General features: G+C 36.1%; 1 long non-coding RNA gene across 1 annotated transcript; it reads right to left on the bottom strand.

Annotated features, from left to right (window-relative positions):
• Positions 1-28,211: 28,211 nt before the first annotated feature.
• Positions 28,212-60,609, bottom strand: LOC105473005 (uncharacterized). Its single transcript, XR_011624317.1, has 7 exons — positions 60,437-60,609; positions 57,142-57,179; positions 56,144-56,247; positions 39,436-39,507; positions 38,035-38,086; positions 30,857-30,988; positions 28,212-28,631 (listed from the first exon to the last, which is right to left on the bottom strand). It is a non-coding gene; the product is annotated as an uncharacterized lncRNA (long non-coding RNA).
• Positions 60,610-72,089: the final 11,480 nt, after the last annotated feature.

Genomic DNA, 72,089 nt, shown 5'->3' with positions numbered 1-72,089 from the left:
AAATAAACATTTCATTCCTTCTTCTTGTATTAATACTTTTTGTGTGCCTATCAAAGGAAATGGGGACATAAGGTGCAGTGACTTTAAATTTTTTATTTTAAATATAAAACCAGAGATAAGAAAAAATTTTCGTCTGCCAAACCACTTGACTAAGTTTACTATAAAACATTGGTAGCAGTGCACATGGCTCTGATTGAGTAATAATAGACCATTCATCAAGAATGAACATTTTCTCTAAACTAGTATTTCAACATACAACTTGATCTTCCCTGTTTGCTTAGGCTATCATCTTCTTCAAGTAATTCTTCAAATGTTTCCTATTTAAATTATGTCTTTTGTCCTATTTTATTTTATAGCACTTATCACCAATTGACATACTACAAAGTTTATCTATTATTGTTATTTCAATTCACTAATGTATAAGATCTATCAGGGCAGAAATTATTTTCTGTTGTGTTTACTACTATCTTCTCAATTCCTAGAACAGTACAACTGAAATATAGTAGGCACCTATGCATATTTGATAAATGAATGCATTCTGATTTAGGGAAGATTCTTATTTCCTTATTTAGATATTTTAAGTAATGTCTTATATATACAACATCCAAAAATTACAAAGGGATTTTATCCATATTAATATATTTATCCCTAATAAGAATCTTATCAAGTAGGAAAAGCAGCTTTTTTTGTGCCCTTTTTATAGATAAAGAATCTACAACTTTTAGAGGTCATGCATCTTCTCCAAGTTCGTCATCTTAGATATGAGAATAACCATCACCTTTCTTGCTTTTTTTGAAACGTAAGGCTGATATTATTATGCTTTTAAGACTAAATCATGTCTGATTATAATATCATAGTAGCCAGTCCATTTTATCATGACTATGTACCTGACATATGTTGAGACCACAGTTATTGAAACTATGCAAATTGATAAATTTCCTCTGACACTAAAACAGCTTGGTACATATGTAATCTCATATCCAACTGTTTATCTACCTTCTCTACAGGCTGAAAGTTAAGGAACAAATGAAGTGGGATCAGGGTTGAGTGCATTCGTTAATATAACACACACATGAGAGCATATATATGCACAGACGCTATGCCATTAGGTAGTATTTTAAAGGAAGCAGATCACTAAATAATTTGCTCCTATGATTCTCCAGTTGATTCACATGAAAGTCTGCTGATAAGCCTAGCATTTCATCATCCTAAATCTAACTTTCCTTTTTGCCTCAACTTATCACCTCGGTATTACACTGAAAAAAACTTTTCAATTTTGTGTGATTCAAGAAGCAATCTCCTGACCCACTACTCTTGCCAATCAAGTTAGTTAGAACTAACTAGCATGAAAACAACTGTGATCATCTAAGGAGATTTTTATCTCTTGCCTTTATTGGAAAACAAAGACTACGGTATGAACTACTTAGATTATGTATGGATTGCTTTAGTCAGTAGCAAAATAGGTAATTCCTCTCCTTTATAAAGCTATTTAAAAGCCAACAGTGATTTCCAATTATTCACCAAATACGTATATCTCATGTGTTAATCAGTGACAATACAAAATGACAAAATAATAATGGAATTTCTCATTCAACTCAACTGTATTATATGCAATGCAAAGATGTGCTACTCACACTGAAACAGACAATGAACACACATTGTGTGACACACAAGGCTTAAAAATAGAGATGTGTGGGTAGCAAAGTATCTGCTGTGACAAAGTTCTGATTTACTAATTATCTGCAACACATTTTGGATCCCAAAACTGCTACCCCAATCTTTTTACAATTCACCAGAGGGTGATTTTGGCAGGTTGTCAGCAGGCAAACAGGGAAATGAGTTGGGAAACATTAATAAAGGTTGAAAACAACAGCTTTTCATGCTTTGGGCTCATCATTCAAATATAACAAAAAAAATCATGAGATGAGGAACAGGAACAATAGGCTGAGAAGGAGAGAAAGAAAGAAGCAAATGTTTAATGACAGTAAAGTTACATTTGTGAAGTGCTAGTCAAATATGTATCTTGTAGTGTTTTCCTTGAAGTTGTCTTTTTTCTCTTTTTTAGAAAATCAATAACATTTTACTTCACAATAGTAAAACAATTTCTTCCTAAATATAGCAAAATCTTCATCCATTTTAACATCAAAAGCAACAATTTATTATGAAGGTTCCAAAAAGAGGAACAAAATTGTAACAGCTATAAAGATATTTTAAAAAATAAAACCAGAGCATCGATATACAGAATAGGCTTTCTATGATTAAAACTAGATGGAAATCCTAATAGTACATATTTCCTTTCACTTCCTAATGTACATTTCCAGAATTTTTACTGCACTTACATGCAAAATAAGTGTATGTTAGGTTCAGTACATTAGACTACATATTGACTGAACGAAACCCCGACTTTATAAGGAAATGTGAATTATTAGGAATAAGTGGAGCTTATACTGTGTGTTTAGCTTAGAAGTGTATGTCAGTCAAATGTGAGGGAAATAACAAAACCTGGAGTAAAACAACTGAGTTTCAACTTTTATCTCTTCTATTTACCAGTTCCGTACCCTTGGGCAAGCTTTTAACTTCTAGGAACCTCAGATTTGCTGTTTGTGAAATAGGCACCTCCTTTAGAAAGTTGTTAACCTGAAATAAATGTGGATGTGACAGCTCCCAGCACAACTGAAGAGCACACATCATAGTTTGTTAAGTAAAATTTAAAAATGAAAACATAATGTTATGAAATATAAAATGATATTTCTGTTTTAAGAAATCAATGATAGTGCATTAAAATATTCCATATATTGAAATAAAACTTTTTATCCTCCATAACAAAAAATGAAAATAATGGGTTTTTTGTGTTTTTTGTTTTGTCTTGTTTTTATATGGAGTCTCACTCTGTCATCCAGGCTGTAGGGCAGTGGCGTGATCTTGGCTCACTGTAACCTCTACCTCCCAGGTTCAAGTGATTCTCCTACCTTAGCCTCCTGAGTAGCTGGGATTACAGGTGCGTGCCACCACATCCAGCTAATTTTTTGTACTTTTAGTAGAGATGGGGTTTCACCATGTTGGTCGGACCAGTCTTGAACTCCTGACCTCAAGTGATCTATCCACCTCGGCCTCCCAAAGTGCTGGGATTACCAGCCTGAAAATAATGGTTTAACTGACCTCTAGTCATAAAATTTATGTAATTAAAAATACAGAAAGAATAATACAATAAATTCCTGTTTAATTCTATTGTTATACACAGTTTAAATATAATTTTATATGAAATATTATGAGCTTGAAGCTTTGTTTCTGGCCCATCTTTAGTCTTATTTATTTCCTCCATTCCAATAATTAACTAGAATTTCATCCTTCTTATTTTTAGCATTTTTACATACATGTACATCTGTTGAAGGCAAATTATTTCAATTATTATTCTAACAGTTTTGGCATTCAACATTCTGCATTTGTGATCTTTCTATATACACATAGATCTAGTTTATTATTTTAAACAGCTAAATAACATTTTGCCACATAAACATAGAATGTTTTTTTTTCTACTGATGGGCACTGAAGTTCCTTTAAATTTTGCTTTAAACAATATTTTATTGAGGATCTTTATGCATACCTTCTTATGCACATGTACAATAATATTATTAGATTGTTTACTCAGGAGTTCAATTGCTCCTGGGGAGTTATCAGGTTTTAAAACTAATAGATATCTTAGAGATCATATGATATTATACACTCATTTCATTGAGACCCACTTAAACCAATTACAGCAGTGGCAAAGCTAAAAGTAGACTCCAAGCCGCCTTAATCTTATTTCTGTGCATTTGTGTCAATACTCTATCCATCTATGCTTTTTTTGCTATACAGATGATTGTATATTTATTCCCAATACAACCCAAGAAAGTGCTCCCTTACCCCTTAATCAAAGGATCCTATAAAGTTGTTGACTAGGCATTTACATGAGGTTGCAAGAACACTGGGCTGGGAATCAGGAAGCCTTCAGCTTTACTCTATACTGTGCTATGAACTCCCTGTGTTCATTGCAGAACACATGTAACTTCTATGTCTCAGTCTCAGTCCTTAGACCTTTCTTTGGAGCAAGCAAGAAAGAAATCACTCCCTTGGTATTTCTGCTTGACTCTCTCCTGCGCATCTCAATTTTAACATACACAGAGCTGAACTCATTCTATGACTCCTCCTCCATTCTATCTTTTCCCTACTCTGTTCCTCCTCTAGCTTCTCAATAAATATTTTTTAAAAAAACCCTAATAGCTCAAAACAAAAACCTGAGAGAAATTCTTTACTACACATGCTCTCTGTCTCCCAGTATTACATATTTGCTCATTATCAGTAATCTACTAACACCCACCTAATCCAAGCCTGATTCCCTGCTGCATTGCTGTCACTGTTTCCCTCCATATCTCCATATCATGACTTACATAGGAGTTAGAATTTATTTAAAAGGTACATTGGATAAAGTCACCACTTGCTTAAAACCCATTCATGTCTCCGAACTAATGGAATTGCTCTTAGAATAAAAGTCAAATTCCTTACCAGCCAAATCCGTTAGGATAAAAATCAAAGTCCAATTTACTTACCAGGAATTTATCAGCCTCATCTTGTACCACTCTCACCTTTATTAGCTGTGCAACAGCCACACCAGCCTTTTTTCAACTCCTGACTTGTGGCAAGTTCTTTCCTATACCAGGACCTTTGCACATGTTCTTTCTTCTGCCCAGATCACTCTGTCTCATACCTCACATGGCTGGCTCGTTTTTCAGGTGTCAGATCAATTATAAATTCCTCAAAGAGGTCTCCTTTGCCCATCAGATCTAAAGTAAGCCCTATCACCTTATTCACTCCTAGTATTACCAATGATTTTCTTTTTGTATTTGTCACTGTCTTAGTTTTCTAGGAATGCCATAACAAAGTACCACAAACTGGGTGGTAGAAACAACAGAATTTATTTTCTCACAGTTTCAAGGACTCGAAGTCTTAGATGGAGATGTTAGCAGGGTCAATTCCTTCTGGGGACTGCGAGGAAGAATCTGTTCCATACCTCTCCCTTAGTTCCTGGTGGTTTGCTGGGAATCTTTGGCATTTCTTGGCTTGCAGAAGCAGCACTTTGACCTCTGCCTCCATCTTCACATGGAGCTCTCTGTGTGTTTATGTCAGTGTCAAAATTTCCCCTTCTTATAAGAACTCTGGTCATATTAGATTAGGGGCCAACCCTACACCAGTTTGAACTCATCTTAAATAATTATACCCCTAATTACACTATTTTCAAATAAAGTTACATTTTGAGATATTGGGAGTCAGGACTTGAACATATGAATTTTTAGAGGACATAATTCAACAAATAACATGGATTTATTCAAATGTATAATTCTATATGTGTTTAATGACCATTTCCTCTAATAGACTCTACATTTATTCACAAAGATAGTTTTTTTTCTTTTTCTTTTATTTTTTTAAACATGTATAGCCAATGCCCCCTACAGGCTTGGCATCTGACAAACAATAAATATTTATTATTTTTCTACCAATATAATTACATGATTTATAAAGTCTATTACTGTTCTGAGTTTTGTGATTTCGCTTTGGTTGTGCCCAAATTTATCATAAAAATTTTATCCAATGCCATCCTAGGGCAAAGTTTTCCAAATGTAAACTATATGTCAAAATAAGGCAGACATAAATCCTGTTTTGTTTCATAACTTCCTAAATAATTTAAACCAAAATATGTATGCTTTTAGAAAGGAGATGAAAATATTGCCATAGTTCACTTAGTAATATTTCAAACAGCATTCAATTTACTTTAGCTCTGAGGAATGAGATCTAAGACTAATAATATAAAATATAATCCCACTATATTTTTTGCTGGACAACAGAAATTCAGGAGAATTCATCTCTACAGTTCAAAATATCACTGTCTATGCTGTCAGCAAAAGAGTTGTCTTTCTTTCTTTTTATATCTATCCAACTCCACCGCCAGAGCCCTGAATCCAAACATAATCCTGCATTTATTCTATTTTTTCCCAGGCTTCTCTTACTCGTCCTTTTTACCAGTTCCACTTCCTATGCTGTCAAAAAAGCATGAGTCTTTCATTTTAAGAAGTCTTGTTTAAATCTTCCAAATCTATTATTGGATCTGGTCTCTCAACTCAACCTCCTTGATATTTTTCTTTAGCATCTTTAAATCAATCCTGTCACCTCTGCTAGATGAATCTTCCAAAAATGGCATTTTCATTATGCCACTTCCCTGATTTAAAACTGCGTTGGTACCATATCACCTATTGAATCTACTTTTAAGATTCTAACTCTCCATTAACTAGACTTAAATTGTTCATCCTTTGTGCATTTCCACTGTGTCTCAGTATTAAGCCATTTGCTTATTCTTCCAACAAATCTTGCCAGTTTCTACCTCTCACTTTATGTTGCTTTTCCAAATAAGAAAGACCTACCTATTCCTTCCAGAAAAATCCAGCTCTATCCAGTCATTAAATTCCAGGTTAGGAATTTTCTCTTATGGACTTGACTCTTGTGATCCACGCAATCTTCTCTGTCTGAAATTCTACAGCAATTTTTGTTTAAGAAGCAACATGGAAAAGATATATTTTTAGTCAGATGAGTGAACATTAAACTTTTGGTTCATCTGTGCTTTTTGGCATTCTTCAAATCTCAATAAATATATAACCATCTTCGGTACCATCCACGATTAAGCTGGGTTACATGAAATCAATAAAGGCATATCTTTCAACAAGACTGAGTCTATTTCATACATAAACTATTCTTTTTATGTTTTTAATTGTTTTATTATTATCTTAGCTATTATCTAAACAGCTAAGTACTCTCTTGACACCAGCCTGTATATATAAATTAGGTATAATTGTAAGATTTCATAAGAAATAAACTACTTTTGTAATAACCTAGAAAAGGTCTATAGTTCATAGTAACAAGCCTTTGCAAACACATGCCAGGAAAAATCTTAGAAATTATAAAGCTAGGGGAAATGCATGGAAAAATATTGAATTTTCTCTTATCCTAAATGAAGTTTTCTTTGAAAACTTTTTTTTTATTTTACAACAAACTACTTTAATTTTTTAAATAATATATAATTGTATTAAAGGATTATTATGCTCTGGCTTATACCTCTCTAACTTCAAACTTACAATGTAATCCTGATATGGGAAAAGTAGAAAGCACAAAAATAAAAGAATGCTAATAGACTACAAAAGTATATTAATTTAGAATGCATTCCCTAAAAAATGCCAAGAGTGATCTCACTCACATAGAAAAACACATTATCTGTAGCATATGTGAAGTGGAAATTCATTAAATGTAAGGCATGTACTCAGCAATATTAATTTTATTTACAGTCATGCCACGCTTAACGATAGGGAGACATTCTGTGAAATGCATCATTAGGCAATTTCCTCATTGTGCAAACATCATAGAGTGTACTTACACCACCCTAGATGGTATAGCCTGCTGCAAACCTATGCTACATGTATAGCCTTTTGCTTCTAGACTACACACCTGTACAGCATGTTACTGTACAGAATACTGTAGGCAACTGGAACATAAGGATAAGCATTTGTTTATCTAAACATATCTACACATAGAAAAGGTACAGTAAAATACTATATTATAATCTTACAGGACCACCATTGTACATGAAGTCTGTCATTGACCCAAACATTTTTATGCCACACATGACTGCAATGCTTTTTAACACATATTGCTAAATATCACACTTGTAATTTATTGTTCAGAATCTGTTTTCCATACTAGACTATAAACCGTAAGATAGTAGACATGTCTTTGTTGCTTAATAGTGTATTTTCACCATCTAAACCCACACTACCAATAGTCACTTGCCACATGTGGCTATCATATGCTTGAAATCTGAATTGAATTGTACTGTAAATAAAATACACACTAAATGTTGAAGGCTTGATTTTAAAAATTGCAGTATTTAAATAATGTTTACTTTTAAAGTGAAAATATTTTACATAGTGTGCTAAATAAAATCTATAAAATCCTAATTTACCTCTATCTTTTCTACTATTCTTCATATAGAAACTATAAAATTAAAAAATGCATATATGTGATTTGCATTATATTTCAATTGGAAAATATTAATTTAAATTGTGCATAACCTGTTGTAGACTTTGCACAAACTCCCTCATAGAATAAATGAACATATTTCTGCCAGGCGTGGTGGCTTATGTCTGTAATCCCAGCACTTTGGGAGGCCGAGGCGGGAGGATCACCTGAGGTCAGAAGTTTGAGACCAACCTGGTTAATATGGGAAAACCTTTTCTCTACTAAAAATACAAAAATTAGCTGGGTATGGTGGCATGCACCTGTAGTCCCAGCTACTGGAGAGGCTGAGGCAAGAGAATTGGTTAAACCCAGGAGGTGGAGGTTGCAGTGAGCCGAGATCGCCCCACTGCACTCCTGCCTGGGCAACAGAGGGAGACTCCGTCAAAACAACAACAACAAAAAGAATAAATGAACATATTTCATAATACGTTAAAGTAGCTGTTTCATGCCACAATTAATTATTGTCAGTTTATAACACTAATTAAGACCATATTCTTTTAAAATTCTAGGAAATTTTCTGGAGAAATAATTTTTCTCTTTTATGTTCAATATAGCTGATTTTATTTTTCAACATACTACTACTGTTCACATTATCTATACCATGTAGTACAGGTAAATTTTAGTTTCTTGATAGGATATGACATGGTAAAACATGGCTGTTTAAAAGAAAATCAAAATTTGCAATTTTTCTCATAAAACAAATGACATATTTCCTACTTTACTTAAAATTGAATTACTATTTTCTCTGAATTGACAGGATGTTTTGATCTTGTTAAACCTTTTGGTGATACATACCATCATATTTAAAACAAATATTTTACCAATGTTCTTTGAAATAGAGGCATGCTGCTATTATACCCCCCAGCAAAGGCCATCTGCCTCCTCTCTGTTTTGCAGATGCTTGCTCACTGTGGCACAAGTTCTTTACAAGAACCAGCCTATTTATCTAAGTTAGTACTTATGGGCAAGACCAAAGCTCTACTGAGTTGAATATTAAAGTTTAATAGAGCTTGGGAACATCCAGTTTGAATATAATTAAATTAAGAGTTACAGTTAAAGCACATTTTTGAGAGCATCGTATTATCATCTGGCTGTCCTCTACCTGAAGCATTTGTGGTCTATAAAATTGAGATATCGATCTTGATGACAAGGAATGATGGTGGATTCTGACAGAATACAAACACAAGATGAGTTTTTCAGCAGCACAAGAAAGTATGTTTTAAATAGCACTTTTTTTTCCCCCAGAGAATTCTGTACCTGGCCCATGAAATCTCGCCCAACCCTCTTATGTCACAAATGAATCAACTGAATGACTTTGAGCGGTAAAGTGAGGGGCTCAAGGTCTCAGAGTAAAATCAACCAATTCTCTTCCCAGTAGTGCGCATGATCCTCCCCTTATTCTGAAATTATGTTGTAAGATACGTCCATACTGACTGACTGAACCAGGGTTTACAAACAAGCTATCAAAATACCTCAAATCTGCCATATAAGGGAAAAATCAGGAGGGTGGGCCACAATTGCCTAAAATTAATAAGAACAGTGAACTAACTGATGGCATCCAGAAATATTAACGAATCACTTTTCAGTGTGGTCACTACCAGAAGTATCACTTTACCTTTTTACACTTGTGGGTACATATGCATTTTTTCTTCTGTATTTGTGTGTTTGTTCTAATTACAAACTAAAATCATATTAAAACTGACCATCCCAGGATCCTCTATCCTGAGCCACACCCTCCTCTCCTCTGAACCCTTTGGAATAATCCTATCAGTGGTTTGGCATCTAGGGCTGTCTTATATGATTTTAAATGATTCAGACACTTCTCCTTTCCAGCTACATCATGATTGCAAGGGTCTTGAGTATAGTAACTATGTTTTATAAATTATTATAGTTCTAATAGACTCTCATCCGAGGTCTAATGCTCAACAGAATACATTGTGCCTATTAGACAATTAATAGATGCCTATTGATTGACTGTTAGGGTTGTCTCTCTTCACTGGGTTTGTGAGGATGAGGTTAATATGTCCCAGATGCGGAAGGAAAGATTAGAATAGAAGGAATTAGCAACTGGTAATACCTATCGTTGATCATGTGTCATAGGGACCTCTGACTGAACACAGGCATGAAGGGGTCAAGCCATTTCCAAGCTAGGACTCTATAATGTCTGTACAGTCTCTCTGGCCTCACATGTCTGCACTGTTTTTCTGGATTAGAGGTCAGAGCACTTTACAGACAATGTCATATTTACCTTTATGGTATTCTCTGACAGTTGAGAAGGGGCTAATGCTTAGCCTATTTCCCTCTATTGCCACAGGGAAAAATACAAGCAAAGAGCGTCTGAATCATTTATACAGCACCGCACCATAAGGCAATGAAAGAGGCAGGTGCAGGTCTCAGATGGTTGTCTAAGTCCAAATTCCACGCTCTATCTGCTAGATAATCCTGCCTTCCCTCTCAATAGAATATTTCCCTAGATAGTTCCTGAAACATTTATAGCAGAAGGCTGCAGAGTGACTGTTATAGAAGTTTGTGGAAAACTTCCAGGCATCTAAAAATGTAAGAAACAGCCACATTTCACTTTGGGTATTCACATTTGAGAAATGATGTGGATTTTTATTTCCCCTTCCCTCAAATATTCAAAAGTTTGATCTAAGGCAAAAGTTTTACTATTCTGCCCTAAACTGGAGGAATGAAAACATCCATGAATTTTCATCAGTTTGCTGTAGGCAGAAATTTGCTAGTTTGCAGGAAAATGGCTTAAAAATCGAAGCTGAGATGAAATACTTGAACTTCTTATGTGAACCTATGAAAGTAATATTTTTCTTTATCAGCTGATATGAAGCTTTGCACAACCCTACATTACTTCAGTATAAAAATGGCTTTTCCTGTCTAAAATGTCACAAAACTATTTGGATTTTTAGAACACATTCATAAAAGGATTCTCATCCCCTTAATTTTGGCATATGCCATCATTTTCCTTTTATTCTTTATCTATTCCCATATTTAACAGAAAATTCCTGTAACTAACTTCCTTTAACCTTCACTGTAAGGTACACATGTGTGATGAGTGGAAAATGGGATAAAATTGGAGAACTTTTTCTTTCTCAGAGTGTGAAAAGCATGCAAAGACAGAAATTTGCCTTCTACCTAGCAGGAAACTGTGATCATATTGAACGTAGTAGATGTTACTATGTTCTACTAGGCTCTAGTAAGTACAGCCGTCTGACTCAGTTGCCACGGGAAACATACCCACTGAGTCTGTGTTTTCCTGAATATCAGCTGCACTGTGATGATAACATGGCACTCACATAGGCCATTTGGTTGTCAGTTATAATCACCAGGGGCAAAGCCACTTATGCAGTGATATGCTACTGCCACCAATGGCACCAGAAAAATCCATTTGATGACACTTTGGTCTGACTATTTCTTTATCACGCCCAGCTGGTGAGTCAGTTTTACCTCTATGGCATGCATCTAATCACAGCCACTTCTCGAAGATATTTTTATTTCAGATCAATAAATATTTTTGGAGGCATCAATTACCTGAAAGCTGCTATAATATATGCTATAAAATATTTATGCTAATAATACCATTAGTAATGTAAACATGAATTTATAGATCCATCCAATCACAGGCATCTATTTGTTTAAAAAATTAGTTTGCATTATAAGATGTGTGTTTCCTGTTCAAAGGACTTATGAAGTACTTCATAATCCTTTCACTAATATTCTTCTGCAAACCATTTTGTAAGCTTTCTTAATTGTTAGAATTTAAAGCCAACTAAAACACTAAACAAAGTGAACATATCAGAATGTTGAAGCGAGTGGAGGCCTTGACTTTCACTGCTTTCTGCTTATACATATCCCTACATCACTTTCTAATATAGATCGTGCCTCAGAAAATTCTTTTGTCAGAAGGGCTTATGTTTTGAGAGGTTTTTCAATAGTAATTCTGTACATCTTCACATTTTATTGTTAGCTAATCTTTCCTGTCTTATTTTAAGTAAGAAAGAATTGAAAGGTTGTTGAGCGGATTATGAGCACAGGTTATCATTAGTGAATGAAGGAAAGCCAATTGGTATATATAAGCAGCAAGAAATACTTATGGCTTCATTAGTATGATGATTCCGTGTACACTTTACTTAAACTCCATGAATTGACTCGCGCCATCACGCATGTGCTACTGCAGTTTCTCAGAAAAGCAGATGCCAAGACAGGATTAGATGGGCAAAAGATTTATTAGGGAAAATGTCTATGAGGGAACATTGGGAGAGAACCAGGAGAGCTCTCAAAGATGCTCATCTGACCCTTGTGGAGGACAGAGGAAGAGAGGATTGAGTGGAATAAGGCAGTTCTAAGAAAGTCTCTCAAGGTCAATGGCCAGTGGGAAGGATTTGAGCCAAATGACCCATCAGAGGATTCCCCCATCTTCCAGGAATGACCTACCCTGCGGCTGCTGCACTCAGTAAGCAAATGCTGAGGAAAGCAATGAGAGAAGCCTTGGTACAATAGTGGTGATGAATTTCAGAGCTCAGCAGTTACAGTCCTTGCTTAATTATACTCCATCAGTTGGAACTCTGAAAGGCACAATTTGATGGTTGCTATAGTCTACCTCTTGTATCACTTAAATTTACTTCACCACACAGGGTGTGGGAGTGGCTCCCCCATGGGCCTCTCTCCTTGACAAGAAACTCAGACGGAAGAGGTAATTTTGATGCAATTGATCTCAGGACCACAACTGATATTCAAATTCTCCCTTCTCTAACATGCATCCAAAATTCCCTTCACACTCTGTGATCGCCAGTGCAGGTTGTTAGTGCTATACCCTGTAGTGTGATCCAAACCTTCATTTCTGGAGGTCTGTATTCTTGGTAATCATACTCTTCTCAGGCAGGGTTGCTGCGTATGATCATTGACATTTAGAACGGGGCAAGTGGGAACTAGGAAGTGCTCACATGAGTCACTCGAATTCCATACACTGTCCTTATCACTTCTATTATATCAAAAATAGCCGATGTCCCCATGCTGATAAAGGTCAATTGCCTCTGCCCAGAATGATGATTTCTTTTCTATCTTGGTGGTTTCTGGACCCCAGGGGTCCATAGTGTCTAGGCAGTAACTGTAACATGTATTTCAAAGGGACCTCTCTGTGTACCATTGCAAGAGAATGTCCACTTTTCTTACAAGGACCTCCAACTCTGCAAAACCCAAAGTGGCAGAGTACAGTGGAACAAAATTCCAGAGCGGGTAATTGCTAGTGGTGGTAAGTGAAGGATGTGCCTGCTTCCACTCTGTGGCTCCTGGATCCACATATTCTTCCCATGGGGGACACAGCATCACGTAAATGTCTCTGAGTTAATGCATACACTATATTCTAAGGATTGCTCCCCATAATTTCAAAGTGTTGCTTTAAGGCTGACATTTGAGCTGGGGTTTTAAAAGCTGTTCCAGAGTTCTGGCCAGTCCTAGATGGTGCAGAAGGTGACATAGCCATTGGATGCCATGGTTGTCTGACCTTTACCTCACCTCTTTCATTGTAAAGGATGCCCACTTCTTGGATGTTATGTTGTGTGGGATTCCTTGCCTGTGGATCAGGCATTCTGTGAAGCCCCACATGGTAGGGTTAGCTGAGACTGACGATACAAAAGTCAAGCTTATGTATAGAATAGGCATCTATTCTTGAGAACAAACTACCGGCCTTTCCATGATAGAAGGGGCCCAATGTAGTCAGCTTGGTGGCAAGTGGCTGTTTGGTCCCCTCAAAAAATAATGCCACACTGGAGTCTCAGTAGTCAGTCATGTCTCATTGACAGGCCAGGCATTCAGAGACAACAGTAGCTTGATTAGCTTCAGTAGGTAGGTAAGCTTGGTGTGCTGTTGAGCCCCTATGTAGACTCTGCCTTTGCCAACATGGCCACTCTACATGTACCGAACATGCCAAATCTGGAATGGCTGATAATGAAGTCCAGTTAGTGTCAACCAGCTGAGTTATATTTGTTACTTTGTTGTTCAGTGTCTATCGTAGACATAGCTATTGTGCATTAATGTGTAAAACAAAAAATGTTTACAATGTGCGCTGAGTTTCATTATGTTCAACACCATGCTACTACTCTAAACCTCCCAGTCTCTGATATTCAGTCCTTTTCCTTCCAGACCCCTGGCAAAATGTCCACACCATTGACCACTGTCCAGGAATATCAAGGTTATTCTACATTCCACACAAAGTCAATGACCAGGTACACTGTTCATGATTTTATCCATTGAGAAGGTTTCCTTTCTATGCGATTTTTCAATGGCTGGAATGAAGGAGTATCCATTCTTGGATTGCATTCCGAGACAGGAAATACAAATACAAAGCAAGTTGGCCTCCCCGCACTCCATCCCCTGTATCATCTGGTAATACAGGATACACCATAGGACAATAAGAGTGAGCCAGAGGAAGGGCACTTGTACAACTCTGGAGAGTGACATGGAGGTCTGGGCTACCTGGTCAGTGGATTGCTAATGCTCTCTGGCCCTCCACCAGTTTAATCACAAACATAACAATTTTATTTTAGTATGAACCGCTCCATACTAACGGGATGTGAAACTTTGTGACTTGGTGAATCTGACAGAATTCAGTTCATAATGGGCAGTTCTGGATGCATTGCTACTTGGTATTGCACGTTCAAGTTTAGCGTCTCCACCAGGGCCCCTCAACACAGCAGGAGTTGTTTTCTCAAAGGGGTACATTTTCTTGACTCAAGTGACATGGACTTGAATCCCAATAGCAAGTAGCGAATCTCCAACCAGAGTTTACCATAAGTTCCATACTGCATCTTTTTCACCACTGATACATTCAACACCAAAACGTCTGTCAGATGTTGAAGCATAGGTCTTCGAGCTTTCATACGATTCATCTCCCACTCCTTGGAGTGCATGTGTCTTCCAGTTTGCAGCATAGTAGCCACATTGTGCATTTCCTGTCCGATCAACATGTCATCCATGTAATGGATCAATGTGCTTCTGTGGAATACCTCAGCCACGTGATGGAGATAGGAGAGTAAACACAGAGTTCACATAGACCTGAGGCAGAATTGTGGAGGAATATCATTGTCCACCCCATGTGAGTACCTAATTCTGCTCCAATCACATCATGAAGACAACCAACCGCTAATAGTGATATTCCAAACTGAATGAAAGTAAATGAGTGCTAGAGTTTGCCAGGAGATATTGAAAGCTGACACATCTCTGTCCCAGGAAAAGCCTTTTTATTTTAGTATTTCCATGTTCAATTAGTTATATTACTTCCTCCATGTAGGTCGCATGGCACCATCCCCTCCCCAAAGAGTTTTTTAATCAAGATTAGCTCATATGATGGTTTCAGCTGTGCCTTAACCTATTGTCCTCAGATTTTTGTGATCAAATGTGGAAGGTTTTTCCCACACACTGAGCAATGGACACCAGCTGGGTGTCCTCTACTTCAATTCAATTCTGATGCTTTCTCCCTGAACAAGTTGAGGGCTTAGCCTCCAAGATGACACCCCCTCAATACCAGTCACAAGTCTGGGCCTCCAGAACTTCTGACTGACTAGCTTCAAGTTGGGGTTCTCATGACCAACCCCCAATTTGAGTTCGATTAATCTGCTACAGAAGTTCACAGAACTCAAGGGAAACTTACTTACATTTATCAGTTTACCATAAAGGATATTACAGAGGATGCAGATGAAGACACATGTAGGGTGAGGAATGGGAGAAGGGACACAAGTTTCCATGCCCTCCCTGGATGCACCACCCTCCGGGAACCTCCATGTGTTCAGCTATCCAGAAGCTCTCTGAACACTTTCCTTTTAGATTTTTACGGAGGCTTCAGAACATAGGCATGATTGACAAGCATGTAGAAACCTGATTGGATAAAATGGGTATGATCCCAACAGGCTGGAGAAACTCAGCAAGGCCTCTCTGTTCAGAGTCTTCTTCACCTCTCTGTGCAGCTTTTCTCCTTCCAGAGTATAGATCAGGACTCTCTCTGGAATGAGGGCCTTTTGATTCACAATCAAATTAGGTCCCTGCCTTGGGCCAGTAAAAAGAGGACAGAAGATCGGACAGGGAGATTATGTTTCCTGAAGCCTTCTCCTGAGGCCTGAAGCACCCCAACACTATAACAAAAGACTGTGACAAGGGCTAAGGGAGATATAAGCCAGGAACCATGGATGAAAACTATACATATAAAACCATAATATCCCAGCCATCTTCACCATTCCGTGTGGGCCAAGCTCCTTTGTCTGCTCATTTGACTAGAATAATTGTGGCCTCTAGGTATCTGGTGTTTAAGCTGTCCTATCCGGCCTCTGAAGGCTGTGTTAGTTTCTCCTACCATTAGCACTGGGCTGCAGAGGAGGCCTCTACTGAACTTTTTGATGATGCTAGTGCCTCTCTCACTGGCATGTTGACGTGGAGAATGATGTGACCTCTGGGCTTCCTATGGAGCATAATCATCTGCTGGGTCTTCTGGCCTCACATGATGTATCCACTCCAGCACACCTGCTTCCCAGCCTCTTTATTCCTGCCCTGAACATTTCACAAAGCAACTCAGGCTTTTCTATTTCACTTAGTGCTGGAGGCCATCATTTTTTTTTTTTTCAGGCCTCCAAGAGCCACCCCACCAGCAAGTTTACCCCATCTCCTAAGATCCAACTATAACGTGCCTTGTTCTGAGAAAATTAATGGCCCCACATCAAGAATACTTGCTTAGACGGTTTTACATTCTGGCCTCTTTGATCAAAAGCCTTTAAAATCACCTTTTAGGGATGTACTCCTGACTTAATGATAGCTAATTCTTTCAACTTTTTCAGTGTATGTAGTTTTTTCCCTTCTTTAGAAGGTCCAGTGTGGTTATTCGGGTAGTTAACACTAATTTTCATGCTGCATACAGAAGTGGATAAGGGTGCTGCTTCTGGGGGCACCACCTGTTTCCTTAGAGAAGAGTGGCCTCTGCGGGGTGTTTCAATACAGAGAAAGTAACAGGTCTCTCTAAGGGACAGTAATGCGCCTCTGGAGCCCAGAGGGTTAATGGGAAATTTCAGAGGCAATATCCTCAGGGCATCTGATATGATTTGGCTGTGTCCCCACCCAAATCTTATCTTGAACTGTAGCCCACATAGTCCCCATGTGTCTTGAGAAGGACCCAATGAGAGGTAACTGAGTCATGGGGGCAGCTTTTTCCCGTGCTGTTCTTGTGATAGTAAGTCTCACAAAACCTGATGATTTTATAAAAGGGCCACTGACAACTTGCACTGTGCACCTAGAAAAACAGAAAACACTCAACGCCAGCCCATGAAAGCAGCCAGGAGTGGGGCTGTACCCTGCAAAGCCACAGGCAGGAGCTGCCCAAGGTCGTGGAGCCCACTTCTTGCATCAGTGTGACCTGGAGGTGAGACATGGAGTCAAAGGAGATTTTCGGAGCTTTAAGATTGAATTACTGCCTCGTTGGATTTCAGACTTGCGTGGGGCCTGTAGGCCCTTTGTTTTGGCCAATTTCTCACATTTAGAATGTGTGTATTTATGCAATGCCTGTACCTCTATTGTATCCAGGAAATAACCAGCTGGCTTTTGATTTTACAGACTCATAGGCAGAAAGATTTGCTTTGTGTCAGATGAGACTTTAGACTTGGACTTTTGAGTTAATGTTGGAAAGATTTAAGACTTTGTGGGACTCTTGGGAAGGCATGATTGTGTTTTGAAATGTGAGGACATGAGATATGGGAGGGGCAGGGGTAGAAAGATATGATTTGGCTGGTCTCCACCCAGATCTCGTCTTGAATTGTAGCCTCCTATAATCCCCACATGTCTCGTAAGGGTCCCAGTGGAAGGTAATTGAATCAAGGGGGAAGGGTTTTCACATGCTGTTCTCGTGATGGTGAATAAGTCTCATGAGATCTGATGGTTTTATAAAAGGGCAGTTCCCCTTCACATGCTATTTTGTCTCTGCCATGTAAGACATAACTGCTCCTCCTTCACCTTCTGCCATGACTGTGAGGCCACCCCAGCCATGTGGAACTGTGAGTCTATTAAACCTCTTTTTCTTTATGAATTACCCAGTCTCAGGTATGTCTTTATTATCAGGGTGAGAAGAGACTAATACAGCATCCATCAAGATACCAAACCCATATTTCAGAACCTCAGGTTTTCCTAACCAGCACCTTTGCCTTTGCACAGCCAAGGAGGGCACTGAGAGATCTTTCAAATTCTCTGAAGCTCCAAAACACTATTTTAGACCTTCGGCTGTTGCACACCTGTGTCTGCTCCACCACATGCAATAAGGGCCTCTTTGTAAGATACCAAAGCTTGTTAACAGCCATCAGTCTCTTATTATCTCTCTGCAGAGCATCAATACAACTTAGAAGTAACAGGCAAACTTTTCTGTCTTTGTAAGCACTGTCAACTCAAACCTTTCAAATGCCTAACTCTTTATACCCTATCATAACATTTTTGTGCACCTGGATATTTTCCAGTCACCACCAGTGACATCCTTGGCAATTAACATCACCTTATGCAAAGGATATTGTCCCCTCCATCTACCAGACAGGATGATGTCCTCTTCACTCACTGAACACTGAGTAAGCCAGTCTTAAATTCCCATTCTATTGCTTTTTTAAATATATATAACTCTTGATATCACTTGTGTTATTTGGATACTCCAAGAAGGAGGTGATACTGAGACAGAATTAGATGTGTAAAAATGTATTAGGGGAAACATTCACGATTGAAACTGGAGAAGGAGCTGGAAGAGGCCAGGAGAGCTGACAAGTCTTAATGTAGTCCTGACTCTGGTGAGGGAAAAAGGAAGAAAGTTAGGGTCGGGTGCAAGAGTTGTAGACAACATGGCCAGTCTAAGGAAGTTTGGCAAGGTTATCTGTGAGTCTCAAGTCACATCTGCCTGTCAGAGGAGTTCCCATCTGCTAATGTCCGGGCTGTCTTAGTATTCTTTAGTTCCTACAGCACATTGTAGTGGTAAGTTTCTCTGGCCCTTACACATGGGGAAAAAGTATGCCTTCTTCAACTGTGAATTAAGCTACTGAAGAGAAGTGTTTAGTTTCATCAAAACTTAAAGAACAGAAGAATTTAGGGACCTTCATGGTCTATATCTCTTAAAATTAATAGCTCTGTTCTTTATTTCGCTATGTTTTTGTCATTGCTGAAATTCATATCTTTCATTGTTCTATAATTTTATTGTTATTAGCTCTTTGAAATCTTCAAGAATTTCAGAGAAATTATTAAATATATAAAGTGTTATATGATTAAATCACTATCTCTAAATTGTTGTGAATCCTAGATGAATTGGTTTAGGGGTAAGAGTGACTATAAGTTTCTTTCAGAACATACGTTTTCAGTTATAAATTAAGCATAATCATAATAATTATTTTGGTAAAATTAATCACTCTCCATAAGGTATTACATCAACATAGATATTCTCTCTATAGATGCACAGCTTCAGTCTTTTTTTTTTTTTTTTTTTTTTGAGACAGAATCTTGCTCTGTTGCCCCGGGTGGAGTGCAGTGGTATTATCCTAGCTCACTGCAACCTCTGCCTCTCGGGTTCAAGAGATTCTTGTGCCTCAGCCTCCCAAGTATTTGGGACTGCAGGCATGCCCAACCATGCCCGGCTAATTTTTGTATTTTTAGTAGAGACGGGGTTTTGCCATGTTGGCCAGACTGGTCTAGAACTCCTGGCCTCAAGTGATCCACCTGCCTTGACCTTCCAAAGTGCTAGGATTACAGGTGTGAGCCACCATGCCCAGCCCAGTCTTCCCTTCAGATTCACTTTACCAGATTTTTTCCTTTTGTCATATTCTTCCATGCATAGAGGCTTGAGATATGGGATTTTACCTGAATTTCCACCTTTAACAAAATTTCATCAGGGTGTTTTAATTTTTTGAAGCACAATGTTCATACAATTCATCACTAAATGTCTAGAAAAAAGAGCACCTAGATACTCAAAAATATGTCAGTTATAACTAGTTTGAGAATACCAGTTCATATATTTGAGATTTTCCTGTTACTTTTACCATTTCAAACTTTTTCATTTTTACCTGTGTTTTGCCAGTACATGTAATACCCTATTTATATTATGCATGAAATATGTACCTAATGATACAAACGTTTCCAGGGCAAAACTCATAGAGCAAAAGAACTTTTATAAGCAAAGTCAATTTTTTCCTGAGTGAAATTCACATCTGTCTTTTCAAATGATTTCAGAGAAGACAATAAACTTTGTCAATACAGTACAATTGATTCCATTTGCCTGTTATTATTTTATAAGAATGGCCCATCTCCAAAGAAACTATCAAATTGACCATGAAGAAATCCACACTGACATTAATATTGGCATTAGCATACCAGAAAATAATATAGTCTGCTCTCTTCCAGTTGGATAGACACAGCCTGAGATAAGAGACAAACATTTTCAGTAAATAATATGATGAGTTAATTTACTTTGAATCCTTTGTGAAGAGAAGAGATTTATCATGAATGAAATCCCATTGAGTCAGGTTTTTAAAATTTTTTATTTTACCAATTCTCAAAACAATCTTTTGCTAGATTTGAACTGAGTATACGCATCACAAGTACTCCCTTTTGGTTTGCTATGTGACTGCTTGGACTCTTCTCATGGGAACCTGGGTTGGGATCATGTAGGAAAGGGAACAACCATTTTTGGATTTTTAGCTTAAGGCCTTTAGTAGAAGCCACTCTGAAAGAACTACTCCATCATTCATCTTTCTGGAGTCCTGCTCTAGAAACCTATGATTAACCTATGAGGATGCTTAACCTATGAGGATGAAAGCAACTGCTAATCAAAAAACATACACACATCCATTAGAAATACAGACATATAGAAAAGAAAAGGTGCACCCTGTCTTAGAATTCTCCAGAGAAACAGAAACGATAGAATGCATATATAATTCAATGACATGGTTTTGAACGGTGCAGGTTCACAAATCCATCTATTTTTTCCCAATCGGTATACCAAAAAATTTTGGAGATTTGCAACAATTAAAAAAAAACCTTCCAGACAAACCATGTGGCTTACAAATATCAAAAATAAGGCCATTACATAATGGTAAAGGGACCAATTCATCAGGAAGACCTAACTATCCTAAATACACATGCACCCAATAGAGGAGCACCCAGATTCATAAAGCAAGTCCTTAGAGACTTACAAAGAGACTTAGACTCCCACACAATAATGAGGGGAGACTTCAACACCCCACTGTCAACAGTAGACAGATCAATGAGACAGAAAGATAACTAGGATATCCAGGAATTGAACTCAACTCTGCACCAAGTGGACCTAATAGACATCTACAGAACTCTCCACCCCAAATCAACAGAATATACATTCTTCTCAGCAGCACATCACACTTATTCCAAAATTGACCGCACAGTTGGAAGTAAAGCACTCTTCAGCAAATGTACAAGAACAGAAATTATAACAAACTGTCTCTCAGACCACCGTGCAATCAAACTAGAACTCAGGACTAAGAAACTCAATCAAAACCGCTCAACGACATGGAAACTGAACAACCTGCTCCTGAATGACTACTGGGGACATAACGAAATGAAGGCGGAACAAAGATGTTCTTTGAAACCAATGAGAACAAAGATACAACATACCAGAATCTCTGGGACACACTTAACGCAGTGTGTAGAGGGAAATTTATAGCACTAAATGCCCACGAGAGAAAGCTGGAAAGATCTAAAATTGACCCCCTAACATCACAATTAAAAGAACTAGAGAAGCAAGAGCAAACACATTCAAAAGCTACCAGAAGGCAAGAAATAACTAAGATCAGAGCAGAACTGACGGAGACAGAGACACAAAAAACCCTCCAAAAAACCAATGAATGCAGGAGCTGGTTTTTTGAAAAGATTAACAAAATTGATAGACCCCTAGCAAGACTAATAAAGAAAAGAGAGAAGAATCAAATAGACACAAAAAACAATGATAAAGGGGATATCACCACCGACCCCACAGAAATACAAACTACCATCAGAGAATACTATAAACACCTCTATGAGAATAAACTAGAAAACCAAGAAGAAATGGATAATTTCCTGGACACTTACACTCTCCCAAGACTAAACCAGGAAGAAGTTGAATCCCTGAATAGATCAATAGCAGGCTCTGAAATTGAGGCAATAATTAATAGCCAACGAACCAAAAAAAGTCTGGGACCAGACGGATTCACAGCTGAATTCTACCAGAGGTATAAGGAGGAGCTGGTACCATTCCTTCTGAAACTATTCTAATAAACAGAAAAAGAGGGAATCCTCCCTGACTCATTTTATGAGGCGAACATCATCCTGATACCAAAGCCTGGCAGAGACACAACAAAAAAAGAGAATTTTAGACCAATATCCCTGATGAACATCGATGCAAAAATCCTCAATAAAATACTGGCAAACCGAATCCAGCAGCACATCATAAATCTTATCCACCATGATCAAGTGGGCTTCATCCCTGGGATGCAAGGCTGGTTCAACATACACAAATCAATAAACGTAATCCAGCATATAAACAGAACCAAAGACAAAAACCACATGATTATCTCAATAGATGCAGAAAAGACCTTTGACAAAATTCAACAGCCCTTCATGCTAAAAACTCTCAATAAATTCAGTATTGATTAACCTATGAGAATATTTAACCTATGAGGATGAAAGCAACTGCTAATCAAAAAACATACACACATCCATTAGAAGTACAGACATATAGGAAAGAAAAGGTGCACCCTGTCTTAGAATTCTCCAGAGAAATAGAAACGATAGAATGCATATATAATTCAATGACATGGGTTTGAACAGTGCAGGTTCACAAATCCATCTATTTTTTTCCAATCGGTAAAAAAAAATGATTATCTCAAAAGATGCAGAAAAGGCCTTTGACAAAATTCAACAGCCCTTCATGCTAAAAACTCTCAATAAATTCAGTATTGCTGGAACGTTTCTCAAAATAATAAGAGCTATTTATGACAAACCTAGACATGGATGCGCTCTCTCACTACTCCTATTCAACATAGTGTTGGAAGTTATGGCCAGGGCAATCAGGCAAGAGAAAGAAATAAAGCGTATTCAGTTAGGAAAAGAAGAAGTCAAATTGTCCCTGTTTGCAGATGACATGATTGTATATTTAGAAAACCCCATCATCTTAGCCCAAAATCTCCTTAAGCTGATAAGAAACTTCAGCAAAGTCTCAGGATACAAAATCAATGTGCAAAAATCACAAGCATTCTTATACACCAGTAACAGACAAACAGAGAGCCAAATCATGAATGAACTCCCATTCACAATAGCTTCAAAGAGAATAAAATACCCAGGAATCCAACTTACAAGGGATGAAAAGGACCTCTTCAAGGAGAACTACAACCAATGCTCAGTGAAATAAAAGAGGACACAAACAAATGGAAGAACATACCATGCTCATGGATAGGAAGAATCAATATCATGAAAATGGCCATATTGCCCAAGGTAATTTATTGATTCAATGCCATCCCCATTAAGCTACCAATGACTTTCTTCACAGAATTGGAAAAAACTACTTTAAAGTTCATATGGAACCAAAAAAGAGCCCACATTGCTAAGACAATCCTAATCCAAAAGAACAAAGCTGGAGGCACCACGCTACCTGACTTCAAACTATACTACAAGGCTACAGTAACCAAAACAGCATGGTACTGGTACCAAAACAGACATATAGACCAATGGAACAGAACAGAGTCCTCAGAAATGATACCACACATCTACAGCCATCTGATTTTTGACAAACCTGAGAGAAACAAGAAATGGGGAAAGGAATCCCTATTTAATAAATGGTGCTGGGAAAATTGGCTAGCCATAAGTAGAAAGCTGAAACTGGATCCTTTCCTTACTCCTTATACGAAAATTAATTCAAGATGGATTAGAGACTTAAATGTTAGACCTAATACCATAAAAACCCTAGAAGAAAACCTAGGTAATACCATTCAGGACATAGGCATGGGCAAGGACTTCATGTCTAAAACACCAAAAGCAATGACAACAAAAGCCAAAATTGACATACGGGATCTAATTAAACTAAAGAGCTTCTGCACAGCAAAAGAAACTACCATCAGAGTGAAGAGGCAACCTACAGAATGGGAGAAAATTTTTGCAATTTACTCATCTGACAAAGGGCTACTATCCAGAACCTACAAAGAACTCAATCAAATTTACAAGAAAAAAGCAAACAACCCCATCAAAAAGTGGGCAAAGGATATGAACAGGCACTTCTCGAAAGAAGACATTCATACAGCCAACAGATACATGATAAAATGCTCATCATCACTGGCCATCAGAGAAATGCAAATCAAAACCACAATGAGATACCATCTCACACCAGTTAGAATGGCAATCATTAAAAAATCAGGAAACAACAGGCGCTGGAGAAGATGTGGAGAAATAGGAACACTTTCACACTGTTGGTGGGACTGTAAACTAGTTCAACCATTGTGGAAAACAGTGTGGTGATTCCCAAGGATCTAGAACTAGAAATACCATTTGACCCAGCCATCCCATTACTGGGGATATACCCAAAGAATTATAAGTCATGCTGCTATTAAAAACACATGCACACGTATGTTTATTGTGGCACTATTCACAATAGCAAAGACTTGGAATCAACCCAAATGTCCATCACTGACAGACTGGATTAAAAAAGTGGCACATATACACCATGGAATACTATGCAGCCATAAAAAAGGATGAGTTTGTGTCCTTTGTAGGGACATGGATGCAGCTGGAAACCATCATTCTCAGCAAACTATTGCAAGAACAGAAAACCAAACACCGCATGTTCTCAATCATAGGTGGGAATTTAACAAAGAGATCACTTGGACACGGGATGGGGAACATCACACACCGGGGCCTATTGTGGGGAGCGAGGACAAGGGAGGGATGGCATTGGTAGTTATACCTGATGTAAATGATGAGTTGATGGGTGCTGACGAGTTGATGGGTACAGCACACCAACATGGCACATGTATACATATGTAACAAACCTGCACATTGTACACATGTGCCCTAGAACTTAAAGTATAATAAAAAAATAAAAATAAAAAATAAAAGGTTAGATATATCATGAATGCATAAAATATGTAGATACTGTTTTATCATTTACTACCATAAAATATGTACAAAGTTTTTATAAAAAAATTAAAATTTTTCAAAACTTATATACACACTTAGACCATACCTGACACCATTCACAGTTGAGACAAACGTAAACAAATGTAAAGATGCAGTATTAAATTTAACTGCATAAAATTAACTGTCCATACTACACAACTGTAATAATTTTATTGCCACCTTGTCTTGTTAATTCAAGTATTGTGTCAGCTTAAAATGCTGAGTGATGTTAACATTTCTGGTGAGCAATTCCTTTCTCCAGTAAATTGCATATTATAGTAAAAAAGTATCTCTCATAGTTCTCACATATTTTTCATTATGTTTAGTACAATACTGTAAACCTGGAATAACACCATGGGGCCCATATCAAGTATCACTAGTGATGCTGGTAGTGCTCCCAAGAAGCAGAGAAAAGTTATGACAATATAAGAAAAAGTTGAACTGCTTGGTATGTACTATAGATTAAGGTCTGCAGCTGTGGTTGCCTGCCATTTGAAGATAAATGAATTCAGTGTAAAGACCAATGTTAAAAAGAAAAGGATGTTCATGAAGCCATCACTGCAGCTATGTGAGCAGGCACAAAAGTCTTGCACTTTCTGCAAAATACCTTTTTATCTTGTTTTGAAAATGCAGCTTTAATATGGGTGCAGAATTTCCATAAGGAAGGAATACCTATGGACTCTCATATAAGTCAAGAAAAGGGGAAGGTGAAGGGTTGAAAGCTGAAGAATTTAATGTCAGCAAAGGATGGTTTGATAATTTTAGAAAATGATTTGGTTTAAAAATGTAGGATAAGAGGAAAAGCAGCTTCTTTGCTAACCAAGAGACAGCAGATGATTTCCCAGATACCATTATGAAAATCATTGAGGAGAAAGAATATGGTCCTGAACAGGTTTTCAATGCAGATGAAAGTACTCTATTTGGGGGAAAAAAGACGTAAAAAAACATTTTTAATAAAGAGAAATGAGAACCAGGATTTCAGGCAGAAAGGAACAGGCTGACTCTACTATTTTGTGCCAGTGCAGTTGAGTTTATGATCAGGACTGTCCTTATCTATAAAGCTGCAAAACACCAAGCCTTGTAGGCAAAAGAGAAACACTAGTTGCCATTCTCTTAGTTGTACAAGAAGGCCTGGACAATGAGAATCCTTTTTCTGGATTGGTGTCATTGACGTTTTGTCCCTGAAGTCAGAAAGTACCTTGCCAATAAGGGACTGCCTTTAAAGTTCTTCTGATATTGGACAATGGCCCTGGCCACCCAGACCTCATGAGTTCAACACTGAAAGCATCAGAGTGGGCTACTTGCCCTCAAACACAACGTCTCTAATACAGCTTCAAGATAAGGGGATCATATGGATTTTTAAAGCTCATTACACACAGTGCTCTATGGAAAGGATTATTAACACTATGAAAGAAAACCCCAATAGAGAAAATATCATGAAAATCTGGAAGAATTGCAACATTGAAGATGCCATCATTGTTATAGAAGAAGCCACGAAGCCATTAAGCCATTAAGCCAAAGATAATAAATTTTGCTGGAGAAAACTGTGTCTAATTGTTTGTGACTTCACAGGATTTACAACAGAGACAATCAAGAAAATCATGAAAGAGACTACGGATATGACAAAAAGAAAAGGTAGAGATTGAGGGTTTCAAGATATGAATCTTGGAGCAACTCAAGAGCTAATAAACACCACATCAGAGGAATTAACAGAAGATGACTTGATATGGATGAGTGCTTCTGAACCAATGTCCAGAAGAAGTAAAAAGACACTCAAGAAGCAGTGCCAGAAAATAAATTGCCGTTAGACAGTCTCTCACTCTCGCAGAAGTGTTCTGATTATTCAAGACTGTTTTTGACTTATTTTATGACATGGATGCATCTATGATTCAAACACTGAAACTAAAGCAAACGGTAGGAGGATTGGTATTGTATAGAAATCTTTTTTAAAAAACGAAAAAGCACAAATTCAGACAGAACTTACGATGCATTTCTGTAAAGTTACACCAAGTACGTCTCTCTCCCCTGCTTCCCTTTCACGTCCTCCATCTCTGCCACCTCTGCCACCCCCAAGACAGCAAGACCAAGCCCTCCTCTTCCCTCTTCCTCCTCCTCAGCCTTCTCAACATGAAGGTAATGAGAATGAAGACACTTATGATGATCCACTTCCACATAATGAATAATAGATTTTCTCTTTTCTATAATTTTAATAACATTTTTCTCTAGTTTACTTTATTCTAAGAATACAATTTGTAATACATATTACAAATATTTATCAACTGACTTTATGTTATCAGTAAGGCTTTTAGTCAACAGTAGGCTGTTAGTAGTAAAGTTTTGGAGAGTCAAAAATTATACATGGCTATTTTACTGGAAGGGAGGCTTGGCACTCCCAACCCCCATGTATTTCAAGGGTGAGCTATATATTCTATTAATGATTTTTCCAATATATGATTTATTATAAGAGAATGACTTACATGATTATGGAGGCTTGGAAGTCCCATAATCTGCTTACTGCTAATTAGGATCCAGAATAGCCAATGGTGGAGTTCTGAGAACTAAAAGATGAAGGGCTAAGCAAGGCCCAGTTGATGGCAGAAGATGGAGGTTCCAGCTCAAGCAGTCAGAGAGAGAGATTGAATTCCTCCTTCCTCTGCCACTTGTTTTCTGTGGCAGCTCTCATTGGATTTGGAGGATGCCTATGCACATTGGGAAAGGACATTTGCTCTACTCAGTCCACTGATTCAAATGCTAATTTCTTTTTTAAACACTCTCACAGACATACCCAGAAATAATGTTTAATCCGGGCACCTCATGTCCCAATTAGTTGAGATATAAAATTAACCATCACATACCCAAAGAGCAGTCTGAGGAGTGGAAGAAAGAAATAACAAAGTAACAACCAGAGAAAGTGAACATTCCCTTCCATTTATATTTACTGTATTCTTTATTGTTAAAACCTACATGCCACAATGCTGACATTATTGTATTTCTGAAGATTCCATTGTTCTATTTAGATATAAGTTTCCAGCAGGTTGAGAATAAATTTAAAGGGAAAGTTTTATATATTCCATAGATCAGTAGTCCTTTACTTAGTGTAGGAGAATCAACTCGTTTGCTAAAAATTATTTGCAAAATAGCATGAATATGCATTTATCTTAATAGAGAATTCTCAGCTTTTTCATCAAATTCTCACTGGGTCTATTAAAAAAAAAAAACTACAACGTCAGACAATGTTAAGGATGATTGTTGTACTTCTTTGTGGGTTTTCTTTCCTGTTGTCTGTCATATTTCTTTCACTGTTGTGGAGTTTCTTTGGCACTGGGAAAGTATTCACTTCTGGACTTCTCAACCTATAAGTCAAGTGCAATATTCATTGTTCTTCAGTTCCAAATCTTTACTTTCAGAAGATTTTTTCACCTTTCACTTCACATAGAAAAGAAGTCACATGATGTTATCATTTCAACTTAAAAAGTGCTTTTTCTCAACAGGGTAACTTTTTTTCTAAAAAGTTAGAGCAGGTCCCTCATATTCTCCAATATTTATTTATCCAACCCAGGCATCAAGCATATTTCTCCAAATTTCAGAGAATCCCAGCTGCCGTAATTAATGCATTTCCTCAAGCCTTGTCAGTTTTACCTATGCCTTAATGTAAATTGTCACCTTCTTGTGAAATTCACCTTTCTCCCTTACAAATACATACTTCAAAATTTATACCAACAAAAATGCCAAATAGAATGAGTCTAACTCTAAGGTAACTAGAAGAAGGCATAATTAAATCTCACATTAGTAAAAGAAAGGTATCTTTCAACATTAAAAAAAAGAAAAAGAAAAATAAGGATATATTTCAACACACAAATTAAAAGAAAAAAAATCTTATGACTTTTCAACAGTTAAAGTAAGGCAGGTGTGGTGGTGTACACCTGTAGTCCCAGCTACTTGTGAGGTTGAGTTGTGAGGATGGCTGGAGGTCAGGACTTTGAGGCAGAAGTGAGCCATAATTACACCATTGCACTCCAGCCTCAGCAACAGAGTGAGATCTTCTCTCCAAAAAAATAAAAATTAATAATAATAATGTTAAATTAAATGTACTGATGAAATACAAATAAAAGACCAGGTGCAGTGGTTCATGCGTGTAATCCCAGCACTTTGGGAGGTCAAGGTGGGTGGATCACCTGAGGTTGGGAGTTTGAGACCAGCCTGACTGACATGGAGAAGCCCCGTCTCTACTAAAAATACAAAACATTAGTTGGGCATGGTGGTGCACGCCTATAATCCCAGCTACTCGGGAGGCTGAGACAGGAGAATTGCTTAAACCCACGAAGCAGGGGTTGTGGTGAGCTGAGGTGGTGCCGTTGTACTCCAGCCTGGGCGACAAGAGTGAAATACTGTCTCAAAAAACAAAATAAAAAGAAAGAAAAAAAGAAATACAAACAACGAAAAAAAGGTAACATATAGGGCAGATAACAACCTAAATACATAATTAGTTCTTACAATCAATATCTTATGAAGATATGCCAAAGTATTTTTCCAAAAGAAAATACATAAAGAGGATGAGGAGTTAATTTACATACCAAAAAAGTACAAATTTATTCTTGCATTCAACAAAGATAGTTTGAAAGTCTACTTTGTATCAGGTACCGTTTTAGGTGTTATTGACAGACCAATAACCATAACAAAAGAGACAAGAGCTTATGTTCTAACAGGAATAGACTGAAAATAAAGAAGTTTTATATATATATAAATATATATGTGTGTGTGTGTGTGTGTGCACGCGCTCGCGCATGCGCGCGTACGTGTGTGTGTATATATATGTGTATGTGTGTGTGTGTATATATATATATATGGCATGGCAATACATCTTCTAAAGTTGTTTTTAAGTAAAGAAAAATACTACCTGAGTTGGAAGTAAGTTAACAATAAATATAATCAACCTCAGCTTATATCAAAGTATAATTAAAGTAACAATATAATTCCATTATTTGGGCCAGGTGTGGTGGCTAACACCTGTAATTCCAGCACTTTGGGAAGCCAAAGTGGGAGGATTGCTTGTATGGAGACCAGCCTGGGCAACATGGTGAAACCCTGTCTCCACAAAAAATACAAAACTTAGCTAGGCATGATGGTGCGCAACTGTAGTCCCAGCTACTCCGGAGGCCGAAGTGGGAGAATCACTTGAGCCTCCCAGTGGGCCTGACTGCACCACTGCACTCCAGCCTGCAACAGAGTGAGACCCTGTCTCATTCATACATATATACACACACACACACACACACATATATATATATAAACATATATAATTATTATTCACTTAAATATTTTTCAAGATTTTAAAAATATAATAATACCGGTGTGGGTGTAAGGAGAGATGGTTACTTAAAACCTGCTGGTGACAGCATAAATTAGTGGAGTCTGTCTGGAAAAACAACGTGGCCATATGCTGAAAGTGCCTTTTGAGGATCTAAGCTTTTATTTCAGTGATAACATTCTTAGGAATTTATCCTGCAGAGAGAAAAACAAAACAAAACAAAACACTGAACAAGTGGGAAAAGATGAATACAGATGCTCCTCAACTTACCATGGAATGATGTCCCAATAAGCCATGTAAAGTCAAAAAAAATCATAAATCCAACTGTTGTAGGCCAGGGACCATCTCTAAGTAAGGATGTTTATTACAGCACTAATTTTAAAAGCTAAATCAGGAAGCCATCTAAATGATGAAGAACAGGGTTAATAAAATAAATTTGTTACCAGCATACCAGAAACACTGTGCAGTTTTTAAATCATATTTTAAAATGTATCTGATTACCTTTAAAGTAGTAATAACACACTATTATTTGAAACAATGTAGCCCCTGTGTTTTTAACTATATGTTCTTTTGGAATTATATATTCAAGTCTGGAAGTATATAAGCCAAAATGTTAGTTTTTTAAAAATTCTGGAAAGTAGAGTTCTGAGTTGCTTATTTTTTTGCGTTATATTATTCAATAATTTCTGAGTTTTCTAAAAAAGAAAGATTTGCATGTTAGACTTACAAAATTACAAAAATGGGTGTTATTTTAAAATAGGTTCCAAAAAGATGATTGAAACTTTTATAATTGAAAAAATTACTTTTAAGTAGAACATAATGTTGTCATGTTAATCTGCAAAAGTCCACAGTCAGTGATAGAAAAATAGTAAGGTAAACCTTCTTGTTTTAAAGTCAGTGCTCTTTGTAGGTTTGTGTAAACTTAAAAGGCCTCTACTCAGAATAACTTATCTCTGTATGGAAAGCAATGATGTAATTTAAAAACTTCTCTTGATTTACCAGAAATAGAATATTGAGAAAAAATAAGATCTAATTTTAAAAGTTTATCTTAAAAAAGATAATCAGTTGTCTCTAAAAAAAGCAATTGACCTATGTTATAGCTGTGTATAAAGATAAAATAAAAAATAAATTTGAAAGATTTTTATAAATTGCAAAATCTGTGCATATTTTACTAATTATATTAAAAATATATAAAATGAAGTATTTCTTTCTTTTGTTACCTAGAATCTCAAATAGTTAAGAACTTCTCAAATGAGTAATGCAAGGTCCTAAATGCTCTACTCTATAGAAGGGCTGCATAATTTCTGGTTGGAAAGTACACTTGAAAAAAAGAGTTATTGTCCTCCAGAAAAAAGGCAAATTAAAATATTCAAAAGAATGTATTCTTGGCTTTAAAACAAAATGCTGTGCTTGGCATTCTTGTAGATAAATAGATGAGATGGATGGATGGATGGATGCATAGATAGATAGATAGATGATAGATAGATAGACAGACAGATAGATAGATAAACACACATCTATTTATGCACCTATGTATATATGCATACATGTGTACCTTCTCTGCCAATAAGAATAATATTTAAAATCTCAAAATAGCCTGAATATAATTGAAAGGAGAATGCTTTATTCCTTACCCAAAAAGTGATGGATTTAGCATCAAGAGACAAATGTTCATTTGCTTGAATCTGTGAACATTTAGATGATGCCAGAACTTCTTCCCCAATCCTCCCCTCACTCGCACCAGTATCTTTCTTTCTCATGAAATTCCAGAAATTTAGTCATTTCCCACACTTCTGCAGAGTTTGTGCTTTTCACAAACCTTGCTGAGACTGCCTCAGTTGTATGAGCAAAATGACTGGCATGGCTGAGAAAGAATGTGAAGACTGAAAGTACCAGGCCGGCCACATTCTCCTCCAGGAACAACAGGAATGTGGCAAGGCTTTAATATCTATGAAGAATAATACAGAAAGTGCACTTGGACAAAATGCCAATGATGGCAGCAATTATACCCTCAGAGATGATAGGATTTAAAGAAACAGTCTGATTACTCAAAAATAGCCATTATAATGCTACAAAGTTCCCGGGGAATTAAGAAAATCTCAATATCTCCTAAAGAGGTACATGATTTTACTGACAGAAAAACATTTAAACTTCATTATCCTTTTAAAGAATCCTGCTAGCAAAAGACATCAATATTTGTTTGAAAATAGGATGAAAGCCATATTTGGCAGAAGCATGTTTGAAGTCTTTCCAGAATGTATTTTTGCTCTCAATGGGACAACGGAACTTGGCCTTTCCCCAACTTTAGAAAGGCATACACATATTCATATGTGTACATGTTTATGTCAAAGCAAATGAAAAATATAACTTTAACAGATGTTCCTCCCTCCCCTCTAACCCAAGTCACTTTTTTCCCTGACAGTCATGCATAAACACAATTAGTAAAGACTGACAAAATTATGATAGCTGTGTTGATGCTTTGAAGGGCTATTTGTGTGACCAAGAAAAAAAAAAAAAAAGACCATCAGGTGTCCTTTTTCATATGTGTTTATATATGTGAGATATCTCTTTGAAAGAACACAGCTTCATAAATACTCTGTCATGTCAGTAATCTGCAACTTCTTTGTCTACACTCAGAAATATGTCCTGGAGGGTTTTTCATTGCTAGAACATAATTTCTTTGAACTATGCACAAGATCCATCACATGATAATGACTAATATTTATTTAACTCTTATTATGAACAAGACATTTTGGTATTTTACCTGGACTGTTTTATGCAATTCTCATAAATGAGTTAGATATACATTAGCATTTCTAATTTACAAATAGAAAATAAAGTCACAGAGAAGTATAGCTACATTCTCAAGGTCACACTGTGAGGAAAAAGCAGAGCTGAATTTTGAATCCAGATGGTTGGATTCTTCTCTATAATATTTTACAACCTTCTTTATAGATGCCTACTTTTTTAAATATTCCCTCATTAGTGGACAATTAGTTTATTAGAAACTTTGCTTAATAAACATTGCTTCTGTAAACATCCTTGTCTCAACCTCTTTGTGTGCTCATTTGAGCACCCCTGTTACTCAGACGTGCAGTTCCTAGCGGAAGATTACTCATAGGTGGTCCTTCAGTACTTACCTTAACATAAAGCCTAGAAGATAAGAGCTTTCAGCTACGAATCACTCAGACCTAAATTCAAATATGTTTTCTAGTAAGGGGCTTTGGGGAAAAGGTCTTTGGAAACCTGTTTACTTATATATACAGTGAGAATGCTGACACTACCTCTCAAAATTTTGTTAGAGAATAAACGAGTTAATGCATGTGAAGAGCTTAATCTAGTACCTAGTATATGGTGAGTATTCAGGAAATAATTGCTATTGTTATCAACTTTATTGGGAAACCTCTGTATCCCAAGTCTAAGGTAAATGTCCTACTATACATTCCCATTTTATCCATTTTACCCCATGATGCCCTATAAACCATACACCATTCCTTCCCATTATAATGTAAGCAATCTCTCTCTCTCTGTCTCTCTATGTGTCTGTAAATGTACCTGATATCATCCATGTTTCATGAAAAAGCAAGTAATGGAGGTGTAGAAAATAAATTCCCAAAGGCTCTTTCTAATTCTCCCCCACCTTTTTGACTATCAATCTAAGAATCTTTTAATCATATTGATTTCTTTATATTCATTTAATCCAAACATAATTTTTCTTTGTTGTAGTATTATTTTTGGTTTTTTTTTGTTTTTGTTTTTTTGAGACGGAGTCACTCTGTCGCCCAGGCTGGAGTGCAGTGGCGCATTCTCGGCTCACTGCAAGCTCCGCCTTCTGGGTTCACGCCCTTTTCCTGCCTCAGCCTCCCGAGTAGCTGGGACTACAGGTGCCCGCCACCTCGCCCAGCTAATTTTTTGTGGTTTTTTTTTTTAGTAGAGACAGGGTTTCACCGTGTTAGCCAGGATGGTCTAGACCTCCTGACCTCGTGATCCGCCCGCCTTGGCCTCCCAAAGTGCTAGGGTTACAGGCGTGAGCCACCGAGCTCACCCTCTTTGTTGTATTATTTCATGGGCCAATAATGCAAAAAATTAGCCGGGCTTGGTGGCGGGCACCTGTAGTCCCAGCTACTTGGGAGGCTGAGGCAGGAGAATGGCGTGAACCTGGGAGGCGGAGCTTGCAGTGAGCCGAGATCGTGCCACTGCACTCCAGTCTGGGCGACTGAGCGAGACTCCATCTCAAATTAAAAAAAAAACAACAACAACAAAAAAAAAAAACAAAAAAAAAAACTGAATGAAAGACAACCAGTTTAAAAAGACTGAAATCCCTTTGAAATATACAACCGAGCTAAATTCAACCCCCCAAAATGATACATTTAGGTTCTGATCAGATCAATATGACAACTATGCAGGCTCCTACAGGCCACAAAGTAAAAATATGGTTCCAGCTCTCGCATTTAGTGATGCACATCGATCAAAATAAGTGAAGAGTGAGAAATTTCCATTTTATTCTGTGTTGTATAGACACAGCATGAAGTTGTTGCAGTTTGTTTTATTCAGTTTGCCTGGGGGAAAACTCATTTTGCAGTTTTAATAATATATTCAGATGGTTTAATGATGAATAGCATTTCAGAACCTTTAATCAGCTCACCGCAATGACTAGAGTAAACTGAACCTGTGAAGTTTTAATAGAGATCAGAGGAAATGTCACTTAACTTATACTAACTATACTAACATCACTTATTATCACTTTATCATATACTTTGAATTTTTATTTCATTAATTCTGTAAGGTTTTTTCCCACTCTTTTTTCCTGCCTCACTAGATTTTATTCTTCATTCGTTTCAGTATAACTTTGTGTCTTCATAACTGACTTCGACTCCTATATTTGGAAATTCTGCTATCACTTGAATAGAAACTTGGGGTTCATTCTTGTTAAGGTCAAAAGAGCAAGTATCTGCAGCTGAATTTGTTGCTTGCCAAAGTACACAAGTGAAATGAAATATAGTGAAAGTTTCCAAAGTGAGAATGAAAACAGATACATAACTTCAGAGAACTGGAAATAGACTGGGTTTCATCTCCCTGATCCATGTAATTTCTTCTCTTTTCCACTGTTTTCATCCTTCTGTATGTGCATGTTGCATAATTTGTTATGAGAAAACTCAGAGAGAATTTAAAGAATGCAGTGGAGATTTGGGAGCTGGGTTCAATCCTGAAATTCATTTATGTCAACATCAGGCAGTAAAGGAAGTAAGTAAGTTGCAGAACTTCGCGAGAGACTTTATCCAAAGCAGCACAGAAAGAGAGACAGAACATAAAAAAATAAGGAGCAGAGTCCTGTCTGTGCCCAGATGCAAAAACTTGGAAAGTATTTGTCAGCTCTGGCCGTTTCTGCCAAACAAGCAATACTATAAGGCAGAGGCAGACTTCCAAATGGCCGGAACCATCAGTCCCAATCCTACCACCGTGTACCCAAAACACCCATTAAGGGTTGATGCACAGCAGCCTTGATCCTGTGCCCACTGTGATAGGTTCCAACTCTCCTTCCAGAGAGCAGAGTGATTATTTCTGACTCCTCTCCTACTAACCACTACACTAATGAGTTGTTCCTTTAATGATCATGTGAGGTTTTGAAAGAAATAATTGGCTTAGCATAGAAAAGAGAAATATTAAAATCATGTCTTAAATATCATTTTAAAAACCTCTCCATGTGATATATCAAAGTTCCAAAACAAAACTATAATTAGTTGGATCTCTAATGGAAAACATAGGTGTAGTGAAGTTTTAAAAACTTCTCTGTGTCATACATCAAAGTTCCAAAACAAAAGTATAATTAGTTGGGGCTCTAGTGAAAAATACGGGTATAGTGAAGTTCTTATATTAACTTCAGCACCTTAGCCCTGCGGAATTGGTAAAACTCTCAGCTGTAAGAAATGCTTGGTTCTCTCAAGATACTCTTCTCAGGTAAATTTCTCAGTCCTTTTGTATCCATCATGTAGTCATTATCTATGACTGATCACAATCCATAATATGCTGGGCATTTTCTTATATTTGTGCTGATAAATATTTTCATAGAAGTGTTTCTGACAGCTATTGTTCAGTTTTGTAGATTCTGCTTTTATTAAACCTTTGTGGCTCTAAGAACGGCTACTCCTAATTTGATACTCTCAAAGCCAAAAGGTATAGTGGCTCATTAATTTGCAACTGATGTTGTGCAAATGCTATCAGTAACTTCTGATTGCTTCCACAGGATAGCCTTCTGAGTTGCATTCCAACTACCCAGAAGTAATTGGTTATACTTTGTTCTTGGATAGTCTTCTAAAATAGCTTCCTAAATTAATACTAAGGTGTTATGTACACATCTCTGGGTCAATGAGGTGTGGTTTACAAAAGCGTTTATTCATTCATTTAATAATTTATAAATCACTTATTGCAAACACATTTATGGTGAGGCAATGCGAATGACCCAGGGCTATGAAGACACGGTTTATTCACATTACAATCTGGTAGAGAGAGATAACATATAAACCAGTATGTGTATAAAATGTGATACACACTGTAAAAAAGATTCAGCAGAAGAAAAAGGAAATGGTCAACTCTACCTGGGGAGAAAAAAAATAGTCTTTTCTAAGCCCAAGAATTCTTGACATACCATTAAAAGAATATTGTGTGCAGCTAAAATATGTGTCATTGAATTAAAACTTTGAATATATAACATTATGGACAAACAAGGATATTCGGTGAATATTCCAAAACTTTACCCTCGTCCACATCCAGAAGCAAAAAGTGAATTCATAGCTTGTAAATGTTGATCTCAAATGGGAAAATAAAGGAAAACATTTGTTTTCTAGCATCTTTTCTAGAAATTCCCAGTTTTCTTCTCTTTGTGTTTCACTTCCCTGTCAGAACCCAGTAACGTCAAACTTTCCAACAAAAAGTTAATGGCTGTGTTCACTTCCGAAGAGAATCAATTAAATTTATACATTTCATAATTTTTTACAATGCTAGACTTGCATTGAAAAGATTGATTTTTGTACTCCATTCTCCTTAAAAGTTACTCTTTAAAAGAAGCATACTTTAAAATATTTTAATTAATATAAGATAAAAATTATACATTAAATATTTTCAGTGAAGCACAACTTTATGCTATCACCTTTCATCTTTGACCCCCCAAATTCAGTATAAAATTGTAGCTCTATAGCATTAATTGCTACTGCTTTCTATAAAAAGGTTTTTGATAATTTTCATGTTCCAGATCTGCAAATTCCATTCTGTGATACTTTTTTTGTTTCAAAGTAATCATTAATAGAATTAAGTCATTTTTAGTTATCAGGCATGTAAAGACTAGGAACAACATTTGTTAGCAGATTCATAGGATTCTCTAGTTGAGACTGATGTGATTATTTATAGCACTAAATCTCTAAAAAGCATGAAATTCTCTTTCATACTCTCACCTTCATGAAGTCTATGAAAATTGATCAGTTGGAATAGTTCATATTTGACTTCCTATAAGAAAAAGTCAGTAAAAAAAAAAGGTAGATAAAGCTTGTCTTTGGGCATTATAAAATCCAATTTTAAAAATAAGAGTTTTGATCTATATATGATGATTCTGAATGCATAACCATTAATTTAACAATAGAAGGCAGATAGGAATTATTTGACCCATATGGTCTAATAAAGTTTTAGAAATTAAATAATGCATGTAATTTTGCAGAGAGCAAAGAAATACATTTGGAAGGATATAATCACCTATCATCTCTTCCCACAGGACAACCACTATTTTCTAGTATACACACACAGACAGACAGACACACACACACACACACACACACACACGCACTGCATGGAACAAAAGCATTAATGAACTGTTTCTTTTCAAAGATAGGAAATATCCATTAAAATCACTCTTACAGCTATTAAAACTATTACGACATTAAAATAAAAGATAAAAGACAAACTCCAATGCACAGAAGTATTCAACTTTTTGAAAATTTCTTTCCTCCACGAAATAAGTTAATAATTAATAAATAAATTTTAATTTTTTGTAATAAGTAGCAACAGATATTGCAAAAAGCTAACATACCCATCAAGAAAACTGATTACCACTGACAACGTGCATGTGTACTTTAGGTTTTGTGTATTTCTCAGGCTGCAATAATGCCATTGAGACTGTGGGGATATCAGAGCTGACACTGTGAGTGATCAAACTGAATTAAAAAATAAAAAAGCAAACCTTGTTAGTCACAAAGGCAGTGGGAGAAGCAGGGAAGACTGGGGGTGGCAAAGAAATGTGCTTTTTAGTCTTACCTCCTACAGCCCCAGAGGAAATATGTTGATTTTTGGTGCAATTAGTTGCCACAAAAACTCTGCTCTAAGGAACCCTGTCTATTTCTTTACCTTCTAGGAACTATTATAATAATATTTTAATTATTATGAAGCTTTCACCAAGATGCTCAGGGTGTTACATCAACAATTAAAACATCATCATCATAAACAATAACAATTAAAACCACATAAACCGCACAGCACAAAACAGCCACAGAACACTGAGTACAATGGCACTATTCAATGAGAAGGGCCCTTTTTTAGTGTTTTCTGTAATGTGACGTTACATAATTATATTCTGAAGTTCAAAACCAGAAGCAGGTCAAAAAGCATCATCAGTCGACAAACTACAAAATGACTACACATTTGTCTATGGAACATTGGCCTCATATTTGGGGGAATTACCTAGTATCCACTGTTTTCTTTAAAATCGTGACTTTAAAAAAATAATTGAATGCCAATTAAAATGAAGAAAGAACCCACTGACAGAGATTCTGGCAGAATAGAAAATGCTTGTAGGATTTTAGTACCTCTGTCTCCTCTTCCATATTCCACTGATTGTGGCGATTAGTAAGTTGTTTAAGCCATTTCCATTTCAGCGTCTGTGAACAAGGAGCAAAATTGTTTCTGGCACCAGAGAAATTACTTTAGGATGTACAAACGAAAGATTCTGCTACTCTATCAAGCAATTCACATAACACTGCCCACGAATCCACTGTATAGCCAGGGATACCAACTCTCTGGTTTGAAATATACATTTCCTTTGAGATATTTTAAGTAAATGATATTCAGTGACTTCTTCGTTATAGAAATGGCAAATATATATATTTTTTCTTTTATAATTGAATAAAGTTTTTATTGAAATCTATCCTACACACCATAAGGTAAGGAGAGAATATAGATATAGCTTGAGGAATTTTCCCAAAGCAAGCATACCCATGCACTCACCACTCAGAGGAATAAACTGGATAAATTGGACATTCCACTAACACAGTAACCTCCTTTCTGTCTGCTCCAAGTTGTTGCACTATTTCCAAAAAGGCAACCAGTGGGCTGCCTTCTTTGGCTATCTCTTTGCTCTACTGGGTTTTGTGCTTCATGGAAATAGGTTTATACTGCGCTTGGTGTTTTATGTTTCTTCTTTTGCTCAATATTATGTTTGTGAAATTCACCCATGATGCTGTGAGCAGTAATAGTGCCTTCATTTATGTTATTGTATAGCATCACTTTATGTGAATATACCATGACTATTTGGTTATATTAGGTTTTAGGCTGCTGTCATGAACATTCTTGTGTATGTCATTTGATGTACATAGCTTTTCATTTCTGTTAAGTAAACATCTATGATAGAATGTCACAGAGTTTCTGAATGTTCAGAATGTCATAGAGTTTGTGGATCTTCAGCTTCAGTAAATACTACCCAACAATCTTTCAAAGTGGGCAGCTCATGTTACATAATGACTAGCTGAATATAAGATTTCCATTTGTTCAACATCCTTCTCAAGAATTTTCATTTTCAGCGTTTTACATTTTTAACTTTCATTTTTAAGTTAATTTATTGTTTCATTTTTAATATAATCTCATTTTGGTTTTATTTTTAATTTCTCTGATGACTAATGATGCCGAGCAATGCTGTCTATGCATATTGGACATTTGAATATCTTCTTTTCTGTAATATTTTGCCCATTTTTTAAATTTTAAAAATTAAGTCTGTGTTTTTCTTGATTTAAAGAAGTTATGTTCATACTCCTGAACATAGGAGTTCAGGAAAGGAAGACTGCCTTTCTCATGAATATGTATTGCCAACAAAGTCTTCCACTCAGAGGCTTATCTTTTTTGTTTCTTACTGGCCATTTTTAATAAATAAAAGCAAAAAATTTTCATAAAGTCCACTCTAGAAGTCTTTTACTTTTCTAGCAAATGTTTTTGATAGCCTATTTGAGAAATATTTATAAACCCCAAAATCACAGAGACAGTCTCTGTTATCTTTTAAAAGATGTTTGTTTTACCTTTCAATTTAGATCTACAATCCACAGAGATACTATTTCTTTTTTAATCATCTGAGGTAGCGATCAAAAGAAACATTTTTTCCATATGAATATTCAATTGACCTAGAACCACTTATTGAAAAAGAACACCTTTTCACAATTGCACTAGAGAGGACCTCTGTCATAATTCAAGTGAGTGTATCTAGATGTTGTGTGTTGCTTTGTTTATTCTTACTTCATCACTCCACTGTCTTAATTACTGATGATTTAAAGTGTAGATATTTCGCAATGTGAGATTCCTCACTTTGTTCTTTTCCAAAATTTTCATTTCTATTCTTGGTCTTTTGCTTTTCCACACATATTTATATTCAACTTGTCAATTTCCACCAAAAACGATGGAATTTTGATTGGAATTCCAATGACTCTATAAATCGATTAGGGCACGTTGGATACACAACACTAGATTATCCAGTCCATGAACATGGTATCGTTATTCACTCATTGAGTCTTCTCTAACTTCCCTTATGCCTCCTAGCTTCATTTGTAGAGATCCTGAATATACTGTATTAGGTTTATTCGTAGGTATTTGATGAATTTTAAAGCTATTCTAAAAGTTAGCATCATAAAATTTTTATTTTCTAAAGTTTGCTTATATTTAGAAGTGTTTTATGTTTATGTTAATCTTACATGCAGAAACACTGCTGAATTTACTAGTTAATGTTTTCTAAATAGTTATTCAATTGTATTTTACACAAATTATAACATATTTTTTCTTTTCCTCTAACACATTGCTATTTATTTTTGTACCTCATTGTACTGGCCAAGAGCTCCAGGATGATGTTGGATAGAACTGGTGATGGTGGCAATCTTACCTCAATTTTCTCAAGAGAAAGTTTTCAATATTTAACCATTAAATAGGATATTTGCTATAGGTTTTTGTTGATATCTTTTATCAAATTAAGGACATTCGTTGTTTGATAAAATTTTTTATTAAGGAAAGGTGTTGAATTTTATCAGATGCCTTATTTTTCTTCTTTATTCTATTAGCATAGTTAAAATACATTGATTGATTTTTGAATGTGAATGTTGAATTCCCAGAATAATATGCTGGATAATTTTCTTACATTTTCTAGAATACGTCAAGTATGAAGAAAGCTTTCATTATAAAAATAATAAGACTTTCGAAAATTTATCTTATTTTTACTAGTTTCTGACTCCTTTCTGTAAGGCATGCAAAGCTACCTGCTGGAGATCACTTCACTGGTTTTAATTGACCCTCAGGTATGCTTTTGTGATGACCTGGGGAATTCATGCCTTCTTTGTCCATTATAGCTTATATAACCAAGTAACTGGTAGCTGAGCATCTTGATATAGGAATAAATAGAAAATGTTATTTATTTATTTCATTGCAGGAAAATGGCTTATCCTTAAGCAATTTAAAAAATATTGTCTAATAATGGTTATTATTGTCTAAAGACTGTCTATACAGGGCTTTTGTAATAATCAGTTCTGATGTCCACTTTAAAATATTGATGAAGGCTTTTAGTATCATAAGAAAAGATTTTCTGAGCTTCCTCAGATCTGATTAGTAATTTACTTTTCAGAACCTCTTCCAACCTATATTATAATTCTAGATGGCAAATGTAGTACAAATAAAAGATATGTTTTATGAAAAATGTAAATGCCACACAAAAATGTATAAGCTCAATCACTTTAAAAACATGATGGTGCCTTCTACCCCCAAATGTCTATATCTTTCAACAAAATTTGGAAGTGGAGGGGATCCCTGGGCAAGATGGCCAAACAGGAACAGTTCTGGTCTGCAGCTCCAAGTGACACCAATGCAGAAGGCAGTTGATTTCTGCATTTCCAACTGAGGTGTCTGGTTCATCTCACTGGGACTGGTTACTCAATTGGTATAGCCAACGGAGGGCGAGCAGAAGCAGGGTGGGTCATTGCCTCACCCAGGAAGCTCAAGAGGTTGGGGAAGTCACTCCCCTAACCAAGGGAAGCCATGAGGGACTGTGCTTTAAGGGATAGATCATACTGGCCTACATACGCTTTTCCCACAGTCTTCCCAACCCACAACCAGGAGATTCGCTTGAGTGCCTACACCACCAGGGCCCTGGGTTTCAAGCACAAAACTGGATGACCATTTGGGCAGACACTGAGCTAGCTGCAGGAGTTTTTTTTTCATATCCCTGTGCCACCTGGAGTGCCAGCAAGACAGAACCATTCACTCCCCTAGAAAGGGGGCTGAAGCTAGGAAGCAAAGTGGTGCAGCTATGCGAATCCCACCCCAAAGAGCCCAGCAAGCTAAAATCCACTGGCTTGAAATTCTTGCTGCCAGCATAGCAGTCTGAAGTTGATCTGGGATGCTCGAGCTTGAAGAGGGGATGGGAGTCTGCCATTAATGAGGCTTGAGTAGGTGGTTTTCCCCTCACAATACTAACAAAGCCCCAAGAAAGTTTGGACTGGGTGGAGCCCATTGCAGCTCAGCAAGGCTGTTGTGGCCAGATTGCCTCTCTAGATTTCCTCCTCTCTGGGAAGGGCATCTTTGAAAGAAATGAAGCAGCTCCAGTCAAGGGCTTATAGATAAAACTCCCATTTCCCTGGGACAGAGCACCTGGAGGAAGGGGTGGCTGTGGGCGCAGCCTCAGCAGACTTAAATGTTCCTGCCTACCATGTCTGAAGAGAGCAGTGTATCTCCCAGCACAGTGCTCAAGCTCTGCTAAGGGACAGACTGCCTCCTCAAGTGGGTCCCTGACCCCCATTGTTTCCTGATGGGGAGACACCTCCCAGCAGGGGTCGACAGGCACCTCATACAGGAGAGCTCTGTCTGGTATCTGGCAAGTGCCCCTCTGGGACGAAGCTTCTAGAGTAAGGAACAGCCAGCCATCTTTGCTGTTCTGCAGCCTCAGCTGGTGATATCCAGGGAAACAAGGTCTGGATTGGAACCCCAGCAAACTCCAGCAGACCTGCAGAAGAGGGGCCTGACTGTTAGAAGGAAAACCAACAAACAGAAAGCAATGGCATCAACATCAACAAAAAGGACGATCATGGAAAAACTTCATCTGAAGGCCATCAACAGCAAAGATAAAAGGTAGATAAATCCATGAAGATGAGGGAAAACCAGTGAAAAAAGGCTAAAAATTCCAAAAATCAGAATGCCACTTCTCCAAAGGATCACAACTCCATGCCAGCAACGGAACAAAACTGGATGGAGAATGAGTTTGACAAATTGACAGAAGTAGGTTTCAGGAGGTGGGTAATAATAAATTCCTGTGAGCCAAAGGAACATGTTCTAACCCAATGCAAGGAAGCTAAGAACCTTGATAAAAGGTTACAGGAACTGCTAACTAGAATAACCTGTTTAGAGAAGAACATAAATGACCTGATGGAGCTGAGAAACACAGCACAAGAACTCTGTGAAGCATACACAAGTGTCAATAGACAAATCGATCAAGCGGAAGAAGGGATATCAGAGATTGAAGATCAACTTAATGAAATAAAGCATGAAGATAAGATTAGAAAAAAAAGAATGAAAAGGAATGAGCAAAGCCTCTAAGAAATATAGGACTGTGTGAAAAGACCAAACCTACGTTTGATTGGTATACCTGAAAGTGACAGAGAGAATGGAACCAAGCTGGAAAACATACTTCAGGTGATTATCCAGGAGAAGTTCCCCAACCTAGCAAGACAGGCCAACATTCAAATTCAGGAAATACAGAGAACACCACTAAGATACTCCCCAAGAAGAGTAACCCCAAGACACATAACTGCCAGATTCTCCAAGGTTGAAATGAAGGGAAAAATATTAAGGGCAGCCAGAGAGTAAGGTCAGGTTACCCACAAAGGGAAGCCCATCAAACTAAGCGGATCTCTCTCCAGAAACCCTACAAGCCAATATTCAACATTCTTAAAGAAAAGAATTTTCAACCCAGAATTTCATATCTAGCCAAACTAAGCTTCAGAAGCGAAGGAGAAATAAAATCTTTTATAGACAAGCAAATGCTGAGGGATTTTGTCACTACCAGGCCTGCTTTACAAGAGTCCTGAAGGAAGCACTAAATATGGAAAGGAAAAACCAGTACCAGACACTGCAAAAACAAAATAAAATGTAAAGACCATTGACACTATGAGAAAACTACATCAACTAATGGGGGGCAAAAAAAAAAAAACACAGCTAGCACATAATGACTGGATCAAATTCACACATAACAATATTAACCTTAAATGTAAACATGCTAAATGCCCCAATTAAAAGGCACAGACTGGCAAATCTGATAGAGTGAAGACCCATCAGTGTGCTGTATTCAGGAGACACATCTCACGTGCATAGACACACATAAGCTCAAAATAAAGGTATGGAGGAAGATTTACCAAGCAACTGGAAAGCAAAAAAAAAGCAGAAGATTGAATCCTAGTCTCTGATAAAACAGACTTTGAACTAACAAAGATAAAAAAAAAAAAAAAAGACAAAGAAGGGCGTTACATAATGGTAAAGGGATAAATGTAACGAGAAGACCTAGCTATCTTAAATATATATGCACCCAATACAAGAGCACCCAGATTCACAAAGCAAGTTCTTAGAGACCTACAAAGGGACTTAGACTCACACACAATAATAGTGGGAGACTTTAACACCCCATTGTCAATATTAGACAGATCAACAAGACAGAAAATTAACAAGGATATTCAGGACTTGAACTCAGCTCAGGACCAAGCAAACCTAATGGACATCTACAGAACTCACTACCCCAATTCTACAGAATATACATTCTTCTCAGCACCACATCACACTTAATTCTAACACCAACCACATAATTGGAAGTAAAACACTCCTCAGTAAATGCAAAAGGATGGAAATAATAACAAACAGTTTCTCAGACCACAGTGCAATCAAATTAGAACTCACAATTAAGAAACTCACTCAAAACCACACAACTACATGGAAACTGAACCTGCTCCTGAATGACTACAGGGTAAATAATGAAATGAAGGCAGAAATAAGTAAGTTATTTGAAACCAATGAGAATAAAGACACAATGTACCATAATTTTGGAGACACAGCTGAAGCAGTGTCTAGAGGGGAATTTATAGCACTAAATGCCCACAGGAGAAAGCAGATAAGACCTAAAATTGGCACCCTAACATCACAATTAAAAGAACTAGAGAAGCAAGGGCAAACAAATTCAAAAGCCAGCAGAGGGCAAGAAATAACTAAGATCAGAGCAGAACTGAAGGAGATAGAGACATGAAAAACCCTTCAAAAAATCATTGCATCCAGGAGCTAGTTTTTTGAAAAGATTAACAAAATAGGTATACTACTAGCCAGACTAATAAAGAAGAAAAGAGAGAAGCAGCAAATATACACAATAAAACATGATAAAGGGGAGATCACCACTGATCCCTAGAAGAAAGAGAAAAATTCCCAGATACATACACCCTCCCAAGACTAAATCAGGAAGAAGTTGAATCCCTGAATAGAACAATAACAAGTTCTGAAATTGAGGAAGTAATTAATAGCTTACCAAAAAAAAAAAAAAAAAAAGCCCAGAACCAGATGGATTCACAGTCGAATTCTACCAGAGGTACAAAGAGGAGCTGGTACCATTCCTTCTGAAACTATTCCAAACAATAGAAAAAGAGGGACTTTTCCCTAACTCATTTTATGAGGCCAGCGTCATCCTGATACCAAAACCTGGCAGAGACACAACAAAAATAGAAAATTTCAAGCCAATATCCCTGATGAACATCAATGCAAAAATCTTCAATAAAATACTGGCAAACCGAATCCAGCAGCACATCAAAAAGCTTATCCACCACGATCAAGTCAGATTCATCCCTGGGATGGTTCAACCTATGCAAATCAATAAATGTAATCCATCACATAAACAGAACCAATGACAAAAACCACATGATTATCTCAATAGATGCAGAAAAGGCCTTCAATAAAATACAACACCGCTTCATGCAAAAACACTAAATAAACTAGGTATTGATGGAATGTATCTCAAAATAATAAGAGCTATCTATGACAAACCCACAGCCAATATCATACTGAATTGGCAAAAACTGGAAGCATTCCCTTGAAAAACCAGCACAAGACAAGGATGCCCTCTCTCACCATTACTATTCAACACAGTATTGGAAGTTCTGGCCAGGGCAATCAGGCAAAAGAAAGAAATGAAGTATTCAAATAGGAAGAGAGGAAGTCAAATTGTCTCTGTTTGCAGATGACATGATTGTATATTTAGAAAACCCCATCATCTCGGCCCAAAGACTCCTTAAGTTGACAGGCAACTTCAGCAAAGTTTCAGGATATAAAATCAATGTGCAAAAATCACATGCATTTTTTTACTCCAATAATAGACAGAGACCAAAACATGAGTGAACTCCCATTCACAATTACTACAAAGAGAATAAAATACCTAGGAATACAACTTACAAGTGATGTGAAGGGCCTACAAACCACTGCTCAAGGAAATAAGGACACAAACAAATGGAAAAACATTCCATGCTCATGGATAGGAAGAATCAATATCATAAAAATGGCCCATACTGCCCAAAGTAATTTATACATTCAATGCTATTTCCATCAGGCTACCATAGAATTTCTTCACAGAATTAGAAAAAACTACTTTAAATTTCATATGGAACCAAAAAAGCGCCTGTATACCCAAGACAGTCCTAAGCAAAAAGAACAAAGCTGGAGGCATCACACTACCTACTTCAAACTATACTACAAGTCTGCAGTAACCAAAACAGCATGGTACTTGTACCAAAACAGATATATAGACCAATGGAACAGAACAGAAGCCTCAGAAATAAAGCCATACATCTACAACCATCTGATCTTTGACAACCCTGACAAAAACAAACAATTGGGAAAGGATTCCCTATTTAATAAGTGGTGCTGGGAAAACTGGCTAGCCATACACAGAAAAATGAAACTGGACCCCTTCCTTACACCTTATACAAAAATTAACCCAAGATGGATTAAAGACTTAAATATAAGACCTAAAGCCATAAAAACCCTAGAAGAAAACCTAGGCAATACCTTTCAGGACATAGGCATTGGCAAAGATTTCATGACTAAAATATCAAAAGCAGTGGCAACAAAAGCCAAAATTGACAAATGGGATTTAATTAAACTAAAGAGCTTCTGCACACCAAAAGAAACTATCATCAGAGTGAGAAGGCAACCTACAGAACGGGAGAAAATTTTTGCAGTCTATCGATCTGACAAAGGGCTAATATCCAGAATCTACAAGGAACTTAAACAAATTTATAAGAAAAAAAAAAACATCAAAAAGTGGGTGAAGGATATGAACAGATACTTTTCAAAAGAAGACATTTATGGAGCCAACAAACATATGAAAAAAAAGTTCATCATCAATGGTCATTAGAGAAATACAAATCAAAACCATAGTGAGATACGATCTCACACCAGTTAGTATGGCGATCATTAAAAAGTCAGGAAACAACAGATACTGGAGAGGATGTGGAGAAACAGGAACGCTTTTACACTGTTGGTAGGTGTGTAAATTAGTTCAACCATTGTGCAAGACAGTGTGGCAATTCCTCAAGAATCTAGAACCAGAAACACCATTTGACCCAACAATCCCATTACTGGTTATATAACCAAAGGATTATAAATCATTTTCTGCTATAAAGACACATGCACACATATGTTTATTGCGGCACTATTCACAATGGCAAAGACTTGGAACCAACCCAAATGCCCATCAATGTTAGATTGGATAAAGAAAATGTGACACATATACACCATGGAATACTATGCAGCCATAAAAAAGGATGAGTTCATGTCCTTTGCAGGGACATGAATGAAGCTGGAAACCATCATTCTCAGCAAACTAACACAGAAACAGAAAACAAGCACCTCACATTCTCACTCATAAGTGGGAGTTGAACAGTGAGAACACATGGACACAGGGAAGGGAAGAACACACACCAGGGCCTGTCAAGGGGTGAGGGACCAGGGGCAGGATGGCATTAGGAGAAACACCTAATGTAGATGACGGGTTGATGGATGCAGCAAACCACCATGGCACATGTATACCTATGTAACAAACCTGCACGTTCTGCACATGTATCCCAGAACTTAACGTATAATAAAAATAAAGGGGAAAAAAAAAACATTTGGAAGTGGAAACACTATATACAAAGTGAAAGTACCTAAGTGGCAACAGATTTGCCTTTTCTAAGAAGAATTTGGAAAAAAAACACAAAAATTTGTTGTAACATAAAAGGAACAATCACTAACCAAATGAAGTGAGTGAAAGAATTTACAAGCAAGCCATTTAGAATTTTAGAGTTGCCGCATATTTTAGGTGAGGGATTAATAGACAGTATTTGGAACTCCAAAAATGTCTCTGTTCAAATTGAAAAATGGAAACTAAACCAAGATGTTAGTTTGGGAAGCAGCTGCAGCGCATTTTAGGAGCATACATGGGCATTCCTTCAATGCTGTCACTAAGATACCAAATTTAGCACAAAACAATACAACTTTGAAAAATCAAAGAACTTGGGCTTAGAAATTCACTTTTAGCAAGAATGTACAATTTGCGATAGGCTTGCTGTAATAAGTTCATATGATCTAGCTCAGATAAATTGTTTCCTTTAGCCCTTTGCAGTAAAAAGTGTTTTTTCTGTGTACTCTCTCTTTAAAACCTGTTAATATTAAAATTCCATCTTATCTAATTTATAAAAATATTTAATCAAATAAGATTTTGAATATTATTTATATTCCTCAAACAGTTTCTAGGAATCATCTCCTAAGTTTCTGAATTCCAACCAAGTAGTACTGTGCCTGCCATTCAGTAGTCAATATATTGTTATATTAACTATATTAATATAACATTATTACTATTAACTACATTAACTATATTAGTTAATATTAAATATTTATAATGTGATAAATGTTTAATTTTCTAAAGAATGAAGTCATTCAACTTTAAAATTTTTATCTTTCAAAATCTTGATGGAAAAATAGTCCATGAATCAAATTTATTAGCTTATATGAAAAAAGTCCATATCTTTACTCCCACCTCTTATTTGTTACTATTACCTTTTGGGTATTTTTGGAGTTTGGTGTTCATGCTTGAAACAACTATTTTATTGTAGTAATAAATGAAAATTGTCTCATATGCTCCCAAGAAAAAGCATCATTAGGATGCAAAAATAAAAAATGGAAATATTTTTAAAGAGAAATATTCCCTTTAGGAGATTATGTTTTTCCATTCAAATTTTCTTTTCCAGGTCTTATCTCATTCTCTCCATGCAATCTCTCATGGGACACTTAAAAAAAACAGTTTTTCCAAAAGTTGAATTAAATGAGGTTCCTTTTTATATGAATATTCCTATAATAGGTTTATCTCATACTTTCAGACATATCCCAATATAAAAAAATAAAGAAATTAGTTTTATGGGCCAGGCACAATGGCTTATACCTGTAATACCAGAACTTTGGGAGGCCAAGGAGGGAGGATTGCTTGTGTCCAAGAGATCAAGACCAGCCTGGGCAGCATAGTGAGACCCCCATCTCTACAAAATAATTAAAAAATAGCCAGATCTGATGGTGCATGCCTGTAGTCCCAGCTATTTGAGAGGCTGACCTAGGAGAATCACTTAAGCCCAACCAATCAAGGCTGCAGTGAGCCATGATCATGCCACTATACTCAGCCTGAGCAACAGAATGGAATGAGATCCTGTCTCAAATAAATAAATTAGTTTCATGAACTTATTTTATTTATTGAATATTGAATAATTATGGTCACCCTCCATGCATCTTCATGTTGTATTCACAGATTACAAATTGCTTTCTTCAGATTGTATAAAGCAGAATTGGCCAGCGTTCAAGCTCTTTGATTAAACAAAATGTAAAGGAATATAACATCCCCCTAAAAGAGCAGATGCGGTGTGGTGGAGCCTTCCCACAGTGTCTGACACTGCAGGATTACCACTGTCATACCCACACTCCAATTGCTCCCTTGTCAGCCCTTCAAATATTTCAGCACTTTTTCTTTCCTTTAATTATTCATTTAAACAATGAAATAGGGAGGGAACTTCACCCTGTTGGTTAATAGCCTTTGATTATAGAGTGAGAATGGAGAACCTTACTGGGAATTCTAAGTTCAACTGCACACTGAAAAGTTTATAAGTAAAGTTTCCTATTAACTAACCAGAAGCATTTAAAAATCACCATGTCACATTCATAATTTAGTCCAGAAATTTAGAGCTACAGCTGGGGGACGCTATACCTGAGAATACAAACAAAACACTTCATTAGACACTCACTGTATGTGTACACAAGAACAAAGGGAACACTTGTATATAAAACATAAAATTCTGCTACTATCATATCTTGAAAGGATAAATGTCCTTAATCACATCTAACAACTATTCTTCAATGAAATGTGCCCTATTGTTACATTTGAATTGCAGAGTATTTTGGTGTTATGTTGGTGATGTTAGTGTTGAACTTTGTTTATTTTGCTAGAGCACTAGCAATCTAGAAACAAATATAACACATCATGGATTTTCTGACTAAAGAGAGGTTAGGAATGAATTCAGAGAATTTTCAACTGGCTGAACCTGGTGGCTCAGGCCTTTAGTCACAGATACTTGGGAGGCTGAGGCTGGAGGATCTCTTGAGGTCAGGAGTTTGAGGCTGCAGTGAGCTATGACCATGCCACTGCACTCCAGCCTAGAAGACAGAGTGAAACCCTGTCTCCAAAAAAGAAAAAAGAAAGAATTTCAAACAAGTTTTGTTTATGCAATATAAAATTTATTTCACCATACACAGCGGTCTCCTCTTATCTGTGGTTTCACATTCCATGGAAAGTCCAGGGTATCCATGTTGTAGATGCTACCTGCTCAATAGTAGCCACCCCCTTAGTAGGTGATTGTTGAATTGTATTGTAGTGTTTATGTTCAAGCAACCTTTATTTTACTTAATAATGGCCCCAAAGTGCAAAAGTCATAATGCTGGCAATTTGGATTCACCAAAGAGATGCATAAAAGTGTTTCCTTTAAGTGATAAGGTGAAAACTATCTTAATAAGGAAAGAAAAATAACCATATACTGAGGTTGCTAAGATATACAGTAAGAATCTTATATCTGTGAATTTACGAAGAGTAGATTGTTATAATTATTCTACTCTCTTACTGTGCCCAATTTTATAAGTTAAACTTTATCATAGGTATGTTTTATTAAAAAAGAAAACAGAGTGTATAAAGGATTCAATATTATCCACAGTTTCAGGCACCCACTGAAGATCTTGAAATGTATCCCCCATGGACTGGGCACAGTGGCTCATGCATGTAATCCCAGCACTTTGGGAGGCCGAGGCTGGTGGATCCCCTGAGATCAGGAGTTTGAGACCAGCCTGGCCAACATGTTGAAACCCTGCCTCTACTAAAAGTACAAAACTAGCTGGGTGTGGTGGCGGGCTCCTGTAGTCCCAGCTACTCGGGAGGCTGAGACAGGAGAATCACTTGAACCAGTGAGGCAGAAGCTGCAATGAGCTGAGATCACGCCACTGCACTCTAGCCTGGGTGACAGAACAAGAATCTGTCTCAAAACAACAACAACAAAGAAAAATATTTCCCCCGTGGATAAGAGGACACTACTGTATACTATATACAATATAATGCTCAATATTTTTATGGATAAGAACAGCATTAATATAAAGTACTCATTCCAAAGCATTGCAACTCAAAATGTTGAACTCATAAAATTTTAAGACATACTAATGTTAGCCAAATATTGAAATTAAGCTATACTATATGATTTAAATAAATATTATACATCTGTATATATAAAAATATGAAATGTATTCCTAAATAGGTTAAGATTTTTTGATAAAACATTAAAAATAAAACAAAATTCTCCTTCTCCAAGAATTTAGAACTGGCTACCAAACTGCCTTTTGTAATATCTGGAAATAATTGCACATATATGTGTATATATAAATAACACTACATTTCTGTATTTTCACCTTATTGCAATAATTTTACTACAAGCAAACTGTATTCTTAGAAAGCAGATTTTTTTATTATGCAATACGCGTCCTTTGGACAAGTTCAACTTTCATTCAAGGTGAAGTCTAACCAGCTATTTCTGATGACTTTCCTGTTACTCTTAATCTCATAGTAATCACTCCCCTCTACGCTTCTCTGCTTTTTTCACATTGTTACGTAATTCCACCTGTGAATTCATGTCCCCTTTTGTTTCCACACCTGTTTATATGGCACCTAGTAGGTGTTCAATATATGTTTTTGAATCGTATTTAATGATTTATTTTATTTCCAGAGACCTTGGACATTTGACTTGATGACATGACTTCCAAATATCTATTTTACCCATTCGTTCTTTTAAATTATTCACTGTTAATCTTATGCTTAGAAGTCTTTCAATCTACAGTTTTATTCATGCTGAATCATGCCACCAGAATAATCATTATAAAGCAATACTGTCATCGTGCCATGCTTTTACACTGAAAACCATCCACGTGACCTACTGCCTACAGGATACATTAATTTATTCAGTCAGAAAACATTTATAGAGTGTTTTTATGTGCCAAGATATTGTTCAAACATTCAAGTCCCTCTGAATTTGGCTATAATCAACATTTTCAACAAAATCTCCAAACGTGGACCTTCTTGGATCTGACAGTCTAGCTAATTTTATTTTATTGTCTGCTTTATGCATATCTGTGCCTTCCCACTTCACAAATTCTGCACATTAAGACTGCTCTTTTCTTCAATGACTAACCTAATTTTAAGACATAATTAAATTTATCCTTTTATGAAAATTTTACAAGCCATTTCAGATATGAATAATTTGTTTTCTATTGTACTCAACTGTCTTTTAATTGTAAGCTGCCTTCCAATAGATTTAATTTTACTGTATTGATTTTATTATAGAAGTCAGAATAGACAATTAAAAATGAGGGCTTTAGAATTGGTTGTATTTAAGTTTAAATTACCAGTAAGATAAATGCTAGTCATATGATTTTGGTTAAATTAATGTCTGAATTAGTTTCCTACTTCTAAGGTAAAATTAGTAATAACTAGTTCCTAGATAGATTTAATGAGTTAGCATTGGTATTTATTAATGATAACTTTTCTACAGTTTTACAAATTTTGTATTTATGTTTATCAATTAGTTTGCAAGGCCTTGAGAACAAAAGGGTATATCATATTTTATTATATATACTATTATAAAAAGCAGAATCATGGAAAATATTTCTGTCATAATGGATTATTTAACTATTTAATTTTCCTATAACACACTTCTGGGAAAACAATAAACCATGGATACAACAATATGACAGAAAGATAGTACCTGATCAGTGCATAATATGTTAAATTTTATATGTGTTTATGTATGTGTGTATTTTTGTATATATATATTTATGTTTATAGGTATACAAATGTACATGTATACTAGTATATGTAGATATGTACATACACAGATATGGATATAAATGTTTGTAGATATGTATATAAATACACATACGAACAGTGTTCATACAAAATACCCATATATACATATTTCTACACTCACATACAGACATAATTCAGAAAAGAAACTATTTGGCCATTCCTGATATGACTAATTTGTTTTCTGTTGTACTCAACTGTCTTTTAATTGTAAGCTGCCTTCCAATAGATTTAATTTTGTTGTATTGATTTTACTATGGAAGACAGAATTATATAATTAAAAATGAGGGCTTTAGAATTGGTCCTATTTGAGTTCAAATTATCAGTAAGATAAATGCTAGTCATGTGATCATGGTTAAATTAATTTTTGAATTAGTTTATTACCTCTAAAGTGAAATTAGTAGTAACTAGTTTCCAGATGGTAAGAATTCACTCAAACATTTGTAGATATGTACATAAACATACAAATGAACAGTGTTCATATAAAATATCCATATATATACACTGTTTGAACAAATTAGTCCTATCTGGAATTGCTAAAATAGTTTCTTACCTGATTTCATTATGTTTGCATGTGAGTGTGTGTGTGTAAAAAGTGTATATATGGGTATATGTGTCTATGTGTGCATGTACATATCTATTTTACAAATATTTTTAGAGAGCACAGTTCTGTTGGAAATGCAACTGGAGGTAACAGTGCACTTTGTCAGTGTACTGTTTAACTTTCATTAAAATGTCTGTCAACATTTTAAAGATTTCCAGACTTCAATTTGAAGAGGACCCAAAATGGGTATTTTGAACTGATCAGGTTCAATTATATTGAAGAAAGATCACTAAGTCAGTAAAATATATAAGAATCTTTCAAATATTATACTAATTGAAAAAATTATTTCTCTAAAGGTTTTCTTTTAAAGAACATTTCTTGATTTAGGGAGAATTTTAAGCTTAAGCTTACATTGCATTATTGATCAACTGGATGAAAGGAGCAACTTCCATTTTTCCATTTTTTATTTCTTCTATTAAAACCCAAGCACACAGTTCTATGGCATTGCCCTTCATTTGTTCTTCCCAGTTGCAACGCATGGCTAAGCTCTCAAGGGAATGTTCTTGCTATTTATTATTGATTTTATAGCTCAAAAATGTGAGTGGGCAGTGAATGGCTGGATTGCAGATTAGGAAATAACCACTTAGAAGAAGAAGCCAGCTGGACACTTGTGATAAATTGCTATTTTCTGTCTGAATTTTATACCTAGTTATAGGTAGTTTACAGAATTAAGCTCCATATGGACAAAATGCTACTGAGGGGACTACAACATAACCTGTGCGTGGTTACAGATGCTTTTCTCATTCTTTTGGGACACATTGTAGGAGAAATATGTCATAATCAGGGATTTAGAAATAATGAAAGATTTGGCTTTCATCTGTTTTTCATGGATTTACCAGAGCTGAGATAAAGAAAACAAACATACACAAATGTTAGCTCTGATAGCTTTAAAACAGACTAAACAAATGCTCCCTGAATGCAATTAGACACACACACAGACATACACACAAACTCTGGCACCACTTTCACCAGCAGCACTGCAATTCCCAGCATAGAAAAGTTTCAATACTTTTAAGTAATGTTGAAATAAATTATCTGCTATAAAAGAAAAGAATCTTAATAAATTACCCAATTGTTTTTCTTGACTTGATAATATTGCATTAGTCAGCTCAAACTGCTCTATAACAGAATACCATAGACTAAGTGTCATAAACAACAAACATTTATTTCTCACAGTTCTAGAGGCTGGGAAGTCCAAGATCAAATTTCTGCGAGCTCTAGTGTCTGTCTGGTAAGGGTACTCTTTCTCGTTTGCACATGTTCATCTCTTCATTGTGTCTTCACATGGCAGAGAGTAGAGACAGAGGAAAAGAAAGAGAAAGATAGCATAAGTGTGTCTCTTTTTATGAGGGCACTAATTCCATTTATTAGGGCTCCACCTTCATGACTTAATCCTCTCCCAAAGGCCCCACCTATTAATACTATAACACTGGAAGTTAGGGTTTCAGCGTATGAGTTTGGGGGTAGGTTTGGGAGGACCTACACATTCAGTCCAGTACAATCATCTAATCTAAACATAAGAAATGCACATTTTCCAATGAGCTTTCCAATTTATAATGATTTTAAATTATAGATTAGCATTCTTTAAAATTAATATGAAGAATGTATCAGCCATGGCTCGACCAGGAAACAGAAACAAGGTATTTGGAACTGATATAAAATTTAATGCAGCAAATTTTATATATATCTGATGACAGAACTGAATAGCCACATAGAGGAGAGGAAGCAATGCTGAGATTTTAAAAAGACATAAGGTCACCATTACTCACAGGCTACAGAGACAACAGGGAGTGGGTAATATTATGGAGCCTGGAACCAGCCAAGGATTTCCAAGATACTGGGGCCAACATGTACCTTTCAAGCAGGGTCTGGACCCGTGGAAGTGGTACCGCTATTGCTAGAAGTGCTGCCTAAAGCAAAGAGGAAGAGGAAAAGCAAACCAACTTCTCCTCCAGTGCCAACAAGTACCTCCCATTAGCTAAATCCATCTAGAAGCCAACTGACATGGAAGAAACACCTCCTGCTGGATCAATACCCTTGTGATTTTCCTTTATGGGAAAAAATGAGGAATTGATCTCCTGAGGGTGAACCAGCCCAGCAACAGCACAGATATTTATCATTTGTATATTATAACTTGTCAAGCTTCAAATTATTTAAAATGTAATAGATTACCTTGAAATTCCAGATGCATGTAGAATTTCATTGTCAAACTATAAAAAATATAAACAAAAAAATTGAAGTTAAAGAAAAATTGTTTGCACCTCTGAAAATTTAGATGCTTCTTACGCAATGCCAACAAAAAGTCCATTTTTATTGTAGTTTATCAGGCAAAGATAATAACTACACTGAATTGTCTAAACAAATATAACAATTAAATAGTTCATATATACTCATCAATATTCTTAATGTTTATATGATCAACTTTTCCTAAAATCAACATCATCAAATTTAGATAAACAATAGTGTATTTTATAAAATTTAATAATTTTATGAATTACATATCAATATACTCAATTTGGAGACAGAAAAGCCAGCTCTGTTTACCTGTTTTTTAAGTTTTTATTATCATTTATTTAAGAAATAATTGACTAGTCACGTCAAGGGCAGACTTTAGATTTAACTTTTCTAAACTTTTCACAGTATGTGTTGCTCTAGCTATAAGTTAAAAGGGCAAAAATATGATCAAATCTTTTAAAATAAATTGAAAAGGGTATTTTCTGTGATACACTCTAATTAAAAATTACATTTAAACCTATGGGAATGGGATCAATAAAAATAAGCTTGTGGCATTTTTCTCAATTTATTTCCTTTATTCCCTGGTGTTTCACCAGAGGCCTATTTCTTTAGGAAATTATTTACTTTAAAATAGTCTCATAAGCTTCAAGAAGAATATTTTTAGTAGAAACTAAATTTTTACATAGGTCTGGTGCAGTCATCTCCACTACATAACAAACTGTCATTACTATATGATGGTACAGAAAATCGCAAACAATAACAGATCATAACCACATCACAGGCTATCATGATCTAGAGCTTAAATCAGTTCTATTGCATTTCTTTCTGACTGCCACCACGTTAACCGTGAAGATCCTGAATTTCTGATCCATCTTGGATTACCCTAAAATACAAAAAAAAAAAAAAAAAAAAATACTGTAGACAACTATGACAAACTGAATAAAACCAAGAAACACAAACATTTCTAAAATGATAAAACAAAACATAATGACCATAGGCAATGCCATTGTAAACCTGGCTCTTAACTAGACCTCCGGGTAAAGATATTAGCAGAAATGTGATGGAGAGCACTTATCTACAAAACGCTTTTAGCAGGATACATGTGATTTTTTTTTTTTTTTTTTTTTTAGATTACTAATTTTTAAAAACCTGAGATTTGTGGGTTTATTGGGGAATGACAGGCTTTGGCAATGTTGAAGAAAAAGGACATTCTGGGAGCTCTGTTAATGGTGTGGGACTTCTTTTGGACTTCTTCAAAGAAAGAAGCATTTTCCTGTGTCTTGTGATTGCTCCTGAGTCTAATTTGACCCTTTGTGTTATCTCATTGTCCTTTCAAATTCTAAAGTCTCTTCATTAATTAATGAACATAAGGTTGGGAGATGAGAAAGATGCAAATGGAAAAATTGCCAACATTAAAACTACCTCCACAACACCTCAATAAAGCATTAGTCAATACCCTCTGAATGACTGACCCTACCTTTGCCCTACTGAAAATCATTTCCAGAATATTCTGAGTTTTGGGGAAAAACAAACATCCTGCACTATTCCCAAAACGAGATAAAAAAATTCTGACACCAAATCTTGAATTACTCTCATGTTTGCAACATTGGAATTAGAATTCTAGGGTATATGGGATCCAGACCTTAAAGCTTCTCTCCATTAAATGATAATTACCAACCCTGGAATAAGACCTCCTGCAAAACAGAAATTTGGCAAATCTTGAGTTTCTCATCTACACATCTTTAAAACACCCCTTAATGTCAGGAAAATGTATTCAGAATTACATATTTATAATTATTTAGAAATATTTTAAGATGTTTCCATTTTAGAAGAAAGAACAGATTTACAGTAATCTATCATCTATTCATCATTCCCAATATATAAAAATTAAACAGAAATTAAATATCTAAATATCAGTAAACTGGGAATATTCTGTTCTCCAAAGGGTCTATAATATTTTTAAAAGATTAATCAAAATGGCATTAGTCAAAGTAACTACAATGTTTTCATATAAAAGAATATAATAGGAAATGAAAACCTCCAAATTAGATATTAATATTTATTTCTCTTAAGTAGAAGAAATTGTAAATGGAAAGATGTTGCATGTAAGATGACTAGTTTAATGAATCAAAACAGATGAGGCTAATGGAGGAGGAGAAAGAGGAAGAAGCAATGAATAAACAAGTGATAAATACCTTGGTTTTTTCATGTTATTTTTGTTGTTCTTTAGTCAGAATGATTTTTAAATTAACAAATACAACACACATATTCACATAAAATAAACAGAAAACTAAGCTTCCTCTATAATATTGACATGATAAAAGGGGGCACAATAACCTTCAATCCATAATGATAACCCATAATAAATGAGAACATACATTATAATCACACAGTCTTAAATACATCTATGTGCATACACATAGCCCATGCCAATTTTTAAAACGTTCCCTCCCAAATTTTTATATCCAGATACATATATATTCTATGCTGAGAGACACATAAAAAGTGATAACTAAATGTGTAATTCTAGGTTAATCAATAACACCCATTCACAAATACATATTACAATTAGTTTTTCATTTGTGTCGGCTATAATTAGAGAAACACAATCAATACGTGCTCATATTTATGTGCATATGTGCCATCTATTTCTACCCCCACATGTATAAACACTTTCAGAAGATCAAAGTGATGGTTTAGTTGCACAATGCATGAGTTCGTGGTTGTAAGAAAGAGTAACTTGTTTAATAGATATACTGGAGTATCTCTTATAATTAAAGCTAGGCAACCACACTTCAGTGAAATAGGAACCTGACCAGGCATGGGTAAGTTGGCATCACAACTTGTAGCTTTTTTCCTCTTGAACATCTACTATTGATGTGATGTAGCCACCAATACAATACCATAATTCTCTGTTGCAATTTTCAAGTGACAAAATTTGAACAGCCCGACTTAAGTCAGGTGCCTATTTTCATGTACACATTCATTCAAAAGTTGTTGAGCCTCTACTATACACAATGTAGTGTGGACCACGTTCTCCAATTACTAGCACCAAGAGAGAACTCCCACTGTATGGAGAATAGCAAAGATTATGACTACACCAACCTCCAGAAATAGGACTCCAAACACTTTTGCCCACTGCACCTTGGGCTGTAGTTTTACCAGTTGCCTAAGTCCGATGAGACAGAACACTCACCCACAACAAGTTACATAAAATAGATTTATTACTTACAGATAGGCAGCAAGCAACAAAAGCAGCCTAGGATCCACTGTGATCCAGTCCCTCAAGGCTCAAGAAAGCTGCCTGGGGCAGATGGAGGAAGGCTGAACCTTGGGTGTTCCACTTGTATTGTGGCTGAGGGACCCCAGAAGTTGTCCCAACACAAGTTATATACCTCAGGGCAATATAACTCACTGGGCAAAGATTTGAAGGACATCCTGCTTGCAGGGGAAGAGGGAACAAAGCCCAGTTTGTCTCAGACAGTTCCTCCCTAGCTCAAGATGTTACATTTTCTGGTTGGGACAAGAACAAGACCCAGACTGTTTCAGGCAGTTTTTGCCTATGTCTCAGGATGAATGTAGTCCCAGCACATTCTACAGTTTCTCCAAGAACTACACGCAGGAAAGTGGGAGTGAATTGGGTCAGTCCAAAGCCATCCAGAGATCTGTCCTGCAGATTAAGTTTTGGATATACTGAGGTTCAACACAGCAGACATGTCATGACTATGAACGTGGGTAAGCAGAACTGCACAGCAGAAACATGGTTATCTAGAGCCTACAATTGGGGAGCAGAAAAGAGAGAATCTGCTGATTGGAAAGCAGAAATAAGAGGCACTGCTGATAACCTAATAGTCTTTACTAAAAACCTGTACCTGGTAGTTAGCTATGGTTAGTTCGCTGGACAAAGGAAAATAATTTGAAAAGACAAATGAATGTATTGCCTGCATAACTATCCTAAGAAACCAATTCCTGGTTAGATATTGAAACTCAATGTCTTTGTATTCTTTAATGTACCTGTTACTTGCTATTGGTAAGTAAATACAAGGTCAGTGAATTCAAATACATCTTCCTGAACAATTTAAAGTTGGAAAGAAAGATGTCTCTAGAACAGAATTTTCTTTTTTAGCCTAGCACAATGAGTTTACAAAATGTCAGTATCCTATTTCATGTTCCTATCTGTTGTGAAATTTCACTAATAAAATATACCTCTGAAAAAGTAACTATAAATTGTCTTTAATACTGTGTAATATAAACTTACTTCTCTGGTCACTCATATTGGTAGTTTCAAGTCAAGGAAAAATTGGATTATTACATGTATTCATAAAACACAATTTACTAATGTTCTAAAACTGTTGTGCAAAGTTTTATTGGGAAAATAGCCTGCCACATATTTTACCTTATTTTCACTCCATAATAGTGGGATCCTAATATAATTAATGGGATATTGTATCTTTACTAAAGAGACTTAAGCCAATTATTAATACAAATGGCACGCAATTTTAAGACTTCTCTCTATCTCCCTTTGGCCCAACAGCATTGCATTAGCAGAATTAGAAATAAAACAATTTGACTTTTCCAATTGAATAAATCTAAGGCACTATGAGCTATGCATAATAAAGTAACATTTTGAGGTCACTGTCAGTGCACATAAAAATCAAACCGTGACTCATTTTTTTCTCTAGAAAGAACATTTGAAACATAGTAATCATAAGAGTGTGGCATCTGAAATACTAAAAGGAGTATGAGAAAAATTTAAAAACATACAATTCAAATTAATAATTTTAGAAAGCTTATAACATTGATAGAAAAAAAATTACAGCATTTTACCTTCCTAAAGGAAGACAAAAGAGACATATTGCCAAGTGGAAAATAGGAAATCATCAAAAACTATACAGAAAGTAACTTTATGAATTAATTTATTTTATAAATAATAATTACATGCTTCCAGGTGGGTCAGAAAAATATGGGCAGTCTAACCTCACAATAACGGCAGCACAGCCAAGAGGCCACTAGAGTTCAATGGGGTAAGAGCTAGGAGAAGGTTATATCTCACTATGGTTTTATGGTTATATCTTACTAATGATTAGTGATGCAGAGCATTTTTTTTCATAAACCTGTTAAACATTGTATGTATTTTTAGAAATTGTCTGTTTAGGTCTTTTGCTTACTTTTAAATGGGGTTATTTGCTTTATTGCTATTGAGTTGAGTTTTTTATTTATTTTGGATATTAACCCCTTATCAGATACATGGTTTGCAAATATTTTCTCCCACTCTGAATTGTCTCTTCACTTTGTTAGTTGTTGTATTTGCTGTGCAGAAGCCTTTAATTTGATTTCGAATGAAATTAATTCCATTTGCAATTCCATTTGTCTAGTTTTGCTTTTGTTCTCTGTGCTTTTGGATTTATATTAAAAAAAAAAAATCATTGACCAAAATGGAGCCTTCTCTCTTTTTTTTCCTAGTAGTTTTACAGTTGCAGGTCTCATATTTAAGTATTTGATCCATTTTATTTTTGTATATAGTGTGAGTTAAGAATTTAATTTCCTTCTTCTGCATGTAGCTATCCAGTTTTCCCCATAAAATTTACAGCAGAGGCTGGCCAATCATGTGTTCCTGACACCTTAGTTGAAAATCAATTTATTATAAATACATGAGTCTATTCCTCAGCTTTCTGTTTGTTCCATTCATTGATGTGTCTGTTTTTATTCTACTGCCATGCTGTTTTGATTATAATTGCTTTATAATATTTTTGAAGTCTGAATGTGTGATGACCCCAGCTTTGTTCTTTGTATCCAAGATTATTTTGGCTACTTGAGACCTTTTGTGGTTTCATAGATATCATGTCTCACCTTTTAGAATGGCTAGTATCAAAAAGATGAAAGATAAAAGGTATTGGCAAGGATGCAAATAAAAGGGACACCTTGTAAATTGTTGGTAATAATGTAAGTTAGTACAGTTATTATGTAAAACAGTATGGAGATTCTTCCAAAACTAAAAATAGAATTACCATATGATCCAGCAGTCTCTCTTCTGGGTATACATATCCAAAGGAATTGAATTCAATCTGTCAAAGGTATATTTTTTGCACTCCTATTTTCTTTACAGCATTATTCACAATAACCAAGATATGGAATCAGCCTAAGTGTCCATCAACAGATAAATGGATTTTAAAAGGGTAGCATATGTACACAATGGAATACTATTCAGCCTTAATAATGAAGGAAATCTTGTCATTTATAACAACATGGAAGAACCTGGAAGACATTATGCTAAGCAAAATAAGCCAGGGACAGAAAGAAAGGCATATATCACATGATCTCACTTACATGTAGAGTCTAAAAATGTCAAAGTCATAGAAGCAGAAAATAGAATGAAGTAACTAGAGGCTGGGAGTGGGAAGGAAGGAGGGAATGGGGAGATGATGGCTAAAGAGTTTCCAGTAAACAGAAGGAATACATTTGGAGTCTATTGCACAGCAGGGTGACTATCTCCAATAATTATGTATTGTACAATTCAAAATAACTAAGGGAGTACATTTCAAATGTTTCATCACAAAAATGATAAGAAGGTGAGGTGGTGGATCTGTTAATTAATTTGATTTAATCTTGCCACATTGTATACAAATATAAAAATGTCACTTTGTACCCCAACAAATGTACATAATTTTGATTTGCCAATTAAAAAAAATAATAATTTTAAAAAGCAAAAGCAATTTTTTAATAAAAGACTAGGAGAAGGAAAGTAGAGGACTCTGTGGAAAAATGTGGGCTGGGGACTAAACCTGCTTGGGAGGAGAGGGTGGAGTCTAGGCTGCGAAGAATAATTTTGCAGTTGAGACCTGGAGGATGAGTTAGCCTTGGGAAGAAGCAGGAAGTGAGCAGGAGCAGTGGGGTTAGAGAGGAGGATTTCCAGCCAAAGAGCCCACTGTATGCAGAGGATCAGAAGATCAGGAAGGCAAGAAAATAAGATTTGTTTGAAGATACACAAAAAAAAATGAGTAGGGCTGGAACCTACCGACATTAGAAACTATAATGTTTCCAAAGAGAGATGGAAATAACTGTAGGTTTTCACACAGAAAACTACTATGGATAGATTTCCCAAGTAATCTTTGAAAAAAAAATTCCTTAGACAGAAGTATGATGGGATGGGAAGGAATAGTTAGTAGGTTTTCTCACTAAGGTGGGTGAGATCTGTTGAACGCCCAGCAGGAGAGTAGAAAAGATGAGGAGATGAATGGATTCATACAAGAGATATTAGAAGTATTTAGAGGCTTATTTTGATATAGAGAATTAATGAAATTGAATAGTAAAGAAAAAAATGATGTCTAATCATTGATTAGCAATTCAGTAGTGCTGCGTACTCTTTAATAGCAAAAGGGTGCTAGGAGAGCAGGAGCTATGTATCATTATCATCCCAAAAGAATGTGAGGAGGGGAAAAGAAAACCAGATTAATGGATTTCAATTTTGAATTATTCTAAGAGAGCTGAATAATTCAAAAAGTCACAGTTATTCAAGATGTCATACCAAATAATATAAATAAATGAGAATAATGTTGGAGATGCCATACCACAAAATAAAACACATAAAAAATGCAAATAATTAGATATATGAATTGGAAAATAGAAGGCTAAGAAAAGAAAATATTAGATAAATTAGATAAATTAGCTAATTTGAAAGGTGAGCAAAGGAGAGCTGGTTTGTAATGTCTATTTGACTACTAATTAGTGATATGCAAATCTAGTTAAGAAATTCTGCAAAGAAAAACTCAAGAAGGAATTTAAAATTAAGTTTAAACAGCCTCAACATGTTAGAGGTTTTAAAACCACTTATACACTGTGAAATATATCTCAGAAACATTTATACCTGAGTATGCATTCTTTGGAGATGCTAGGTGACCAACCAAGACAAAACAAAATCGGAGAGAGTAAAACTTTGTTAAAATGAGAATATTTATCTAGTGAGACATAATTCTACCCCTCGGGAACCTAATGAAAAATGTTTTCACATATTAAAGCAGGCTACACTATTTGTCAAAAATAAATCATGTCAAGCATAGTGCTTTTCTTTGATCTTTTCAGTAGGAAAATATAGTATATGTTATGTGGAAATTAGTCTGGCTTTGAACATTGACACTTGGCAAACAAAGATTGGCAAATGAGAAGACTGATAGCTCTCTGGCATATAAAGAATGTCAAAGAAGAAATTGCAAAATTAGACAAGAGACTGTTTTGAATATAAAAAATGGGAAAACTTCAAAAGAAAGGGGTATTTCTTTTTGTGATTAAGAAAAAAACCATGTAATGTAGACTTGTTTCTTTCAAATAATTTAAAACTTTATTTTTGTTGAAAGCAAACATAAGAATTATGACAATTAAATTGATTATTTCAATTATTCAACAAGTTTTAAGTACCCACTGTGTAATAGGGAAAGCTCTGAGGATACAGAGATTAAAGGTTCTACCTGATAGAACTTAGAGTTTAACTTGGAACTGAACAAGTAAACAAGCAACTTGAAACACGTAATTGAAGAAAAACAAGGCCCTATGGAAGTATATGGAAAAAGAGTTAACTTTATATAAAGTAAAAAGAGAAATCTTCCCAGAGGAAGGAAAGTCTTAACTGAGATTGCAGGGTGAATACAAGTTAATCAGTAAAGAGAGGAAATATGCTTCATTCAGAGGGAATAGCCTGTGCCGGTGCCCAATAAGAAATTTTACAGGTTTCAAGTTGAAGTACAGAAGAGGAAGAGGGTAAGAGAAGGAGATATGACTAATCAATATGAATATATTATCAATCGTTATCTTAATTCACTTTTACAGGCATTAAGACTTTGTGTACAACAGCATAATTTATCTAATACATTACAATGAATCAGTGATTCATTGTACACCTTGTCAAAACAACAACAAAAATGTTTTCAAATATCTTTCCCAGTGTTATGACTGGCATATGACTATTTTTTATTTCTGAACAATAAATGTACTAGATATTTTTATTGAGTTAATAATATTAAAAGATAATTGGTAGTTCCACAATTGATTAGCCATTAGAGCATTTTCATGTTCAGTGCTTTATCATTCTCATTGCTTTCTTTACGTGTATTTCTTTTCCTAAAAATGAAAGGTCATCTATAAAATCTCTTAACAATATTCATCCAACTCCTGCCAAATGGCAAGTCTATTCTTTAGTATTATTCATACCTTCCAAACCCACCACATGCTGAAAGAAAAAGAAATATTAGGAAGGAAGAATAAAGAGAAGAAAGGAGGGAGGGAAAGAGAGGAGGAATGTTATTTTGACCCAAAAGGCATTCTCCTTCTAATCCAGTCATTAGCAGCTTAAATCAAGAATATTATGAAATTCTAATAATCCAATAATTAGCAGCTTAAATCACAAAGATTGTACCTCTTTAACAAATGTGTATATGTTCATTTGTTTAAAAAAAAATTCTGAAAGGAATTGTTTACTATTTGGGTCAGGGGTTCAACAATACAAAAACCACCATCACTATAGTTTTCATGTCTTTTCCCTCATAGGAAAATACTAAATAATGACTGCAGTTCTGAGCGTTTTGACTACAGCCATGGTAGGAAAGACAGTGGAAAGAACAATATCACCCTCATCTTTCCTTTTCAGCAAAGAGTAGAAATCTTTCCAGAATCCTCCAAGAGGACTTCCATTTATGTTGCGTTTACCTGGAATGTATCACATGGTAATGCTTAGACTCAAGGGCTGGGAAAGTAATTACAGCTTTTCTGGATACTGTGTTGGTGTTAGCCAAGTGAATCAAGTGGACAGATATTCAGAATGAGTGTTGGACCCACAATTGATTTTTAATACAATAATGGAAGAATCAGAAATTTGATAAATGAATGAACATTTTTTGCCAGTTTTTGTTTGTTTGTTTTGGTATAGAGTTAGTGGGTACAAGTGCAGTTTTATTACGTGGATATATCGTGTAGTAGTGCAGTCTGGGCTTTTAATGTGGCCATCACCCAGATAGCATACATTGTACCTATTAAATAATTTCTCATCCCTCACCCCACTCCCACCTTCTCACTCTTCCAAGTCTCCAGTGTTTACTATTCAACACTCTATGTCCATGAAATCATGTCTCTTAAATGAACATTTATGACCTTACAAGTAGGTATTTATAACTCAAATAATTACTCTCTTTTTGGAATAATCTTTTAACCTCTTTGAGCTTCAATACCTTTATGGGAAGAAAGGAATAGCAGGCACTCGGGTAACACAGCTTGTATTGTGAAGATCAAATGAGACATTGTATATGAAACTGCTGTGTGAGCTGAGGCCTATAAATTATTTGTTATTATGTTGGGACTGTGATAAGCAGGGATATGGATATGAATAACTAAATAATGTATAGTATAAATGATTTTACTTTAAATTTCTTTCGGTTGGATGATCTGAAAGTAAGAATGAAAGGCAAAATGAATGGCCAGTGAGTCTATTCAACACAGTCTAAGGAAAGCAACTGTGGCTGGTATATTTATTTTAATCACTTCTTTGGCATACTTCAGCCACCACATTCAATCCTTAAGATGAAGCTAAACATCAAAAGATCTTTTAAACAAGTCTTTCTATAGAAAAATTTAAGCACCTATATTTATCCAGAAAAATACCCACTACAGGCATACTAACCATCCTCAAACTTTAAAAGCCCACCAAATAAAAACAATATTGAAGCTTTAACCTTTCATATATGACCCTAAATATTTGAAAAAAGAAGTAATAGATAAATTTAATCTCAAATGTAAAAGAAAAAATTGCAATTGTCAATGTAGCTGAGGAAATTTTCCAAAAATGGTGCCAACAATTTATTGTATTCCACATGCTATTCTGCAATGGAAACTTGCCTTGCCTGCACTCAAGAAATGAAATGTTTTCATCTACTCCATTGAATCTATGCAGGCTCTGTGATTATTTGGACCAACAGGACATGGCAGAAGGTATGCCATGTAACTTCTGAGATGCGGTCATAACAAGCCTTGCAGCTTCCAGTTGCGCCTCCTGCAGTGCTTGCTCTTGAGAAGCTCCCCATCAAGACCCAGCCACCACACTATAGGAAGCTCAAATCCCATGGAGAGGCTAAGTGGAGACATTCTAGTTGAAAGTCCCAGCTGAGCTCCCAGCCAACAACCAGTTATGGGTCTGCGTATTCTTAGACATTCTCCTTAGCCAAGTATTTGGATGTGTCTTGCTTCTCAGCTACCTGACAGCAAAAACATATGAGCAACTCAAGTGAGAACCATGCAACTGAGCCCAGTTAATGTATAGGAAAATGAGAGACAATCATGGAGTGATTCATTATGCAACAAGAGATAACCAAAATACTCAAAGATGAATAAAACACTTTCATATGACATCAATGTTTTCATGTTTACTGAGTGCTTATTCTATGTTATATACAGTTCTGAAATACTTTATACACATTACGGTTTTGGTTCTTCACTTAATCATCTCAGATAAGTGCAATTATTATCCCCATTTTACAGATAAATAAACTGAGGCATATGGAAAAGCAAAATGGTCACCTAGCTAGTAAATTCTTAACTGCTATTCCATTAAGACTCCTTTAAACATCTGAGTTGCAAAAACAGGCAAAGCATTTACCTTTGTTATACAAAGAGCTAATCATTAGATTCTTGTATCCAGCATTAGTTATTTCTATGCCTAGCACTGAACGACAGGGGGAGTAAACAGAAAAGAAGGAATAAAGGGAGAAGGAGCAGAAAAGACAGGTTATATATTTTTAAGGCTACGCTTACTATGTAGATACATTAAGAGTACTTCAGAGTAATCATTTATTCATTAATTCATTCAAGAAATTTTGAGTGAAGTTTTAATATATACAAGGCATTGGTTAGATTCAGGTGATAACAATAATGAAAAAACTAAAAAGCAACGCCCATGCCCTCAAAGAGCTCAATTTTCATGAGTAGTGGGTTTTTCTTGTTAAGGAATGTACCTGAAAAGACTAGAAAACTACCTGAAGAAGCCATTAAAGACAAAATTCAACAATAAGGAGAAGAGTTGCAACAGAAAGCTGTTAAGCTTCATTTTAGCCCCAAGACTTTATGATTTTACTTTGCAAGGAACTCATATCTACTTTTCATGGTCTGATAATCTAGGTCAGATAGATATAGTCCTGGTTAGCAGGGGAAAAAAAGTTGGTGGTGTCTTTTAATTCCAGGGAGCTTTCTGTGAGTTAAATCAGAGATATTATTTTGTAGGGTGTTTTACCACCAGATTGCTCTTTTCTCCCTAGACTAGGCTGACCTCACAACCAAATGACATATTTCTTCTTAGTATCTGCACTGCCACATAAGTCCCTAATGACACCACAGCAATAGAACAAGGAGGCTCAAATAATGTCTATTTTTGGAGGAAACTCGGGCTTTATCACTTTTTTGAAGGTGACATAGGAAAGTAGGGCAGGACTAATCACAGGTAAGATTGGATTTTAAAAAAAAGAGAACCTTTTCATAAAACAGGGAATGTTATAACAGAAATGAATCATAGAATTTGTAGGGAAAGGTAAGAAATCATTACTAACAGAGCCAAATCTTCAATAAGAGCAGTGAGAGATCTTTCCACAATGAAATGAGATACCTTTATTAAAAAAAAAAAAATCTTCAAACTATTTCAGTTCTTTTTAAAGTAACTCCTAAGTCCTTCCCACCCACTCAATGAATAAACTATTGTATTTTTAGCTCATCTGAGGCGAATAAGTTGTGTTTCATAAGCAAATCATTATTTTTCATAATCTAAAGTGAATTTTATTTGAAAGAGCATCCCCTAATAACTCATAGAGTTTAAAAAATGCCAACTTCCATTTCCACAAGGCCCTTTGATTCAAGTTATGATGGCTTTAGAAAAGTCAAGCTGCAGAAAGGAAATTATACCAGGAATGCTGCCCACACAGGGCTGAGCTCCCCAAGGAGCCGAGACAATCCTTGTCAACGCTCTGAGGTAAGATTTCTTTACCTTAATCTGTATGGGGCTTTTTATTATTATTTTTTTTTGATGAATCTGATTCTCATTCACTTCCACAGCCTTGGAGGTGTTTGGATTCAGAGAGCTCACACTGACTTCATTAAAAGGACCTGTAAAGTGCAGCTCCACTCGCCCCTGAAAGCTCCTACAGCCTTAAGAAGCACAGGAGCACGCTTTTGGCAGATAATGTAGCACCCATAAGCACGATGCTCTGGCAGCCACTATAGATAAATATTTTTTGTCTCCCTTAATTTTTCCCCTTTGTCTGATGAATCTCCTTCAATTTACAAAAAGAAAAATACTTTATTACTTAGTCACATTTTAAAATTTTTTCCACATGTAGGCAGTATTTCCATGCCATATGAACTACGTAGGCAAATTTCTCCTTTTTTTTTTTTTTTTTATAGATTATCTCTGTGAGTTAGTCAGCCAGTGCTTTGTGAATTAGGGGAGTTAAAGAAATAGAAGGGGGAAATACAAACTGAGAGCCTGATGCTTTTCCCCAATAATAAAGACAGCAATTGCTTAAAGAGGTCCCCAATTTCTGTCTCAATGTCGGCTCTGAACTAAGGATGATACAGAACCTATTTATGCCGGGGAAAGCTTAGAAAATTTCTTGCTTAGTCCTCCAGCTCTGGAGAATTCCAAATGCCTAAAATGATTCCCAACATGCAGAGACTACGATGAAGATGACGCAAACTGGCCGGGCGCGGTGGCTCAAGCCTGTAATCCCAGCACTTTGGGAGGCCGAGATGGGAGGATGACGAGGTCAGGAGATCGAGACCATCCTGGCTAACACGATGAAACCCCGTCTCTACTAAAAAATACAAAAAACTAGCCGGGCGAGGTGGCAGGCGCCTATAGTCCCAGCTACTCGGGAGGCTGAGGCAGGAGAATGGCGTAAACCCGGGAGGTGGAGCTTGCAGTGAGCTGAGATTCCGCCACTGCACTCCAGCCTGGGCGACAGAGCGAGACTCTGTCTCAAAAAAAAAAAAAAAAAAAAAAGATGATGCAAACTTGACACAGCGCAGTCAGATGTTCTACATGTCAGGCTGCAATGGGTGAGAATCAACTCTGGTTGGTCTGAGTGTTGTTCCATGGTTGGCTCTCCCCAGGCACATTACAGACAGAACCTCATTTCTAGGCCTGCCTTAAACTATTGTCATTCCTCAAGGAACATCTTAGATGTAAACTCCCTCAAGAATAGTTTGAGGGTGATCCTTTGCTACTTTGCAGCTAGCTAGGACCCAAATGGTCCACTGGTATCCACAGTAGGGCAGTGATTTGCTTGTTCTGATGGAAGCAGAGAAATCTTCTCTCTTCTCATTCTTGGACTATGCAAGAGAATAATCATTGCCCAGCCTATTAATACCTGGAATCTGGCTACACATTTTATGCATATTAGCTCATGTTTCTTCACAACAAACCTGTGATTCAGGCATTCTCAGCTCCATGGTTCATACACACGGCCATGCCCATCTGCACAGATGCATACATACACCAAAGCTTCTTACGAAGAGTACATACTCATGCAAGTATTAGACATATTAAATGTAGCGTAGGTATTGAGATTTGAGTCTACTGGACTTTCAAGTCTTTCCTTTCCTGGGATTCTGTTCTATTTGTACAACTTACTAAATTCTAGATTTTTCTAAAGGTAACTTAATTTTTTAAAAACCTGGTTTATTCATCCTTACTATGAAGATATAATACCTTCAGTTTATGCAATTGCTGTAAAAATGAAATGCAGTAACATATGCATATGCCTTTTTTTTTTTTTTTTTTTTTTTTTTGAGATGGTGTCTCATTCTGTTGCTCAGGCTGGAGCTCAATAGCCACCATCTCAGCTCACTACAACCTCCACCTC

The sequence above is a fragment of the Macaca nemestrina genome, chromosome 6 (genome assembly GCF_043159975.1).
Source record: "Macaca nemestrina isolate mMacNem1 chromosome 6, mMacNem.hap1, whole genome shotgun sequence".
NCBI classification, from domain to species: Eukaryota; Metazoa; Chordata; class Mammalia; order Primates; family Cercopithecidae; genus Macaca; species Macaca nemestrina.
The sequence above is the reverse complement of the archived record's forward strand: the minus strand, read 5'-3'. Positions and strand labels throughout refer to the sequence as shown.